General features: G+C 32.0%; 3 protein-coding genes and 1 long non-coding RNA gene across 5 annotated transcripts; 2 read left to right on the top strand and 2 right to left on the bottom strand.

The window, feature by feature from the left end:
- Nucleotides 1-28,702: 28,702 nt before the first annotated feature.
- On the bottom strand, nt 28,703-44,256 carry LOC111714310 (myosin-2 heavy chain). Its single transcript, XM_023489393.1, has 12 exons — nt 44,212-44,256; nt 43,548-43,662; nt 43,335-43,375; nt 43,096-43,177; nt 42,868-43,027; nt 41,077-41,167; nt 38,192-38,272; nt 36,549-36,722; nt 34,627-34,706; nt 33,242-33,338; nt 30,173-30,180; nt 28,703-29,252 (listed from the first exon to the last, which is right to left on the bottom strand). The coding sequence occupies exons 1-12, from the start codon at nt 44,254-44,256 to the stop codon at nt 28,703-28,705; spliced, it is 1,524 nt and encodes a 507-aa protein (XP_023345161.1).
- Nucleotides 44,257-45,631: 1,375 nt separating this feature from the next.
- LOC111714311 (uncharacterized) lies at nt 45,632-46,083 on the bottom strand. The gene is made up of 2 exons (XR_002767929.1): nt 45,966-46,083; nt 45,632-45,666 (listed from the first exon to the last, which is right to left on the bottom strand). It is a non-coding gene; the product is annotated as an uncharacterized LOC111714311 (long non-coding RNA).
- A 3,070-nt stretch (nt 46,084-49,153) lies between these two features.
- LOC111714309 (neural cell adhesion molecule 1) lies at nt 49,154-60,217 on the top strand. The gene is made up of 7 exons (XM_023489392.1): nt 49,154-49,300; nt 49,964-50,609; nt 51,992-52,140; nt 57,627-57,685; nt 58,104-58,169; nt 59,409-59,485; nt 60,202-60,217. Exons 1-7 carry the CDS (start codon nt 49,183-49,185, stop codon nt 60,215-60,217), a joined length of 1,131 nt encoding a protein of 376 aa, XP_023345160.1. The 5' UTR covers nt 49,154-49,182.
- Nucleotides 60,218-60,282: 65 nt separating this feature from the next.
- LOC111714312 (uncharacterized) lies at nt 60,283-67,772 on the top strand. 2 transcript variants are annotated; one of them, XM_023489395.1, is made up of 6 exons: nt 60,283-60,610; nt 61,857-62,005; nt 63,020-63,240; nt 64,510-64,691; nt 64,999-65,332; nt 66,449-67,772. In XM_023489395.1, exons 1-6 carry the CDS (start codon nt 60,361-60,363, stop codon nt 66,768-66,770), a joined length of 1,458 nt encoding a protein of 485 aa, XP_023345163.1. In that variant the 5' UTR covers nt 60,283-60,360; the 3' UTR covers nt 66,771-67,772. The 2 variants fall into 2 exon arrangements, with proteins under 2 accessions (XP_023345163.1, XP_023345162.1); XM_023489394.1 differs by having other exon boundaries at nt 64,978-65,332; nt 66,449-67,771.
- Nucleotides 67,773-69,765: the final 1,993 nt, after the last annotated feature.

The raw sequence follows: 69,765 nt of genomic DNA, 5'->3' as shown, positions 1-69,765 counted from the left end.
AATGTGTATGCCCGGTTTCCACCAGTATCCTTTATCTGAGTAACAATGAGAAAAATGTTGTCTGGAAAAAATGTTAAATTCTGACATTTTGACTATAATTCTTTGTTTCTACTGCATAAATTTGCAAGGGAAACCGAAATTGTAAATATCTATTTTCAGAGAGGAAAAACATGGATTTATTTATTAGACGAAGGTTATCGTTGTGAATCAGGCATGTCCATTTTTAAATGAAGAGTGACTAGAAATTTTCTCAACATGCCTGCAGTACCTTAAAGTAGAAATATTAAATACTTCACACCATGGAGTATAGAATAGAAGGGAGATACAACTGACGCGGCCCGCCCTACCATATGATTATACATGCTTTGAAGATGGTATTCGTTTGTATAAGAAATATTTGTCTGATGTACAATTACCGCGTATACAATAACCTATTCTGAATATTTCTTATAAAAATGAAGTACCGTCTGCAAATCATGTATAATCATATGGTAGGGCGGGCCGCGTCATTTGTATCTCCCTTCTATTCTATACTCCTTCACACCGGTCTTAATTCCTCTCATTTAAAAGCCCAGTTGATTTATGTTTCTAACTTTTGCAAAAACAAAATTAGGTAAAGTAGAATTAAATTAATTAAAAAGATAAGAGAAGGAAGAAATTCAGTTTTGTTCGTACATCTATCGGAGTACATACCATACACACAATCAAATATTTACAAAGTACAGTTGGAAGTATATAAAATGTTTAGGATTAAGGAATTATATAACATTTTTAAGATTTAGGAAGTGCAAGGATTAAGGAAGTGTAAGGTTGGAAGTGAATAAAATGTTTAGGATNGTAAGGAAGTGGATAAATTTAAGGTTGGAAGTGTATGGTATGTTTAGGAATACGGAAGTGTAAGGTTGGAAGTGTATACTATTTTTAATAGTACGGAAGTGTAATGGGAAGTGTATAATATGTTTAAGAGTACGGAAGTGTAAGGTTGGAAGTGAATAATATGTTTAGTAGTATGGAAGTGTAAGGTTGGAAGTGTATATTATGTATAAGAGTACGGAAGTGTATAATATGTTCAGTAGTACGGAAGTGCAAGGTTGGAAGTGTATAATATGTTTAGTAGTACGGACGTGTAAGGTGGAAGTGTATAAAATGTTTAGTTGTACGAAAGTATAAAGTTGGAAGTGTATATTATGTCTAAGAGTACGGAAGTGTAAGGTTGGAAGTATATAATATGTTTAGTAGTACGGAAGTAAAAAGTTGGAAGTGTATATTATGTATAAGAGTACGGAAGTGTAAGGTTGGAAGTGCATAATATGTATAGTAGTATGGAAGTGTAAGGTGGAAGTGTATAAAATGTTTAGTTGTACGGAAGTCTAAGGTTGGAAGTGCATAATATGTTTAAGAGTACGGAAGTGTATAATATGTTTAAGAGTACGGAAGTGTAAGGTTGGAAGTGTATAATATGTTTATGATTAAGGAAGTGTAAGGTTGGAAGTGTATGATATGTTTAAGAGTACGGAAGTGTAAGGTTGGAAGTGTATAATATGTTTAGTAGTACGGAAGTGTAAGGTTGGAAGTATGCCAACCTCCAGCTGCTTATACTTCCTACCCGGAGAAATATTAAGAATTATTGACTCCGGGGGAAAATCCAGGTTGGAAAACTTAGTCTGTAAATGAGCTGGGAAGAGGGGGGGCAGGAGAAAGGGTGAGGGGGGGGATAAAAAGTAAATACTTTTTTATCTTTCATTGCTTTAGTTTTCTTACGTTCACAACTTTTGTCTCTTCTGAAAAACAGGGGACATCAGTTCTCAAACGGGTTTATTATAGCCTATTTCGAACAATAGGCCAAATCGCTGTTTGGAACTAATGTCCCCTGGAATAATATTGGTCAGTATTTTTCTTCATTGGTTGCTCAAAACGGCTGAAACGAATGTTCCCAAGGATGGTGAAACGCCCTGAATTTAAAGTTTATTAAATTCAAACATAAAATGCATAAATATATAACCCGGATCTGAACCTGTAAATTTCTCCATGAAACCCTGACTAGAAATAATTTCTAAACTCAGCATATTTGTGTGAAGTGTATATACTGTATAGGCCTGATATCTACTCTATACATCTAGGAGAGAAGAGTAGGATTACATGTTCTAAATTCACCTTTGATCCCTTGCATCAATCTTACACCGAGATCTCTCTCTTTATTATCTTCTTCTCTCTCTTCTTTATCTTCTTCTCTCTCTTCTTTATCTTCTTCTCTCTCTTCTTTATCTTCTTCTTTCTCTTCTTTATCTTCTTCTTTCTCTTCTTATTTCTCTTCTTTATCTTCATTGTCTTCTTCGGTTTCTTCTTCCATCTATTCTTTCTCTTCTTTATCTTCTTCTCTCTCTTCTTCTTTCTCTTCTTTATCTTCTTCTTTCTCTTCTTCGTTCTCTTCTTCTTATTCTTCTTTATCTTCTTCGGTTTCTTTTTCCTTCTATTCTTTATCTTCTTCTTTCTTTTCTTTCTCTTCTTCTTTCTCTTCTTCTTTCTCTTCTTCTTTCTCTTCTTTATCTTATTCTTTCTATTCTTTTTAAAAAAAACTTCTCCTCTTATGCTCATTCCCCTTCTTCTCCTCTTATTCTCATTCTACTCATTCCTCTTCTTCTCCTTTTATTCTCATTCTACTCATTCCCCTTCTTCTCCTTTTATACTCATTCTTCTCATTCCCTTTCTTCTCCTTTTTTATACTCATTCTACTCATTCTATTCATTCCCTTTGTTCTCCTTTTATACTCATTCTATTCATTCCCTTTATTCTCCTCTTATACTCATTCTATTCATTCCCTTTCTTCTCCTTTTATACTCATTCTATTCATTCCCTTTGTTCTCCTTTTATACTCATTCTTCTCATTCCCCTTCTTCTCCTCTTATACTCATTCTTCTCATTTCCCTTCTCCTCTTAAATAAATTCCTTGTATATTCATTTTCCTGCTATTTTTCCCCTTCTTTATCTTCTGTTTTTAACTTTTTACCTTCTCATTTACCTTCTCATTTACCTTCTCATTTTCCTTCTCATTTACCTTCTCATTTACCTTCTCATTTTCCTTCTCATTTTCCTTCTCATTTTCCTTCTCATTTTCCTTCTAACTTTTCTTCTTTTCTTCTTATTTTCCTTTTCTTGCATAATCTCCCCTTTGGTCCTCTACCATTATAATGTTATGAAGAGAGAAAGTAATTATGTTGGAACTGCAGCCAGACACAATCTTTAATCAATAATCATAATTATATATATTTATTATTTATAGACCAGGCATCTTTGGATCCATCCAATATATAACACAAGAACATCGTACATACATACAAAACATACATATATATACGTACATAATCATAAACATACAATACATACATTCCATATATCTACATACAAATTTTTCATTCAAGTCAGTATATAAATAATTTGAATGATAGATTCTTTTCTCCCCTCTCATTAATGTAAAAGATTGGGACCTCTTACAAATGGTTTACCCCCCATTTTTACATATATATATATATAGAAAGAGAGAGAAAGAGAGAGAGATGAAATACTTTCGATTGGTGATAAAATCTGCAAAAGGGGTCCAGAGAGGTGAGGGAGAGGATATATGAGGAGGGGAGAGGAGGCTGGATGGGGTAAAGAGAAAAGAGGACCAGGGAGGGTTAAGACANCATGTTGAGAGAGAGTGATTCTAATGTTTGGTTAAAAGTACACTCACTGTTGTTTATTCTTAACCTTCTCTATAGACTCATAGAGTTGATATTTTTAGATATATTTACCTTAGAGTACATTCAGAACATATACAGCTGCATTCATACTTCGCATGCTGTCCACTCATCTGAAAGTTTAGCATGCTCTCTACCAGGCCCGTAACCAGGGGGGGGTGCAAGGGTGCAGGTGCACCCCCCTTTCTTCTGAAAGGGGGGTGCAATGACGAATTTGCACCCCCCTCCCCTAGTCCCATATAAAAGATATTGTTTCTCATAATTTTCTAAAATCTAGTTACCAATAATATAGCTCAAGCAAGAGTTGATTCCCTTCCCAAACCAAATTATAATCTTATTGTGTGTTACTCATTATAATAGCTATTTTTGGGAGTTTCAAAAACATTATTTTATGCGAGGATATTTGTCATTTTAAGTCAAAGTAGAAGGGTTTTTTGAGTACTCAAAAATTCACTAAGAATGTCTCAATGTCTCAATGTCAATAAATAAACTCTTTTAAACAAAATATTAGAAATTTTATTTTTTATTCATCTTCATAATATCATGACGAGGCCGAGGGACAAAAAGCCTTGATTTTAAATAATGAATTTTTTCCTTAAGCTAAAGTACCATTCATTTATTTTTTATGTATATTGTATACATGTAAACTGAAACGTTTCAGACACTAAAATATAACCCTTAAAAGCTTAAATACACTTGATAAAAAGGTTAGTCTGTATAGTGTACATATTGGCAATGTAATAAAGAAAACCATATACCACCATAAAAACAAACCAAGCATTGCTTTAAAAAAAAAAAAAAAAAAAAATTTTGGCCGGCGGCGCGCTTCATTGCACCCCCCCTAGAAAAATCCTGGTTACGGGCCTGATTTAAGGTGATGCGAGGTTGCGCCACTAAGTTTAGCTATGTGTTATAAATGCTTGCATATAAATGCTAAACTTTCTTCGAACTGACCATGAAGTTTAAAACTGGCGCATTTCTTTTAGAAAATAAATTATTAAGTATATATCGCGAAATGAGATTCTATTAGGGTTTCTTACTTCTTTCATTTGTTTTTCTATAAACTTTTTTTATATTTGGAAATTAGTTTTCTTTTTGAAAGACAAAGAGTTAGAAAAATTAATGAAGTTTAAATCCAGTTCAAATAAAAGTACCGCAAAAATGGTTATTTTTAATGCCACGTCCTGCAAGAATTACTTTGATGATATTTTCTATGGTTTATAAAATTTTATTTGTTTTGAAACTTTTCAAGAAAATGTTGAATTCTTTTCAACTTAAAGTTTGGTTCAAAAATCAAATTAAATTCTATTCACCAAATATTGTTTTATCAATATTAAAAGATTCTCAAGGTTTTTACTTTTTTTTTGTATAAAATATAAAAAAATATTTTGAACTATAATTCCTGTATACACCAGAACTATAATTCCTGTATACACCCCTGAACTATAATTCCTGTATACACCCCTGAAATATAATTCCTGTATACACCCAGAACTATAATTCCTGTATACACCAGAACTATAATTCCTGTATACACCCCTGAACTATAATTCCTGTATACACCCCTGAAATAATTCCTGTATACACCCCTGAACTATAATTCCTGTATACACCCAGAACTATAATTCCTGTATTCGCTCCTGAACTATAATTCCTGTATACACCCCTGAAATATAATTCCTGTATTCGCCCCTGAACTATAATTCCTGTATTCGCCCCTGAACTATAATTCCTGTATTCGCCCCTGAACTATAATTCCTGTATTCGCCCCTGAACTATAATTCCTGTATTTGCCCCTGAACTATAATATATGTACGTATACGTCCCTGTACTATAATATCTCTATCCGCCCCTGTATTATAATATCTGTATCCGCCCCTGTACTATAATATCTGTATCCGCCCCTGAAATGAAGAAAGTGTTTCGTTTTCTTCAAAATATTGAATAAAAGAAATTCCGTTCGTTTTTTTAATCATAGATTAATAACAATACAGATGGAACACTAGATGTCGTTTTTTCAAGATTCAGGGGTTTTTCGTTGAAATAACCCTGAGGCAGAGGCCCAAGGGAATTATGTGCATGCCGCGTTGAATGACAATATAGTGAGAGAGCATGCGCGTAACTCCTTCGGACTTCTGCTTTTCGGTTATTATGATGGAAAAACCCCTAAATCTTGAAAATACGACAACTAGTATTATATCTGTATTGTTATTGATCTATGTATTGAATATTCTTATTAAAGGGAGTGTTCGCGAAAAATGAAAGGGGGTATAGGATTATAAACGAAACAGATAGAAGTAAGATTAGTAGTGATCAAAAGCGCTTTTTTATCGCATTACCCCCTTTCATTTTTCGCGAACGCTCCCTTTAAGTTTGAATTATTTCATGTATTTATGTATTTTATCCATAATTAAGAAAAATATTGATGCTTCATTCACTTGCCATAAACTCTGATTATTAAATCCCTAAACTTTTGAAACAGACAAGTACTTAAGTTGCAACACTTCACTTGCCACAAGTATGTAAGTTGCAGAGATGATATAGAGATTAGAAAATTTCAGTTTGTTGCAAAGACTAAATAAATAGAATTATTTATTGTTAAAAAAAGAATTCTGGTAAGAAATATTTTTCAATGAATGAAATGAAATAAACAAATAAAACTAATTATTTTAGAAATTTTAATATTTTGTTTGACGAATTTAAATTTAGCACAGACTGCACAATGCTGAAATATTTGTTCAATTTTATTTGTTTTAAAACTTTCCAAACAAATCCTGAATCCTTTCTAAAGTATAAAGTTTGGTTTAAAAATCAAATTAAATTCTATGCAGATATGCACACAATCATGTTTTACCAATACAGAGAAAACCAAAAAATTGCAGAAAAGGAAGACGACATAAAAGGACTCTGCGTCATTGTGTATTTGATGATATAAAGCGAATAGATTTTCAAATAGTTTAAAAACAACTTATTGAGTGAAATGCGTCTTGGGGCACTGCACTTGTGTTAAAAGGTCTTTTGCCTATTTAAAATCCTATAAAGCTAGAGTCTTCTTTCATACAGTTTTGTACCCTGCTACTGTTTGCATATTTGTTAAACTTTGTATTTTTGACCGAGTAGAATTCTACGACAAGATTTAATGAATGAAGTAGGTAGTTGAACTACGTACAAACGGTTCAACTATTTTTTTTGTGCGCAGGGTCAAGCTGAAGAAAAGTGGTTCAATTTTATCTACGCGGTTCAACCACTTATTCTATTAATCAATTTGGCACCAGCTTGCAGTTATATGAGGATTAGAAAAATTATTTTTCAGGTGAGTAATAAATTTCTTGGAATATCAAGAAAAAAATGATAAAAAGTTTAAAGTTGTCACAAAACAACTTCAATTTAAATATTTTCTGCAGAGATATTTTTCAAACTATTTTGAAATTTTACAACTTCAAGTTATATTGCATTAAAGCTTGTTTTTTAAACTGAAAATAATATCATGAAAATTAAGAAATTAAATATTGATAAAAACCATTCTAATTTCTGCATGTCGCCTGAAAAATTAAAATTTTCTAAACCAACATAGAAAAACTACAAAAATAGTTTATTTTTTGCTTGGATTAATATTACTAAATAAATAAGAGTTCAATAATAAATAAAAATAACATCTGAAATGGACAATACATATGCAAAGCAATGTTAATTTCTAGTTTTTTATTAAAGAATAGAGAGAAAAAGATTAATGACTGCAAAAGAAGAGATTTTGTGTTGCCAAATACGGGGTGGGGGGAGGGAGGGGAACTATTCAAAGTGGGGTTTGTATCTAAAAGAAAGAATATACTTGTGAGAATATTATTTTTAATCTTGATATACGTAAATTGATCAACTTAAAATAAACAAATTGGATTCAAGAAATACTAAGATTAAGGTTTTTAAAAACTGCAAAATAAAAAAAGATAATCACAAGGAAAGATGTTTTTTTTCAATCAGGAAATCGTTAAATGTTTTTAGCTATATCTTAAAAATATAAAAATCTTCAACATATATATACAGGGTTACCCAGAAAGGATTAGACCGTAAAGACGACCACTAAAAATATGACGAACTGATTGATTTTTAAAGCTTTATTTTTGATTTCTATATTCAATTGAGTATTTTGATGTAAATGATATACATACAAGGAACCTTGAATGCAAGAAAACGGAATAAACAAATTCCGTTCAATCGTCTTTGAAGTCTCATCCTTTGTGGGTAACCCTGTATTCTTTGCTTGTCTGTTTGCTTGTATCCAATAAACGTCAAAACGGCTGAACTGATCGGGCCCAAATTTAGTGTGGGACTTTACATGGCCGCTGCAGGGAAGTTTAAGACAATTTATAGATGATCAAAATTAAAAAAATTTGCCTCTAACAAAGTTTGATTTTAATGAAATGTTGAAAATCTACAAAGTTTTGTTATAAAAGCCGCAACTTTTCTGTTTTTCTTTTACAATGTATACACAGAGAGAAAATGTTCACAATTAAAATATAAAACGGGCTAAAAGCCTAGTTTATTACATTTGAGTCAAGCTTTTCAAGGTTGTCATAAAGTAAAAAGCAAAAATTCTACAATTATAATATTGTGAAGAGATTCTTGAAAAAATAATAATAGAAATCTCAGAGCTTTTATGTAATGTGATTGCTTACCAGACAAAACAGAAAATATATTGTTAGCATTGTCCATAAAAATATTTGAAATAAAAATATTTGAAATAAAAACAAACAATGAATACAAAAGAAAGAAGTACTTTTTGTATTTGTATTAAGAAAATTTTATAATTTTCTTCTCTTTGTGTCGTTTTGTTATTGGTGAAAAATCATTTATTATTATTGTAAAAAAATACCATACCAATAACACCAATTTGTACCAGTGATATTTTTACATAAATTATCGATATTTTCAATTAGTCAAGAAAATAAACTTCGGATTGTTGTATTCTTTCCTTAATGCTCATTTAACAAATAAAACAGGAAATTATAACTCCTGAACTTAGGAAAGATAAGCGAAATATTCGCGAAAATTGATTTTACCGATTGCACTTGTATATTCCATCCGCAATAATAACCTATTGACCTTAATATGATCAATAATCTGGAGGATATTGTTGTTCTTCTAGCTTAATCCTATCCCTGCTGGAGAACTTGAAAACCAGGGGGGGAGTTCAATTTGACTTCCCCTTTATAAATCCCATGTTTGATGTCTAAATATGACAAACAAAAAATTGCAAATTAGTAAAAAAATTCTCTGCAAAACTTGTACAATCCGTTTCCTTATGTGAAGGGGTTTCAAAAAGGCTAAAAATTATCAAAATCTAACTACTGAAAGTGGGTCAAAAAAAAGATTTAGCTTGTTACAGGAAAAAGTAGTCATTCAGGCAGTGTGCCTGAGGACTCAGTGAGTTAGTATAAAAGCCCGGGTTCAGACCTAAAGGGAGGTCTATTGGTATTTAGGAAAAGTTAGAAAATGTCAACAGCCACAGACTGATACTTTTGATTTATGCTAAAAACTACAGAGGGGGGGGGGGAATTGACCCCCCCCCCNGTATATACGTTTTAAATCTAGGGATACAAAAAAATTCTGAAACCTTGTAACTTTATTAAAAAAAACTGATTCAAAAGTTATGTTTTGGATTTGCGGAAGAAGGGATAGATACGTTTTTGGGAAAGTTATAGATTTGTTTATTTTCTGAATAATTAACTTACTACGTTGTAATTTCATGATAAACTAATTGGCCTATAGTTATTTATTGGTACGTATTAGCCTTACTTTTCTAAGATATCTATGACCGGAGAAAAAGCCGATTTATCGTTAACACTCTATTTAAACGTTTTTTCAGTAACAACAGCCCAATAAAATCTAAAATTATCATATTTCAACCATTAGATAATAAAATATAAAAACTTTTGATTTTAGAATTAGCAAGAAATTGACGTATAAAATAAGTTATATTTTGAAAACAGACCATTTAAAAATAATTTAGAAAAAAAATTAAGATAACTACAATTAACTATTAGACACTACAATTTGATTTAATATTTTTAAAACCATGTAAAACTCCATGACCATTGCGCTGGAATTCTGAATGATAAATCGGCTTTTTCTCAGGCCACAGTTGTCTTTGAAAAGTAAATACCAATGAATAGCTAATAGGCTATTTAGTTTACCCAAATAAGAGAACAGTTTTAAATTCCATTTTTATGAAAAAAGATCGTTTCTAAAGCATAAATCAGCTTGCCATTTATCAATACACGAAACCACAATTAAAAATAATCAATTATAAATCTTTAATGTGAATTGGACATGTAGGTCACTTTATGAAAGGAGGGTTACTTGAAATTATTCTACTATCCCTTTAATATGCCTCTGTAGTCTGTAAATGGCAGCATCTGGTTCTTTTAAAATATTTAAATATTATTTTGAAAGAGATGAAGTGAGGAGCTAGACAACAATACCAGGCCAATTTGTTTGAGGAGAGGAATATCAAGATAAGTTGGAAAATAGATAAATTTCAAAATGGCTTCATCAGAAGACAAATTTTGTTCAAAATTATTTTATTATAAATTGTTTTACGTTTAGAAATTTCGTGTACACCCTGTTGAGTTAACACTGCAGTCCTACTCCATGTATATTCTAAATTGTTATATTGTTGTATATACCTCTGCATTATAGAGCTTGTCATGTTAAGGGTAAACAATCATTGTTTTAAATAAAAAAGAAATAGTTTAATCAAATCATGAACGGTTGCTAAACCATAAGATTGTTTAAGAAAAGAAAATCTTTGGTTTTAATATGAGAGTAAACATGTTCCCTCAAGTTGTCCCGTTTTACCGTCTGTTCTCTGTAGGCTGTTTGTATACAACTTGCTATAGCTGCCTAAAACTCAGGACAGTACGTCAAACAAACCAGAGTATGTTTTGGGGAGCACAGATTTTGCGGCTTATCCCGTCCTACATGAGGAGAATGTGGTTTGGGCGAGAAATTGTTGTGGCGTACCTTCCTCCCCTCAATGCATATATAGATTTCTTATTTATAGAATTCGTAACTCAAAATTAAATGCAACAATTTGGGGTAAGCTAACAAAGCAAAAGTTTTTTTTTTGGCTGACATGTTGAATATTGTACCGTTAAGAAATGTGTCAAGTACATGTCATGTACATGTCATGTACATGTACAGCCCTTAATAGCTTTTATCAATCACATAGATCCAGATTGATATGAAAAGTTGCTTCAATTTTTGAGACTGGGTCACCTTTAAAGTGTCGCAACGCCTTTGTTTTTCATTTTATCTCACTTACTTACTTTTACTTTTTTGTATCCCTAGACATGAAAATTTTATATTTAAGAGTACTTGTCTTTTACTTTAACCCTATCTCTGCTGGGGTACTTGAAAACCAGGATTTGCTAGGGGGTGTCAATTTGACCCCCCCCCCTCTAAATCCCATGTTTGATGTCCAAATATGACAAATGATACATCATTAGAAAGCTCTTGTGCTCTGCTTTTAGAATCTGCAAAAAAATTTGCAAATTTGCAAAAATTGAATTTTTTATCGCAAAATCCAGTTATATAGTAAAAATTAACAAAAAAGAATTGATTCTAAAAGTTTGAAACCAATTCTTCATTTGTTTGAGAAAGAAAGTTTTATAGTTTGATCCAATCCTTCATTATAACACACATATTAGACATATTAGAAATATTAGACATATTAAACATATTAGACATATTAGACATATTAGACATATTAGACATATTAGACATATTAGACATATTAGACATATGAGACATATTAGACATATTAGAGAGAGAGAGAATAAGATAAAAAGATCTTTTAGTATGACAACATCTTTATAAAGACAGTGGACGTAATTTTACGTCACTTTCCGATTCAGAACGATACCCTTAACAGCGAATTATATGTCTATGTAGTTTTAGAAAACTCATTATTACTAATTGTGGTATTTCTACAAAAATAACTTGCGCAATTCTACTGCAAAGGCAAGTGAAGGTAAATTATTAATATAAAAAACTTTTCAAGTTAGAAATTCGACGATATCTTCTGCCTTATTGATCAGATCAAGATGTTAAGATTAACGTTGTAAGTTCGGCATGAAAGGGAGACGGTAGACTACATTTTAAAAAGCTCATAAGATGTACAATCATTCTTTGTCATATATCACACTGTCAGAAACCGAGGACGATTTTCGTGTTTTATGTTTGTTGGAACACCCTGTGTATGCCAAATAAAACGTCTACAGTCTACACCTCTTCGCTATTATCAGCTGCGTGATCTGTTTCTGAATATAGCAAACAAATACTTAAATAAGTATTTGTTTTTCTTCTACAATGTTGGATTTCCTTGATTGGAGAAATTGAAAACATACTTATGTACTTTACTCTGACATTAATCATCTCATCATCATTACTGGAAGTGTGCAGTGCATGAACCTTGGAGGGACTGTAAAGGAAAAATGAAAGGGGGTACAGAATGAAACCTGAGAATCTCAGGCGTTGAACGGTACATTTATCTGATGATCCTGTCTCGAGAAATTGATATAAAACTGTGTCAAATTTATATGAAAATTCATTTATATGCAATTTTGCATAAAAGTTGAATTATTAAACAGATCATATTCAACAAATACGCAACCAATCTGAAAACGATGATATCCCACAGGAGCCTGAGAATCTAAGGTTTGCTCCTGTTATAACTTTTTATTTTTTTTTTTAATTTTGAATAGATATAATTGATAATATTATTACATATAATCCGAATAGTCCGTATTACGTCACCAGGACTTCAGCCAATGGAAGTGCAGTACTGGTCACGTGATATCCGTCTGTATCACGTGACAAATTGAAAAGTGATGCAATTTTTCAAAGAAGCTTGAAACTATGTGTTTTTCAGTATGAAGAATTCTATATACATCTTTCTGCACTAATAAAAATGCGGTTTCTCGATTGTTAGAAATGCAATGCATGGACATTCTGGTATGATTAGATAAAACCCATCCAAATTGGGTCTCTCATTATAAATCGATCATTGGTTATTTTTAGATATATATTCTAAAAATGTATAGTGTTTTTTCTTACTACTTTTTCATTAAAAATGCATTAAAACCGATTAATAAAGTATCAAAAAAAATGAAAAAAGAAAATTTGATTATAGAAAGAAGCTAATACTGCCGGGGCACTACATAAGGAATTTCACTGGATTCTGAATGAAGAATGAAGAATGTCTTTTATAAGTTTCTCATTATTTAAAATGACTGAAAATATTCGATTTCAAATTCAATTAGCCTATACCGCCTTTCATTTTCGAGAACACTCCCTTTAAAAAAATAACATTTATAAAACTGGAAGTTTCAAGTTCTTTCCTGGTACAATTTAAATAATTCCAAGAAAATAGTTTCCTGACTTTGATACTTTATACAGTATTCAATGTATACCCTCTACATACAAAATATAAAAAATAGATTCTTGTTAAAATAAACATGTTTAAAGGCAAAAATAAACATGTTTTAAGGCAAAAATAAAAATGTTTAAAGGCAAAAATAAAAATATCAAACGTAAAAGCCATACAATTTGATTTAGTAGTTCAATTTATTGTCATAATCTTGTGTAGTGATAAATAAAGTTTTTGATTCATTGATGTAAAACTTTTGGGTTGATTATCAATATCAATCAAACTATTCCTTGATCCATTGTGTTCTCTATAACTTTCTTTAGAATATATAAAATTTAAAAGGTGTTTAAAATGTTCAGTCTTTATCTGCAGAGAAGAACTTTTAATACTTCTCTCGAAAAACTATATTATTCTTTTGTTTAGAAAGAAGAAATTATCAAAGCAAATTCAAATTGTTTCAAGAAATTTTAACTGTTAATTTGTATTTTTGTTTTAGAGTTAATATAGAGTTGGGTATTACTTGATTTTAATGGTCTTACTTAGTTAAGATTACGGCATTGAGTAATTGCAACAATCTTCGATTTTCTTATCGCACCCCAATGTCGTAAACTTAAACATTTTAAACTATAAATTAAAATATAAGTTTGAAATATCAAAGATTTTCACCATCAGGGTTGAAAATTTTAGAATCGATTTTTTTTTACTAATCTTCAGATTAATTTAATCTTACATCAATATCCGGTAAATTGTCTACACTGCGATTTAATAGTCTCACGCTCTCAAGCAAAAATCGTTGAGAATTTTGCCAATTACTTCTAAAAAACCATATCTAACAAGAAGTGCTTTACATTGCTAAAATGTACATGTAAAGGGATACCGAAAAGCATAAGTGAGTTAGAGCGGTAAAATCAAAGCTTAGGGCGTTGCGACAGTTCAAAGTCAGCCCTGTCTTAAAAATTGATGAGACTGTTTATAAGGAGGCTGAATCTATGTGTCTAAAGTGCAACCAATCATGGATTGTTGATTGTAGAAACTGAACAGCCAATCAGAGTGTTGATTGTATAAACTTAACAGCCAATCAGAGTGTTGATTGTAGAAACTGAACAGCCAATCAGAGTGTTGATTGTAGAAACTGAACAGCCAATCAGAGTGTTGATTGTAGAAACTGAACAGCCAATCAGAGTGTTGATTGTAGAAACTGAACAGCCAATCAGAGTGTTGATTGTAGAAACTGAACAGCCAATCAGAGTGTTGATTGTAGAAACTGAACAGCCAATCAGAGTGTTGATTGTAGAAACTGAACAGCCAATAGTGAGAATAAATGGAAATCTCTCATTGGTCCGAATCTAGCAGGGTTATTCAAAAGAGAGTGTCGACACAGTGGATAAAGAGGGATTAAAGGTATCCAATACATGAGTTTTCAGCTCAGGTTGCGAATAAATAAGAATTAGAAAATTTGAGACGTAATTCATTTAGATTAATTGTTTCTTCAACAAACTGAAAACAAATAAATGAATTAGATTTTCTTTTCCCAGATTAAAGGTTTTCTAAACTAAAAATTCTCGATAGATTGCATGTGGATTTAACGGTTCTGTCAATATTTCAGAAAACTGTTACTTTCGATCACAATTTGACCCCTTTTACATAATTTTATAGCCTTTTATCATGAATATGTTTTTGTTGGCAAAGACATTTTGAATGAAAAAGTATAAAACAAACAAATCTGTAAGTGTAAGTCTGAAGACTGTCGAGTTATAGACGAAAGCACGTTTGATTTCAAATAAAAGAAACCGAATGCTTCTCTCTCTCGTTGGTTCGGTGTGATTGGAGTCTGTCCTGATTTTTTTATAGAATGTTTGATGCTAGAATATATTTGATGTTTACACTTTAAAGGGATTGTTCCTAATGTTTAAAAGGGGCTGTTTATGATGATTTAAAGGGGGGTGTAGAATGGCCACGCGAATTTTACGGTGTCAAACATTATAGAAATCCAACGCATAGAAATCGCTAGGTATCATTATCATTATTATTATTTATATATTTGTTTAGCATACTCTAGACACTTTACAACTAACTAGATTAACATGTACATTTGTACTGCTCTCTAGTGTGTTTAAGGTCCCCCCAGATTTTTATGTACTGACAACATAAATGAATGATTATATGGTTACATAAAATTCTGTGTTACTATCAAAAAAAAAACTATTTTATGAAAATGATATATACAGTTTTATTTTAACAAATACAAATTCTAAAAAATATAAAATAAAGTTCTCCAGTAATGCTAATGTGATTTCATAAAATTCCGTGTTACCATTTAAATAAAAGGATTTTAGGAAAATTATATCTACTTTACACTGATTATTTAATTTCTCAAAAATATAAAAATTGTTATCCCGAAAAATACGCCTTGTTGCTATACCTAGCGATTTCGCGATTTCTATAGGTTGGATTTCTATAATGTTTGACGACGAATTTTACTTGTGTGTCGGCATATGCTTTTTTTTCACGGTAAAGTATATATAGACAACTCCGTAAGTTTAAAGAGGGCTGAATTGAATTACACTGCAAATCTTGCCAGGCTACATTTGTTTCATAAAACGTGCTGGGTCGACTCTACAATGGGTAGCCTGCCTGGACAGTACGACTAATTCCATTTACGCCGTACAGTACCGTTGTTGTACCGACATCATGCAATTTTTAGACTGGGTGATTAAAAAATTCAAATAGAAGAAACCAGATGCATCTCTCTGAGATGAGAAAGGTAAGTATGAGCGTCCAACTTCTTCTAAGGATGATGATGAAGCTTTAAAAAAACCTGATTTACCTCCTTTTCGCACAATTGAAACTGCATTTTTACACCACTTCAAGATACGACGAGGCACCAGTTTGAAAACACATTTGTGCTAATATTCTTAAAATATAAATATATAATAAAATAATATAAATATAAAAATAAATAATAGTAAAAATAATTAAAAACCAAATTCATTTGATTTTGAAGAACTACAAGGTCACAAAGTCGTACAAGTTATTTCACATACCTTTCCCAATCCCATACATCTAGCTTGGAATGCATCTAGCTTGGAATACAGCTTGGAATTGTTTCCATTTTCTAAATCCTTATTATCAGGTTTTGTTTAGCTAAATACTCTGGACTATACTGATCCTTGCAATTACTGTTCTAAGACTAATGATGGTGTCGGAGATAAGTAATTATCTGTTTCTAGTATTTACAGAGAAATCCGGAAATAAATGAAATATTTAAGTAAATATCTGGACTTTTACTAAAAGTTTCATCAATTTTTCAAGACTGGACCGAATTCGAAGAGTCGTAAAGCCTAGCTTAGATTTTTTTTTCACTTACTCCCTTATTTTAGTAGCTATAGGCATGTACATTTTAAAACTGTGCAGTACTTGTTTATAGCTTTAGTTTAAAAGACGTAATTGGCAAAAACGATTTTTACGCGAGAGAGCTTGCAACCTTTGAATCAATGTGACTTGTATTTGATGTCTTGTGATAATCAAAAATAAATAGGTTTCATTTATAAATACATAGATTAATGTAAACGAAAATGAAGAAAAAAAATTTTATTTCTATATGATAAAAAGGTGGGAGGAAAATAATAAGAAAAACTATACAAGCTTTTGTTACCAAATTTTAAATCTAACACCAACAAACTATCAAATGTGATGAGCCTTTAAATCAGATATTTTTTATGTTTACCTGGTGCGTCTATTATGTTTACCTGGTGCGTCTATTATGTTTACCTGGTGCGTCTATTGTCTGTTTCTTGATTTGTTACAACTTGGGCCTAATTAACGTTCAAACAGCTAAACCAATCAGATCAAATATTACAGAGTTATCACTGAAGACCAAACTAAACCAATCAGATCAAATATTACAGAGTTATTACTGCAGACCAAACTAAACCAATCAGATCAGATATTACAGAGTTATCACTGCAGACCAAACTAAACCTATCAGATCAAATATTACAGAGTTATCACTGCAGACCAAACTAAACCGATCAAACCAAATATTACAGAGTTTTCGCCATAGATAAAGATAGATTGCGCATATGACGACATTTTTCATCCATGGAAAGATATGAATGTACAGAGATGTTGTAAAGATATTCCTATTATATAGATTAACTAGGTCGGTTGTGAACATTGGCTGTTTTTATGTCATTGAGTACTTGTGGTGTACATGAGTTCTGTAGAGAGAAATTTAAGTTAGTTTAGTCCTTCTCATGTCCTTCTTCAGTTCTCGTCAATATGATATATTGCTCAGTGAAATATTGTTGTTTAAATAGTTCCTGAGTGGTTTAATACTTATGAAATCAATTAAAACACCAAACCACCCCGCTTATCATTGAAGTACACTTTGACCCCTAGAAGTATGAATTCGCAGACTGTACAATTCTTGGTGATTTTGCGTACATAAGCCATCTATGTTTATTTATTTATCTATAGTTATCACTGCAGGCCAAACTAAACCTATCAGACCAAACATTACAGAGTTATCACTGCAGACCAAACTAAACCGAGCAGATAAAATATTACAGAGTTAACGCTGCAGACCAAACAAAACCTATCAGATCAAATATTACAGAGTTATCGCTGCAGACTAAACTAAACCTATCAGACCAAATATTACAGAGTTAACGCTGCAGACCAAACTAAACCGATAAGATCAAATATTACAGAGTTAACGCTGCAGGCCAAACTAAACCAATCAGATCAAATATTACAGAGTTATCGCTGCAGACGCCAAACTAAACCGATAAGACCAAATATTACAGAGTTAACGCTGCAGGCCAAACTAAACCAATCAGATCAAATATTACAGAGTTATATCTGCAGACCAAACTAAACCAATCAGATCAAATATTACAGAGTTATCACTGCAGGCCAAACTAAACCTATCAGATCAAATATTACAGAGTTATCACTGCAGGCCAAACTAAACCTATCAGACCAAATATTACTATTACAGGTTATCGCTGCAGGCCAAACTAAACCGATCAGACCAAATATTACAGAGTTATCGCTGCAGGCCAAACTAAACTGATCAGACAAAATATTACATAGTTATCGCTGCAGGCCAAACTAAACTGATTAGACCAAATATTACTATTACAGATTATCGCTGCAGGCCAAACATTGAAAATGTAAATTTAAAAATTTTAAATTTTCTGATCTGAAAAGGTAGTTTCTGAATGGCAGTTAAAGCAACATGTCTAACCATATATTTTTACTAGAAGAAGGGCACGAAGCGCCCTGAATCCTAAGGAAATGTAAAGAGTTTAAGTATATAACTACATCTGAAATATAAGTAGATATATGCAATATGCAAAAGCAAAATGGTTGTTAACCTTATTTTCTTGTTTCTTTACCTCTGCAATAGGAATATTTTAACAAAAAATACAGTTTTAGTAATAGCAATTATTTCATCTTTAAAGGGACAGTGGACTTGATGTTAAGTGACAATAATTTCATCTTTAAAGGGACAGTGGACTTGATGTTAAGTGACAATAATTTCATCCTTAAAGGGACAGTGGACTTGATGTTAAGTGACAATAATTTCATCCTTAAAGGGACAGTGGACTTGATGTTAAGCGACAGTAATTTTATCCTTCAAGGAACAGTGGACTTGATGTTATAAGTGACAATAATTTCATCCTGAAAGGAACAGTGGACTTGAAATTAAGCGACAATAATTGTATCCTCCAAGGAACAGTGGACTTGATGTTAAGTGACCCTCCATTTCAAAAGTTGCATGTTTGATACACAACGAAACTATTTAAACCCTCGAACTTCAGATCAAAATATCCTCTTATTCATTTTAATTTATCAATATATAGCAGTAATTTCTAACTGTGTGCTCTCTGTATGTCCAATTATTGCCTTCGACATATTTGCTTCAAATTATAATCGTGGACGTTTCCAGGCAACGTTGAGTTCCCAAGCTAGTACACCTTTATATATTTTAGATATTAATATGATATATTGCTCAGTGAAATATTGTTGTTTAAATAGTTCCTGAGTGGTTTAATAATTATGAAATCAATTAAAACACCAAACCACCCCGCTTATCATTGAAGTACACTTTGACCCCTACAAGTATGAATTCGCAGACTGTACAATTCTTGGTGATTTTGCGTACATAAGCCATCTATGTTTATTTATATATCTATGGTTATCACTGCAGGCCAAACTAAACCTATCAGACCAAACATTACAGAGTTATCACTGCAGACCAAACTAACCTATCAGACCAAATATTACAGACTTATCGCTGCAGACCAAACTAAACCGATAAGATCAAATATTACAGAGTTATCACTGCAGACCAAACTAAACCAATCAGACCAAATATTACAGAGTTAACGCTGCAGGCCAAACTAGACCGATCAGATCAAATATTACAGAGTTAACGCTGCAGACCAAACTAAACCGATGAGATCAAATATTACAGAGTTATAACTGCAGACCAAACTAAACCGATAAGATCAAATATTACAGAGTTAACGCTGCAGACCAAACTAAACCAATCAGACCAAATATTACAGAGTTAACGCTGCAGACCAAACTAAACCGATAAGATCAAATATTACAGAGTTAACGCTGCAGACCAAACTAAACCAATCAGATCAAATATTACAGAGTTATCGCTGCAGACCAAATTAAACCGATCAGATCAAATATTACAGAGTTATCACTGCAGGCCAAACTAAACCGTTCAGACCAAATATTACAGAGTTATCACTGCAGGCCAAACTAAACCGATCAGACCAAATATAACAGAGTTATCACTGCAGGCCAAACTAAACCAATCAGATCAAATATTACAGAGTTATCACTGCAGGCCAAACTAAACTGATCAGACAAAATATTACATAGTTATCGCTGCAGGCCAAACTAAACTGATTAGACCAAATATTACTATTACAGATTATCGCTGCAGGCCAAACATTGAAAATGTAAATTTAAAAATTTTAAATTTTCTGATCTGAAAAGGTAGTTTCTGAATGGCAGTTAAAGCAACATGTCTAACCATATATTTTTACTAGAAGAAGGGCACGAAGCGCCCTGAATCCTAAGGAAATGTAAAGAGTTTAAGTATATAACTACATCTGAAATATAAGTAGATATATGCAATATGCAAAAGCAAAATGGTTGTTAACCTTATTTTCTTGTTTCTTTACCTCTGCAATAGGAATATTTTAACAAAAAATACAGTTTTAGTAATAGCAATTATTTAATCTTTAAAGGGACAGTGGACTTGATGTTAAGTGACAATAATTTCATCTTTAAAGGGACAGTGGACTTGATGTTAAGTGACAATAATTTCATCCTTAAAGGGACAGTGGACTTGATGTTAAGCGACAGTAATTTTATCCTTCAAGGAACAGTGGACTTGATGTTATAAGTGACAATAATTTCATCCTGAAAGGAACAGTGGACTTGAAATTAAGCGACAATAATTGTATCCTCCAAGGAACAGTGGACTTGATGTTAAGTGACCCTCCATTTCAAAAGTTGCATGTTTGATACACAACGAAACTATTTAAACCCTCGAACTTCAGATCAAAATATCCTCTTATTCATTTTAATTTATCAATATATAGCAGTAATTTCTAACTGTGTGCTCTCTGTATGTCCAATTATTGCCTTCGACATATTTGCTTCAAATTATAATCGTGGACGTTTCCAGGCAACGTTGAGTTCCCAAGCTAGTACACCTTTATATATTTTAGATATGTGGCTTGATAAATAGATAAATTGATATCTATAGATAGCAAGGTAAAGAGAAAAAATGTTTGTAAGAAATATAAATCTTAAAACTTTCAATGCATGAAATAGCATTTCTTGAAAAGCATTTCTTAAAAGAATATATTCAATATTCAATTTGTAAATTTTACAAATATTGAAAATGCATGCTTTACGAAGTTGCACATTTTTATAAAAAAAAATACATTCTTTAAAATGGCCAATGGGTGTATAAACATGACATAGATGCTGTACGTGTAAACATGATAAAGATGCTGTACGTGTAAACATGATAAAGATGCTGTACGTGTAAACATAATAAAGATGCTGTACGTGCAAACATGATAAAGATGCTGTACGTGCAAACATGATAAAGATGCTGTACATGTAAACATGATAAATGGAAAATAAACTAGATTGTGTATCTATTGTCCACGTGAACTAGACAGGAACAGAAATGTATGCGACTATACTGGTACGACTGTATTGCTTCGTACCTCCTCTTCATAGTTTTGAAGTATGAGAAGAGCAAATTTACTTGGTTATAAATCAGAATTAATTCTTTTTTCTCTTTCAATAGCTATTCAAGTAATTAAAGAAAACTTGCAAAAACGTGGAATTTACTCCAGTTTGACGTCTGTAGTGCTTCAGATGTGATTCGGAAATTTAGTCGAAATATTTTTAAAGTTTCTCTTTGAAATTTAACAAGATTTTCATCGCCATTGCTGAAAATAACTTTCTTGTACAATTGTACCAGCTTGATATGAGATAGAGATATTGCACAAGGGACATACGGACTTATGCAAAAGAAAACGAACGAAATTAACATTTTTCGAATTGAAACCGACAATATCTTTCTCATTTTTGTTTAGATGTAGATGTAGATGTAGATGTAGATGTAATGTTGATGTAGATGTTGATGAATTTTTTCTGACTCGGTTAAGGGATTATTGCTATGAGTTTCTCGGCTTCATTGCTTCTTATAGCTAGACAAGATATGCGCCAGTCACTTTCGCAGAGAAACTGCAGATATAATAAACAGTTTGGAGAAACAAAAACATTGATATATAATTCATACTTGATCAGACAAAGCTTTCAAGGGTATACAGTTGAAAAAGGGACATTGCCATTTTTGAAACTAAGGACTACAAAAAAGTAAAGGTGGTTAGTGAGGTAAATATAACGGCTACAGTGTTGATACACTTTTCAAAGTCGAACCGATCTTAAAAAGACTTGTCTGAATCTATGTGATTGTGGGACATCTAAATTAGTTTCACGTGATTCTAAACTTTTTAATAAATTTATATTTTCCTGTGTTGAGGGTTCAGATTAAACTTTTATGATTTGGTTATTCTGCTACTCTCTCTTTTATTCATAAACTTTTAAACAACTTCTTTCCACGGAAAACTTTTGTTTGATTTTTTTTAATGTTAAAAGTTAGAAAATCCTGGTTTAAATAAACTGTTCACAAAATGTTCTATTAAATATTTCTGCAAATAAGTTTCTTCTATAACTATATCCATCTGAATTATGTTAGCGTGCTTTTTCTTTAAGAGATTTGAAAATGCATACCTAAGTTACGCCCTTTGTTCACAGGGGGGAGGGGGGCAATAAAATATAAACGCGAATCAAGGGAATATGTGCCATATAATTTTTCAGATATTTATAGAGAGATTAATAACAACTTGTCTTTTATCATTAACAGCTAAAGCAAGTTTTTTAAACTAGAAAAATTTGGTTTTCTAATACTTTTCATTTTCGGACCAAGTCCCGAACCAGAAAGTTCGTCTACACCTGCAGCTTCTAGCAGCTCCCTTCAGAAGCAGCCTTCTACGGTTCTGCTCCAGACAGCTCTAAAGGTTCATCTACACCTACAGCTTAAAGCAGTTCCCTACAGAAGCAGCATTCTACAGTTCTGCTCCAGACAGCTCTAAAGGTTCATCTACACCTCCAGCTTAAAGCAGTTCCCTACAGAAGCAGCCTTCTACGGTTCTGCTCCAGACAGCTCTAAAGGTTCATCTACACCTACAGCTTAAAGCACCTATATATTCCGTAACAAGTTTTTACCAATAAACATTTTTCAACCCCCACCATGTATCATTTAGTTAGACCTAAGGTTTAACAAATTGTAATATGGTATATCTATAGATTTTCTGTAGATTAATCGAAAACTTCGTGGTCGGAAAAAAAAAAAAATTCTTTAAATTGTAGCAGTTAATCTTTATAAAGTTTCTAGAGTAATCTCTGTTTGTATGTCCGTTTGGATGTCACATTATAGCTCACCAAACCTTTGACCAATTTGTCTCAAACTTTGATGGGAGAACTATTCTATATTGACGTTTACGGGAAAGTTTTGTTTCCAGGCAAAGCTGGGTTTCCATGGCTACTGTTGAGAAAAAGTTAGAATGAGTTACAAAAATATGTAGCTGATGGGGCACAAATAAAAAATTAACCTAACCTAACCCTCAAATAATACAAAATAAACAGCAGGCGCAGGTCCGATACTGCAGTAGTTCGGAAGTTCAGTAGGGGGGATTTTGCGTATAGACGATGTAATTACCCAATTTTATTTCCGCTGGTAAAACTTAAACTTAAACTGGACACAAAAACGTACACTAACACTAAACACCAATTGGTAACTAATGCAAGGAAAGTTAATTGCGGTCGCATATACTCTGCGTACATATTGAAACCAATTCTATCTGGGCGCAATTTGTAAACAAGAATAGATGCATCAGTGCTCGTCTAGCATCCGAAGAGAATAAAAGCATTTAATTTTGATAATTTTGAAAAATTCACATTATAGTTTCCTATGACGAGAATATTTCATAGATTATTTTTGTGAAAATGGATTCCATGTCAGACTGTGAAATCCGTCTTGTGTTTACTTCTCCGCCCAAAGACAGCACACTGCAGTACAAAAAATGGGTATAGCTCTGAAATAACTTTCCTTGCATTAGTTCCTTGCTGGATACAAAATGTACACTCACACTGCACATCCAAAGAAATGATTTAAAATGAGAAGATGTGAAGAATTAGAAGCTATAAAAGGCTCTCTGGTTCACCACAAACCACCATAGACTGATATTTAAACTTTAAGATAAAATCAGAATTAAAGGGAGTGTTCACTAAAAATAAAAGAGGGTATAGGCTAACGTCGAATTGAATTTGATGGTGATCGCTACAAATCTTACTTCTAACTGTTGCGTCAAAAAATAGAAAAGGGTTAAAAGCGACGCATCGGTGTATAGTACATGTTTTGCAATCTTTTACTTTTTGTNTTTGCCGCTAAAAATATTTAATGTTTAACAAACAAAATTACCTTAAAATTTATGTTGCTGTACATTCCAGTTCATCTTCATCTTCATCCTCTTTAATGGGGACAGAGTCCTCCTAAATAATTTCATATTAATCTAGAATAAGTTTATTGTCTTGGCCTTGGGCATAAAGCCCTCAATCGAAGAATCCTGGAGACTTGTGCTTACAGTCTTAAATCCGCCAAGAACATTCTTTATTCTCTCAAATGAATTTAGCGGCTAAGGTTTGGTAACTAGCATGAAAATCTCAAGCTGAGCTTAATAATCCTAGACTTATAGCTACAGAGATCCAACTCAACTGTTTCGTCCTCTAGTACTTTGTATAACTGTAATACAAAACTGTACAATAAGAAATATTAGCTGAGCTGGGAATTTTTGAATCATGGATATTGAGAGCTAGAATTGATTTTGATCTTTTCTTAATCTACATATTAATTTAATCTTTATTCGAGTTCCGCTGAAGTGCAGAAAAAGAACAGCCGATCAGTGAATTATGTGGTCAACCAATGAGAAAACAGAAAAATTGTGGGAATTCAAGATCAAGATAATTCAAAAGTGCTCACTATAGATATCATTATAAAGTGATTATGTTTATCAAGCACTCAAATTACCTGCTCTGATTTAAAAAACACTTGCTTATGAGTTATGAAAGATAAAAAAGGTGTATTTATACCCTTCCACATACCCTTAAAAAAGGTTTGGAGTCAAAGAATGTGGGTGAGGCAATACATGTTTTTATAGACCAACTTTGATGGAAAACACATTTTTAATTAATAAATTTCTTGGAATACCTTCTTCTCCTTGCAGTTATTTTCCTCCCCCTCCTTATCAGGAAAGGTGATTGAGACCTGCTCCTCCACCTCCTTTGCCAATGACTCCACCATCTCCTTCAGCTCCTTCTGCATGCGCTTTCTTAAACATTTTGCCAAATTTCCCGCTAAAATTTCAATGTTAAAAAAGATTATTAAGCAAACATTTAGCTTTCCATCATTTTGTTCTTAATTCTAACACATTGACTAAATTCTATCAAAGTTTAATGAGATTCTATTATATATTCATCATTTATATTTGTCTAAAGCAAAATTACATTAAACATTATAAAACTTTACAATTTAATACTAATACTCTTTAGTATTCTTATCCTAGTGTATGTATAGTTGTTTTGTACAGGGTGGATATTGATGTCTAGGCCAGGTAGCATTTGTTTCACAGGTTGGTAATTCAGTCCAGTTTTTCAGAAATTTATCATTGAATATATTTAGTTTCTTCAGATGGCTTTGTGATATTGTATGAACAGTGAGCAGAAATCGAATAGAAGGAATGAAATAATGTTTGTATTCATCCCGATTAAGAAGTGCGCATTTATATTTGTGAGTTATGTTTCCAATTCACTCTTTATGTAGTCAAATGCATCACTAAGTTTACCAGTAGGAAATACTAGTTTGCTAAGGAATTTTATTATTTTGTTCTTAATTCTAACACATCGACTAAACTCTATCAAAGTTTAATGAGATTTAATCAATATTTCTGTTTAAAAAATCTAATTTTCCATAGATTAAACATTGTGATAGAATAACAGAGATAGATATAGATACTATATTTTAACACAATAACAATGACAAAAAGAAATAAATTTAGGAATGATTACGTTTATATAATAATTATTTTAATCTACTTTACAAGAAACTTAATGGAATTTGTCTGTGCTATAAGAGTTCAGAAATTCATTGTTGTTTACAAAACATTAAACAATCAGAGCGCAGCAGTGAGGAATGTTTTGTAAACAATATTGGTCGAGAAAAACCCCATGGTTAAGAAAAATTTTTAATTTCCCTGAAAAATTTGTTTGAAAAAATTATTAAATATACACTTTTATCGTCTTTCAAGATAAAAATTATTAAATATACACTTTTATCGTCTTTCAAGATAAAAATTATTAAATATACACTTTTATCGTCTTTCAAGATAAAAATTATTAAATATACACTTTTATCGTCTTTCAAGATAAAAATTATTAAATATACACTTTTATCGTCTTTCAAGATAAAAATTATTAAATATACACTTTTATCGTCTTTCAAGATAAAAATTATTAAATATACACTTTTATCGTCTTTCAAGATAAAAATTATTAAATATACACTTTTATCGTCTTTCAAGATAAAAATTATTAAATATACACTTTTATCGTCTTTCAAGATAAAAATTATTAAATATACACTTTTATCGTCTTTCAAGATAAAAATTATTAAATATACACTTTTATCGTCTTTCAAGATAAAAATTATTAAATATACACTTTTATCGTCTTTCAAGATAAAAATTATTAAATATACACTTTTATCGTCTTTCAAGATAAAAATTATTAAATATACACTTTTATCGTCTTTCAAGATAAAAATTATTAAATATACACTTTTATCGTCTTTCAAGATAAAAATTATTAAATATACACTTTTATCGTCTTTCAAGATAAAAATTATTAAATATACACTTTTATCGTCTTTCAAGATAAAAATTATTAAATATACACTTTTATCGTCTTTCAAGATAAAAATTATTAAATATACACTTTTATCGTCTTTCAAGATAAAAATTATTAAATATACACTTTTATCGTCTTTCAAGATAAAAATTATTAAATATACACTTTTATCGTCTNTTGTCTGAAAACTGGTTTTTTTTATTTTGAAAATATTAATATTTACTTTCTATAAGTTTCAGAAAATAAATGTTTAAATAGATTTTCGAAAACCGCTTTGGACTTAAAATATTCAGTATTTTCAAGTTACTGAGTCTGCTTCACACTGTACGCTAGCGTACACCACGCGTTTATAGAAATTCGTACGGAGGCGGAGAGAAATATACAGTTATTTTTATAAACTGTCAAAGTCTTAAAGAGTGCTGTTTTGAACTGGGCATTGCCATCTTTGCATGAATTATTAGTACAGAGGCCAAATTTAAAGAATTTGAGACGCGGCTCAAACATTGGTTGGCTCCACTTGAAATTGTATACAGTGTTTCGAGATTTGAGCCAGCGCTCAATTGGAGCCGGGTTTTGGCGGTTCAGCGATGCGGTTTAAATTCTTTAAATTTGACCTCAGTTCCTTCAAGAATAAAATATTTCACTGAAAGCAATCAAGAATGCTGTATATATTTGTATATATATATTCTAAATATTCAAATCTAATTCTATGGCCTGTTGGTCCACATGATTGCCCTAACTGTATACTTTTCAATATTTTCATTTCAGTCAACGCAATATTATAAAATTTTCATAAACCTGCAGATTGTGATCTTCTTTTTTCTTATCACAGTTTTCTTCTAATTCATTCTTACAAGCCTCAGACATTTTTCTAGATTGTTGATATTTTCTGGTATTTTAAAAATTCTTGTAAAAAATTAATTTTGAGGGGTTTTTTATGGGCACCAAAATAGTCTTTAATGTAAAAATAAAAGTGCATCCATGATTTCTTTTTGAATTTAACAATTCTTGGTTACTTGAAAAATATAAAATTTTTGCATTTTTGAGATATTTTTTTTAATTTGCATTTCATATTGTATTTTTGATGCTACTTAAAAGCATTTCATTTAGATCATATTGATCTAGATATTCATTTTTTCATTCCAATTAATTTTTGGTTCTCTGCACTTACCCTGTCTAGGAGCAACTGGACTTTATTTTGAGAAACCTTTCTGTTCTCCTCGAACCTGAAACCAGTAATATGAATTGAAGCAGAATCAGATTTTATATAAGATATCTTGAAGCCCTAACAAAGATCCAGATCAAATTACTCTTATCAGGGGTCTCTCATAGTGCATCACATCATACAGCTAATCTTGAAATATAAAGAGAGTCCTCGAACTATTTTTCTTTGATAATATTACCACTAAGGTATTGATTATTCGCATGTATTAATTTATTTTTATAAAATTGTAATCTCTGTTTGTTTGTTTGTTTGGATGCCGATCATAACTCATAAACCCCTTGACCGATTTTCCTGTAAAACTTGTAATTTCGTGGATTAACTGAACTTGTAAGATAAACGCAAAATATGTTCAGTTGGAATCAGACTCCGCTTTGATTACAGTGTGAGAGTAATTACTTCTTGTTTAGCAAACGAGAAGCGTCCTCAATCACCTTCTTGAAAGATAGATATAGATTGGGAACTGGCACAGATAGATCGTGTCTGGATTGACATTGATAGTAAAGCAGATAGATCGTGTCTGGATTGACATTGATAGTAAAGCAGATAGATCATGTCTGGTTTGACATTGAAAGTAAAGCAGAAAGATCATGTCTGGATTGACATTGATAGTAAAGCAGATAGATCATGTCCGGTTTGACATTGATAGTAAATCAGAAAGATCATTTTCGCATGACATTGATAGTAAAGCAGATAGATCATGTCCAGTTTGACATTGATAGTAAATCAGAAAGATCATTTTCGCATGACATTGATAGTAAAGCAGATAGGCCCTGACTCACTCTCTTGAAATATTGAACTAGTTTGGGAATCCAAACAGATAAAGTTGTGTCCGGATTGACATTGATAGTAAAGTATTATTGAACNAAGGCATTTAATACATAACTCCTCACACATCCCTTCGGCCAGTACGGCTAAAGTTAGTGAATTGAAGGCAACTTTTCCCCCAGTATATGACCTGGGTGTGATAGCTTTCCCCTTGCCGGTCCTGCTACACGTTGCTAGACCAGGTACGACTATCCCACCGTCTAGGGCTTCCGCTACTCGGACAAGTCCCATCTTTGGGAAAACCGATCTGCTTCTTTCTACGCCCAAAGAGTACGGATGGCTACCCATCAACCTACCTCTACGTGGTCCCCTTTTATGTCCGTTCTGAGGAGTGTCTGTGTTCAGTGCACCCTCGTCTCCCCCTCGGGAAGTGAGGTCCGTGTACAAGCCGACATGTATCTCCGGGGTGCCTCCGTGTAACGTGGGCAACACTGCCACACTGGGTTCTCTAGCTAGTCTTTTTTATTCTTATAGACTTATATCAAACTGTTTTTTTTTTACTGCTACATAGTTTAAAATAAAAAATTTGATATAATAAAGGTTATTCATATACAAATAGAAAAATTTAGATAATCAAGGTTTTTTTTGCATACAAGTAACTCATCCAAATTATGTAAAGCCTAACATTTTTCAAAATGTTCATCTCTAGCCTCTGCAAGTTGCTTTTTTAATACGTCATGCATTCATTCTGACAGAAGAAAAGCCAAATGTTTGTTAACAAAAGAATTTGACGAATGATATGAAAATGTTGTTAACCCAAGAATTGTCTTCTTTAAGAATCAACATTTTAAGCATTGGAAAATATTTTATACTAAACAGTTTTATAATTTTTTTAACATTTTTACGTTTAAAATAAAACAAATCTATATAATATATGATATGAATATTTGTTGACTGTAGCTGGCAGAACGGCTGTACCAAATTTGATAGATTGGTGAATAAGCTAAAAAATCGAAAATAAAATTTTTTTAGAACTTAAATATATAAAAATGTCACCTTTCTCAGAAGAGCAAAAACATGAGTGTTCAAATTCCATTGTTGTGTTTTGCTTTCAACCTACTGGCTTCAAATATGTTTATTCAATATTGAATTTGTAAAACCGAACTTAAAAATCATCAAATATTCCTTTGATGTGCTTTTTGATAATTTTACAACTAGGATCTAGAGGTAGTCCGCGGACAATTATATTGTTAACAAAAAGTGAATTTTGAATGAAAACCAATTTTTTGTATAATGATAACAAGAAAACAATAGAATAGGAAGACGACAACAAAGGAAGTGACCGGCATTGTATGGTAGTTGAACTGAGAATGCAGTTTTGTGAAGAAATTTTTTAGAATTCATTTGAGACATATCATACGTTTTCACGGTTCATACTTGTTCAGCTAGAGTGCAAATTCATTTTTTAATCCTCTTTCATTGTCCATTGTGGAAAATTGATTTTGCGAATAGGTTTTTTCAAAAATTATTAACAATTTGACAAAAATTCTAAAGTAAAGTGATTGTATGTTTAGGAATATACTTCTCAATAGAAATTTGTCAATAAATGAATGTTAGAATCAATAATTTTCTTTTCATCAATATATTGAATTTTTTATTCTTTACAAATTTGTTCGCAGATTTCTTCAAATTCTACAAATGTCGTCTTTTCAATAAAAATTGCAGGAAATCTACAGAAAATTTTGGTGAACAATGAGAAAGTAATAACTGAATAAGATTAGCTTTTTTCGGTGATATCGAGTTAGTTTTTTTTCTCAATCTGTTCCTAAACAACTAATTAGTTTGCTGTCGAATTTTTCGTGGTCGTCATTGAAATATATTTCAAGCCCCGATTCTCTTACTGAACAAATATGCACCGTAAACACGTCTGATAGGTCTCACATTAATCCAAAATACTGCATTCTCAGTTCAACTACCATACATTGACGGTCACTCCCTTTAAAGCTACACTAAGTGTATTAGATGTTGTTACAAAGCAAGTAGTTTTACTCAGGGCGGATACAGGATTTAAGTGAGGGGGGTGCTAGATTTATTTCGGAAAAAAATCCAGATCTTGGAACCAAAAGACGCGGCGAAGGCGAATGTTTTTGACTGTCCTGTTTTGCACAAGGTTTTCTTTCCCTTAAGTGCTATTGAGAAGCTATTAGGAAATCTCAGGGGGGGCGAAGGTCCTGCCCCACCCCGTATCCGCCCCTGGTTTTACGTGGCACTTTTAAAATCACTAATTTAAAAAGTAAAAGGGGTCTGTTTACACTGCACAATTGCTGTGTTTCATTCTCATTGTACTTTTTAAAGTTATAACTTGATTCTAAAAGTCGTCTTTCTATTTCAGAATTTTCTGGTTTTCACTCCAGGGAAATTCAACTTATCTTTTTGATATGTTCTTGCTTGAAATGTTAAATCACTGTAAGAAGAGATTTTCAAATCTTACAAGAATATTCCGAATTTTATTATAATGCGAGTATAACTTTTAAGAATATGCATCTAATGGATAAAAATGAGGGTTTGTTTGAACTCAACAAAATTTTTTTTTTTAATATTCTGAAAAGATATTTTGATGAAAGAATTCTCCGATTTTCAAAATTTCTACTTTTTTTAAACCAAGAGCTTGAATTGCAGTCCTCTATGATAACCAATGCAAAATTAATTTTATAAACTTTTCTTGTAAACAACACTTAAAGTTTTCATAAATCTTTAAACCTTAATTGCATTAAGTCTCTGAAAAATAAATTTTTTATGATTCAATCTAATATTTCCATTTCACATACAAACCTCAAAATTTCTACTTGCGTTCAGAATTGATTTCTCTCAGAAAAGTTAAAAAGAAAGACATATTGACTACTTTCTTTACTACTTTCTGTTCATGCTTCCTCTTAAGAAAATGCTGCTAAGCAATCGCTCACAAACCTCAAAATTTCTACTTGCGTTCATATCTATTTGTATTTAATCTTTGTCTCCATATATTGGAGACGTATAGATTAATCTAATTCCTCTTAAATAGTTCTGAAGGTTAAATAAATATCATTATTAAGCATTTTCCAAAAATTAGATATATTATATAAGATCAAATCTGTCTAGGGGTGACCAGTATATACAATCATACTGCAAGTACATTGTACGAGTAAGAATAGATTACTAGTTATTTGACAAAAAGTCTTGTTTTCGTTTGTAACTTTAATCATTATTTTTAAAGATTTTAATATGTTAGGAAATAATTTATTAAGATAGCTGTTAATACATAATANTATTCCTTAAATATATAACAGCTTGAAAACAAAGTTTTCAACAATTACAAGTGTGTCTGTAGATAAATACGATTTTTTAATGTTGAATCTAAATAACTAAATAATCTGAGAATTTAGTTGATTAGGAAAAAATTGAATACTCTATTCTTCCATCTCTTTCCAATAAAACTATTAATCTACAAAATATTCAAAATCCAAAGAAAGGAAAAGTGATTCATACGTTTTTTACAATATTTTTATGTCAAAGGTGCTTTGCCTTCCGCATAGAGGAGTAAAAGGCAAGAAAATCGAAGACAGTTGATACCTTCCTTTTTATTTCACTATGGGGTCTAAATCCCCCCCCCTTCCGGCCCTTCCGAGGCTAGTGTTCTTAGGGTTTAATCCTTTTTATCCCCAGTAGAACATTTTCATAATTAATATTTAGTCCACGCTTTTTCTGAGGAGAGAAAGAGAGAGAGAACAAAGATAATAAAACTTTTGTAAAAGTTTGCAGAATTTTCATTTGTCCTTTAGCCATGTCTAATCTGTTTTAAGATTAAATTTCAACTTCTTGGTTTACAATTTCAAGAAAATTTGTTGAAAATATAAATTCTTGTTTTATCTTTATTCACAAAGTTCTCTTCTAGACTTTCAATTAACAAAACAGAGAGAGGAATAACAGGGTAAAAAAGTTAAAAAATAATTTCAGAAAATTAAGTTTTTATTTCAACTGAGCTGAAAACTTCAGATTGGTGGATATCGAGATCAATGCTTGATCCTGTCTTTTTCTTAATCTCTAGATTGAATAATGCTTGTTCTCCTCTTGTGATTAATCTCAAGATTAATAACAATTAAGGATATCCCATTCTAAAGTTTTCAGCTCTGTATGTTTTTTTATTTGTGTAAATTCTTAAAGATTATGACTTAATAATAAAAAGCATAATATTTTTCTTATCCATTCAAGATCGTTTCTTAAAATCCATCAATTTATAAAACCATTTTCTGATGATAACATCAATGGATCATGTGTGACGAATATGAAAAATTAATGCAAAAACCTAATTTTGCGGAGAACATCATATTCATATCTTTTCAAGTTTCAACTTTGCACTTTTCGAAAGTTTTGCTAAAGCAAAGAAAAGCAAAGAAAGAGAAGAAATAAATTATAAATATTAATCAGAAAGAATTTTGAAAAATCATAAATGGAAAGATTGATGAATACCTCAAGTTCCTTCTCCTGGAGTTCCATAGCTTCCATTTCCTCCATCTCCTTCGTGAACGCGGCATTCATCTCCTTCACCTCCTTCTTCAATCTCTTTCTATATCAATCAATCAATCAACTTAGTAATCTTTCTTTCATTCGCTCAATCAACCAATCAGTTGATCGATTAATCATTATTATTTAATAATTAGTTAGTTATCAAGTAAACTTTTTGATAATCAAATTAAAAGAATGATTTAATAACAATTGATTATTGAATATTGATTATTGAATCAAGAATTGATCAGTAAATAAATAAATTGATTTTTAAATCGTTAAAGCAATTTTATCGATCAAGCTGATGATTAATTCAACAAATTGATTACTAAATCAATAAATTTATAAATTCATGGATAGATTACCGCAATAAATTGATAATTGAATCAATGAATTGATTAATAAATTGATTATTAAATTAACAAATAAGTTATCAAATCAATAAATGGATTATTGAATAAATAAATTGATACGAACTTTATGAATTATTGAATTGATAATGAAATCAATAAATGGATTATTGAATACATAAATTGATATGAACTTTATGAATTATTGAATTGATAATGAAATCAATAANTCAAAAATGTATAATTTTTCATTTTTTGGGCAAATTTTTTTTTGCAAACATTTTTACTATATAACTGGATTTTGCGATAAAAAATTCAATTTTTGCAAATTTGCAAATTTTTTTGCAGATTCTAAAAGTAGAGCACAAGAGCTTTCCAATGATGTATCATTTGTCATATTTGGACATCAAACATGGGATTTAGAGGGGGGGGGTCAAATTGACCCCCCCCCAGCGTATCCTGGTTTTCAAGTACCCCAACGGGGATAGGGTTAATTAAATTTTTTGTTGGAGACAATATTTTGCAAATCTAAGCAATTACATTAACGTTTCCTGGGGTCACATGAGTTGCCTCAAATATGTTTGGCCCGTTCAGTTCAGCCGTTTCGACAATCAGATAGCATAGTATATTTTTATTAAAAAAAACATACGATGCTTGTCTTTCTGATTGTTTTGTATCTAGTAAACGTCAAAACAGCTGAACTGATCCAGCCCAACGGTAGTGTGGGACCTCATCAGACGCCAAGGAAGATTTAATTATGGATACTCAGAATTTAATAAATGTGACCTTAGAAATTTCGATTTTTCAAAATCCTCCCCAAAAACATAAAATTCTATAAATCAATGAATTTTGTTTGTTTGTTTGTTATTGTTTGATAAGGTAAAAAGAGAAAATGCCGCAGATAGAGCTGCAACAATAAGATATTAAAATTGAAGAAGGGCTTGACGCGCTCTAGAAACCCAATATAAAAAAAGGTTATCAAGATATTTGATATTTTACAACTTTCCTAGTCTTTCGTTTAGCAGATTTCTCTCTCTAATGATAAACTCCTTTTTATCTTTTGTATTTCGCAGTTTTCCCTAGAAAAATAAAAACAAGTTTAGAGAGAGGTTTTAAACTCGAGGATTTACCAATAAATATGTTATTGATAGATTTTCAATATATCTCCTGGTTACAGGTTCCAAATATTTTCACTCCTTCAATATCTGGAATACATTTAGCGGACTGTTTGCAGTGCGGGGGAGAGGGGTCAATGAGCTGATAATTACAGTAATGATTAGAGATGTGCATTCATAGATTAACAATAATACAGATAGCACACTAAATGTCGTCTTTTCAATATTTAGGGGTTTTTCGTTCATAATAACCCTGAGGCAGAATTCCAAAGGAGTTACGCGCATGCTGTGTTAAATGACAAGACAGAATTAGAGCATGCGCGTAACTCCTTTGGGCTTCTGCCTGAGGGTTATTGTAAACGAAAAACCCCTAAAAGACGACATCTGCAAGTGTTCTATCCGTATTATTATTTATCTATTTGTGCCTCGTTCATCTATCCTTTATATACAACTAGCTGAAGTGCCCGTAGTTGCCTGGCTCAGCTGTTTTACCAGCTACAGCTAACACATATACAAACTCTAAGAAATTTCAAATTTGAAGAATAATTCTGCTAAGGTGAATTTGATGCCGGTGCTTCAACAAATTTTGTTAGATGAAAATTTGAAATTTCTTATAGTATGTCTTTCTTAAATAAGTCTTTAGAAAATTTTATTGTTTATTAGGATTGTTAATATATATAAAAATATATATATCCAGTCCCTGGTCAAATCCATAAATTTGTCCCTGATCATATCCTTGATGAAGTCCCATGTATACATTGTGTATATATGATATATATAGGAGCGAAGAGCTTTATTATATAGAAGATGCATTTTTACTCAATATTATGACATGTCCCAAGCCTGTGCCATCCGCAGCGCTTTCTCCCTCCACCCCTTATCAGCCTCCAACTTTTATTTAAATTTTTTTTTTCAGAGTAAATATTTTCCATTTCGTGAAAATGTATGATAAAAATTCAGATTTTTGTACACCCTCTTAAAGTCAATAAACCCTTTTATAGGTGACATAAATTCATTAAAACCTTTTGAATGTTTTTGCTTTTCTGATGCATTATTTAAAATTAAAATTAAACAATTTTTAATACCAAATTAACTGGCAGATGATAGCATTTTGAAAATACAATATTGGGTTATTGAATAATTGATGAAGTTTGAAAATTTGTTGTTTAATGAAAACTCACATCTGCAGTTGAATTGTTTACTAATATGAGCTTAATAAAGTACTTTATAGTTCGTATCTGTTGTAGTTCGAAAAATCTATTTTATTCCTGGGACTAAATGTAATTTTAATTTGAGGTTGCTCACTGAACTGACAAACCGTTATTCATCGTTTCTATTTGGTTTTTTACTTTTAAAGAACTTTTAACATTTTAAAACTATATTCAGTTATCACGTGGATTTAACGGTTCTGTCAATAATCCAGAAAGTATTTTGAATGAAAAAGTATAGAATAAACAAATCCGTAAGGTAAATGATTGTTGAATTATAGACCAAAACACGCGTTTGATTTCAAATAGAAGAAACCGAATGCTGCTCACTTTGGTTAGTCTTGGGTGTTACATGTAGTTTGCATAGATATACATGATTCTTGTATATCTATGGTATAGTTTGCTTTAATTAAACCATTTTTAAATAATTCTTGCTCAAATTGATTAAACCCGGTTGAGCTGGCTTTAGATTAGCGCCTTTTAAACCAAAACTCCAAACCTGAGGTAGAATTTTGATTGGACAAGTTGAATCAAATACTATGTTTAGACCAATAAGAGATCGGTGAATCTTTTTGGGAGGAGTAAGGTTTGAATCTACCTGGAGTTGGTGGATTTCCCTTTTCTGAACCCAATCATCTCCAGTCTCCTGCTGACCGATAGCAACCTCCGCCTCCTCCTCGAGGCTGATGGATTGGTTGTATTCTGTTGTTGAATGCTTCTTGCTCCCTGTAGTCTGACCTACCTCAAGATCCTCCATCTGTCTTTGCATTTCCTAACAACAGGTAAACTCAGGTAAAAGTCGTCTTCTAAAAGGAACTGTGCGTAGTTTAATTGATCCCGCATGTGAAGAGGACAATGCCCGATTTTCAAAGGTACCCTTGAAAGCTTTGTTTAATCAAGTATGAATTATATATCAAAGCTTTTGTTTCCTTTAATTGTTTATTTTTATTTGCAGTTTGTGTATTTTGCTCAAGGGGTATGTTGGGGTTATCAAATATTGTGCAGAGTGGAGTGGGTCCAGAGGGAGGAACTGTGCAGCTAAAACTTAATCTCAGCAATCATGGAAATACAAGTATTTTCTTTCTCTAAGTCCAATTGTGTATTTTTCCTTTAAACGCTTTGAGCACCTTCAACCCTATTTTTTCATATTTTCATAAACTTCTGAAATCATTTATACATAATCAAAGATTGTAAAAGTTGCACAAAATGTACACATAATTTTTTCGCATCTTATAATTTGATTATGATAGATTTAATGAGAAAATACGTTTTCTCCAACACTTAAACCAATGAGAACTTATAAAAAATGGATTCTATAATCTTGAAACTCTATAGAGCTAGACTTTTATACAAGTTTTGACGAGAACTGCTCTGTCAAAACTTTTCCATAAATTCTTTAATAGAGTTTATATTATTTACAACGATATATATATATAAATATATATATCGTTGTACTAAAATGAATGAAGATAGAACTTATAATAAAAATCAATTGAACTATGATGTACTATACTAACTGAGCGTGCCCGGTGCTGCCTGTGTTCAATTTTGAAATTTATTCAAGAGTCAACAGAAAACGACCTCCACAGTAACAAACGGTTAAAAACAACGAAATAGATCCTGTCTGCATCGGAACATTTACAATTTTGAATTCTCTTTCAAAATCAGTCAAAAAACCTTATATACTTAAAAATGTAAAGTAGATAGTAAATACGAAAAATTTACATTTATCGGGTGAAAATGGGTTCTAAAATTTAGACACTGGATTTTTTATCAAAACCTCTAGTTTACTACGTGTCTCCTATAATCCTTGTTGCACAGGGAGGAAAATGTATATTTTAATTTTTAATATTTTTGGCTTACATCAGATTTCAAAACATGAGGATTAGAGATTTAGAGTTTGTGGCAAGTGTTCAGTTCCTTATAAAGGGATTATAACTGTTAGCGTATATTTAAGTACCTTAATTCCATGCAAAGATGGAAATGTCTAATTTATAGCGTTACCCTTGATCACATCCTTACTCTGATAAAAATAATGTTGAAGATACAATCGTTTTTCTGGCTCGAAAGTCACTTTCGCAGAGAAACAACTGCAAATAAACATAAACTGTTTAAAGAAATAAAAACATACTTGATCAGACAAAGCTTTAGAGGAAGGGTACCGTAGTAAATCCTGCCTTACCATCTTTGTATGGAGGGTCACTTGAAATTACGTTTACAGTCCCTTTAATGAATGTTTACCTTGTATTTAGCCTCCCACTCCTCAGCCAACTTCCTCGCCTCGTCGGCCTCCTCCTTCAACTCCTCCAACTCGTCGACCACCTGCATCACAATATGTAGTTAAAGAGAGTGTTCGCGAATATTGTAAAGAGGTAAAAGACCATTATTAAATCATGATTAAATTGTTTCTACTCTTATATATTTTGTATGCATTTTTTAGTAAACTGGCTTATATCGTTTAATTTAATAAACATCTCCTAATAGTTTATCCTTCACAATATGTTTCATTTTTAGGGAATACTTTCTTTTCAGAATATATTTGTCATTACATTTGTTAAGTTACCATTCAATTCGAGAGTTTCATCTAAGATTCACAACCTGGAAACCATATCTTATGAAAACTTTATGTATTAATCTAATGGAAACCTTATGTAGATCTGATAGAAACCTTATTTATATCTGATGGAAACCTTATGTATATCTGATGGAAACTAGCATAAATATGTGAAGTACACCTGCAGTATGGAAACAGTACAACAAAATGGCCGTTTTACACTTTTTTCTAGTAAATTCCTCTCTATATATTCTATTCTCTATGTGTATATCTGATGAAACAGTTATGTATATTTGATGAAAACCTTATGTATATCTGAAAGAAACCATATGTATATTTGATGGAAACCTTAGGTATGTCTGATGGAAACCATATGTTTATCAGATAAACATCTTATGTATAAATATAGATCTTTCTTTAAATCTATTCTTTTATGATGTTTAATACGATATAAAAATGAGAATACTTAAGAGAAAAAAATGTTTATAAAAAATGATATGTTTTGAATATAATGAGTTCATACATTTTATTAATTTATAAAATTAAATCAGTTTATCTTTAAATATTTATTTTTCTTTTGTAAGATTTCAAATATTTTTCTATGCATTGTGAAGGGCATAAAAAACTATTTTTAATTTAAACAAATAGAGGAAACTGCAGGGGATTGAAAGCTGAAAGTGGGCATTGTTTCTAATTCACTTGGAATTACTTTTGTAAATCTATTGTTTGGTATTTTTTTTTGTATATTTGGTATATCTAGTATATCTACGTGTGTCTTGCTGGTACAGCTGGTATATCTGGTTTATCTACTGTGCCCATGGTTTATCTGGGTTATCTACACCGTGTCTGGTATATCTGGTATATTTCAGGGTGTCTGGTATATCCTGGTATAATATCTGGTATATCTAAGGGTGTCTGGTATATCTGGTTTATATACTGTGTCCATGGTTTATCTGGGTTATCAATAACATCACTGTATCGTGTCTGGTATGTCTGATTTATCTATACCGTGTCTGGTATGTATGATTTATCTATACCGTGTCTGATATATCTGGTTTATATATACCGTGTCTGGTATATCTGGTTTATCTATACCGTGTCTGGTATATCTGATTTATCTATACCGTGTCTGGTATATCTGGTTTATCTATACCGTGTCTGGTATATGATTGTCCAACACATAAAGTTGGTTCAGATATTAGATTAGAGATTATATATCACTATAAATCAATTTATACATAAGTTGTGATTTAACAACTTTAATTCTTCTCTATTGTCGTCTTCTTCACATTCCCGGCGCTGTAACAGGAGATGCTGAAGACATTCAATATTATCTTCTTCTTGAATGGTAAGCGGCCCAATTCTTTAAAGATGGCTCTTGGCGGGATGTTTAGTATATCTAGAAAGAATTCGTCGGAGATATTTGAAATGTTGCTTCCAAAGTCGTACTGTAGAGAATATGCAGATATCGATCCAACTTGCCAAATCAGTGGATTCCAACTATGCATAATAGACGGGGCAAACTTGGCAAATCGTCTCAGCAAGAGAAATTTCACAGAGTTAAATTATTAAGAAAAATTCTTCGCAAAATAAGTACGTGTAGTCTGTGGCAAGTTCCAGCAAACTTTAACTGTAGTGTTCCAAGATCGATAGGTTGGATAGGCATACTTGCTGAAAAGGTTTCAAATGTTGCTTCCACAAAAGGAACAAAAATAAGTTTGTACAGCAGATAACTTTTGCAGTGGTGAGCAGAAATGGAAAATTCCCAATAATTCAGTAGATGATCCAATGTAGGAACCTCTAGCCTTTCTGCAGTCTACATCTTGTGAACCTGATTCATGAATGATATGACCAAGATGATAGTCAACCTGACTGACCCAGGGCAGCTTCTGATGATTAAAGACGACCTTCACCGGTTTTCTGTAATGTCCACAAGTAAAATAAATACATTTGGACTTGGATTTGGATGAATCTGGATTTGTTAAAAAGGAAATATTATTCTCCTCAGCATACTTTTCACAAAGTTGCAGTTGGTTTCGTAAACCATTTCTGGTAGGAGACATCAGCAGAAAATCATCACAGTAGGCCACAACACCAAGGAAGAGATCTTCAACATACTACACCTGTTTTGGTATACCTGGTATAACTGGTAAGTATGTTATATCTGGTTTACATACTAAAACTGATCTTGTATATTTGGTTTATCTTTGTCTGGTATATCTGGTTTATTATTAGACACAAGTTCTGGTATATCTGATACACCTATTTTTGGTATATATGGTATATCATTGTCTGGTATATCTGGTAAATTACTACACCTGTTCAGGTAAATCTGTGCCTGGTATCTGGTATATTACTACACCTGTGCTGGTATATATGGTAAATCTGTTTTTGGTATCTGGTATATTACTACACCTGTGCTGGTATATATGGTAAATCTGTTTTTGGTATCTGGTATATTACTACACCTGTGCTGGTATATGGTAAATCTGTTTCTGGTATCTGGTATATTACTACACCTGTTCTGGTATATCTGGTATATCTGTGTCTGGTATCTGGTATATTACTACACCTGTTCTGGTATATCTGGTATATCTGTGTCTGGTAAGCTCTCAGATGTGAGTCTAATGATACTTCTTCTTTTCTCCTGAACTGAACTCCGTCTGAAACCATTTTAATTAAAACATCAAAGCTTTGTCGAGTCAGATAAACATACAATAGATAGATAGATAGATAGATAGATAGATAGATAGATAGATAGATAGATAGATAGATAGATAGATAGATAGAAAGAAAGATAGATAGATAGAGAGAAGGATAGATAGATAGATAGATAGATATATAGATAGATAGATAGATAGATATATAGATAGATAGATAGATGTAAAGATAGAGATAAAAGGACCTTAAGATTATCTTGAATAAAAACTAAATTCTGTTTCTTCTTTGGAAAGTATATTTTTCAAACTTGAACTTGTTTGGAAACCCAGACTACACTGAATCACCGATTTAAGATACGTGGTTGAACCGTCACTAGACATGGCTCAAATTTATTGAATCTGGTCCTGGGTTTCTGCCTGGAAACTAGTTTTCCTGTAAAAGTCAACCTATTCTCAATTTATAATATTTAACCGTGAGCTAAGAACACTCTGCAGTGGTTTAACAGAGATCTACAATAAAAATTTGAGGCAAATTGGTCAAGGGGGTCTGAGTTATGATCAGAAACAAATAAACAGAGATTACTACTTAATAATAAAGATAGCGCACCACACAAATATCCAATTTGATTTGTTTTCAACGTGTGTTTTGGATTTCAGGTGGATTTAAGAAAATCTTTCATGTAAAAAATTGTAGAGCTTTTTGCACAAAGCAAAATTTGCAACAACAAAAAAATTAAGAGATTTAGTCTGAACAAAGCATTCTAATTGGTTCATTGATGAACGTTTATATCTGCTGCAAAAGTACAAAATTTACATTGTGTAATAAAGCAAACTTTTATAGAACATAAATTTTGGAAATCTGCTAAACTTATTACCATTTTTAAACCACCTAGACTTGAATTTTATAGAAGTTGGATCTTACTTCATTATTCTTTGTTTTATGTAAATCATGAGCTATGGCAGAAAATTCATTTAGAATTTCCATGGTCCAACTAAATTGATTCTCTTACCGGGAAATAACATTAATTATGCACCCCTCCTCTTTTAACTCCCTCCTTTTCATACTTTTCAGAAATCTTAGTTTAAAGAGAAGGTTTTAATGGAAAAAATTATTCTGTTGAAATTATCTAAAACATCTATTGTTAAATTTAGAAATTAATTAATCAAAATTATTAATTAACTAAATTGTACAATAATTAATAGCATTATTTTAACATGCAATGCATTTTGGTTTTTAAATAAGTTGTAATTTGGTTGATAATTTCAAGTGACACTCTAATAATTTCAAGTGACACTCTAATAATTTCAAATGACACACTATGAAAAGTACAATTTCAAGTGACACTCTAATAATTTCAAGTGACACACTATGAAAAGTGTAATTTCAAGTGACACTCTATGAAAAGAAGGGTAATCTCAATTCACAACAGTACCCGATAAACCTTATTCTGATCAAAACTGAGGAAGATATTGTCGTTTTTTAGCCTGAAAAAGCGTTTTATTCTCCTTTGCTCCTTGGGCATATTTCCGAAAGTTACTTTATTATGGAGCCGAGTAACAATTTAAAACGTGTATATCATTATCTAAAGCGTTCTTGATCAGACAGTGCTTTTAATGACGTCCCGTTAAGAACCTGCCACTCTGCAAACGGAGAGTCACGTGAAACTTGAGTCTCTTTAAACTATAGAGCATTTCAGATTTACCTATTTTGTGTTCCATTATTTACTGTCTCTTTATCTCCTCCATTTTGCAATTTTTCAAACTCAGATCTTAGTTTTTCTATTTCCGCTTGAAGCTTCTTATTGTCCTTCTCTAGAAGCTGCTTGGACCTCACCTCAAGCTCCAGTAGCTGCTTTGTAGATTCTAGAAAAAGCAGCTTTACCAACAAGTTCAGTTTTCAAATAGTATTGATTGATTGACAAGTGTTTTACCAAGGTCGTCTTTGATCTTGTCCAAATCCTCGAAGTCCTCTTTATCGTCCAGTAAATCCTCAATTACACTCAAACCTTGAACCTAGTGGCAAATTATGATAACAGTACTCATTCCTTTTTAATAAGCTGTTTTTTTTGGTATGCAATAATTTTCATTGAATCCCACTAATAAATCTTATTTGGAATTGGAAAAAAATAATGATTAAGCTTTTTCTGATTTTCACTTATTATAAATATACCTTTTCTTCTTTAGTTAACTGCCTTTTAAACTGCTTGATACCTAAATAAAATTTATTATTAATCCAAAAAAAATGTTTGGATTTTTGAAAAAATACCTTAACAATTTCTTTTTTAATTGAATTGAAATTACAGTTTGTATCATATTTTTACTTTCATAAATGTTTTGTTCTTTACTAAATATGAATCAAAAATAAATAATTAAGTCGTCTAACCTCTGAGATTTGGTTTACTCCTATCATTACACCTGACGTGTCTAAGCCTGGCTCCTTTTTGAATTTCCTTGAGAATATCTGCATTCTTAGTATCCTTCTCACTTTCGTAAACAAACTAAACAAAACTTGTAAAAGGTTTGTACACGTAATTTAAACTTCCCCTAAATTTAAAATCGTACTTTTTAAACATTTGTCAGAGCTGAAAACTTTAGATATCCTTAATCCTGATCGCTTAATCTGAGAATCCAATGTGCACACTTTTGATTTTCTTCTTAATCCTCTTTTTTGGATATCCCTTTTGGATAAAGGTACGTTTGATAACAATTACAGATACGGTGCTATATCGATTGGGCTAATTTCCGATTGAGTTAAAGTCAGCTGTTCACAAGCCGGCTTTAGGAGCATTTAAACAAATATAAATTAAATCATAAAAACCTCTTAATGGTATTAAATGAATCCTGAAAATGTTCTCTATAATACTGTACTCTCGGTTCGACTATGTTACATAGCCTCCTTTTAAGGTACATTGGCCGAGCTCGATATTCAAATTGTAAACTTAAGTCGAATGATTGAAATAGCTTAGTTCATGAGATAGCATGGATGAAATTAATCAACCTGGAGATAACTTAGAAATTACTCAAAGAAAGGGATGCCATTGTCTAACAGAGGCGTGTTCTAGACCGGAGTTTATGGGTAATAATTTCAGCATCTCAAAAGTAAAAGTTTCAAATGATTAAACCCCAAATGAGACCCCATGGCCACTTTATATTAAGAGGGGATTTCAAATTCTTGTTTATGTACAAAGGAATTGAATTTTTTCCTCGAGCTCAAATTTTGTCATTCCTATATCTTAGCAACCTGATGGTGTAAATTTAAAAGAATTCATAGTTTTAAATATCTAAGGTCTACGACGAAATTTAGGGATTAGAAAATCAGAGTTTTTGGCAAAGAATCAATTTCTTTAAATACAGTGTGTCCAACTAAACATGAAAATTTAGGGAGAACCAAGACAAATATTAATCATGCATGACGTTTTTTCAATATTTTTGGGAATGCTATATTCAAACTCAATAATATTTTNAACGGTGTTTACAGCAATCGTGATGTACTGCGCATTTACAGCAATAGTGATGTACTGTGCATTTACAAGAATTAAACAATTTCAACTCAGGGAGTGAAATACTATGTTTCCTGTATGTATTCGATCTATACTCTGTGTGAATTGAACTAATTTCGGCCATTTTATACTCTTCTTTGTGTAGAAATCCGCAAATATATTGAATTTATTTGTTATAAATATAAAGGAGTAATCTCTGTTCGTTTGTCTGTCTGAATTGAATGTCCGATCATAACTTAGGAACCCCTTGACTGATTTGCCTCAAAATTTGATTGGAGAACTCAGTAGAACCACGAGAATCTTCATAGTTTGACTTTTATATGGAAAACACCAGGCAAAGCTGGGTCCCCAAGCCAGTAAGTTTGTAAAATGCCAAATATTTTTCTAAAATTTAGAATTTTAATCTAAATTTTGCACTGCAGTAATTCCAAGAAAGGATTTTCTTATTAAATGTTTAATAGAAAGCAGCAATAATTAAAATCTCTGAAATTTTGCAAAACTAGGAAAGGAAGCAAAATGTGTGAAATATCACTTGTATTGAAAATGTAAAGATGTATTAAATATACCTGGACATCTATTTAACCTTAAACTAGGTTGACTAAATCATTTCAAATCATGAATTGTCACAAAATAGACGTATGGTATTGTTCATTTTAAAGTGAAATAACTTTTTAAAAACAGCTCCCTTTTTATAGATAGTTTTTGGTAAAATTTTTTTTTTATAAATTCCCCTGATAACTTCTCTTGTTTTCACTTTTAATCCAAGGATAAGAATTATTTTAAAAACTTAGGGCATGGAGGGTAAAATAAAGCTCTTCGCTCATATATATATATGTTATCTATAGCTGGCCAAACGGCTGTACCAATCACTTGAAATTACGCTTACAGTCCCTTTAAAGCACATCAAATAAATGTCTTACCAAGTCCTGGAGGGGGTGGGGGAGGAGGTGGACAGGGTGGAGGAGGTGCATCTGCTTCTTCTTCATCATCGGACCAATCAACCTTAATGGGATAATCTAGGATTCTATTCAGAACAATTAAAGTGATAATCAAGGATTCTATTCAAAACAATTGAAGGGGTAATCAAGGATTATATAAAGAACAATGAAAGTGATAATCAAGGATTATATTCAGCACTATTAAAAAGATAATCAAGGATAATATTCAGAACTATTAAAGGAATAATCAAGGATTTTATTCAGAACTATTAAAGGGATAATCAAAGATAATATACAGAACTATTAAAGGAGTAATCAAGGATTCTATTAAGAAGAATTAAATATCATTAATTCTAATATTACCTGTTTCCGGTCAATTGTAATCAGGTTTCCGGATATCTTTATATTTGGTTTGGTTTTCAGTTCCCCATTTTCCACACTGGGTGCATTCTAAAATTCATGAGTGAGTTTGTTAAAGGGTGTCCCAACATGGGCATTCGGTGAGTCTGAGTTCATTCATAACTTCGCTGATGATAACATGCTCCCGGGGTTTTCAAAATAAAGTATTTCGTTTTTTGTAAATTTAGCATTTTGTCCCAGCTTTTTATTTAATCCATAAAACCAAAACTACGAGTTTTAACATAAAAACCGTTGGTTTGAATGATTTTGGGTTCCAAATGATAGAGCAGCTAAAATGCATAGATAATTATGATACTGTTTGTTGGATCACCCTGTATGATTTAAGGGATTAAATATGTTGGAATTTAAAGGGACTTCATAGATTTAATTTGTAAAGTGGCATGTCCTATTCACAATAACAATTGGTTTGGTTCTTGGGTCTTCATAATCATAGATACCCTGCTGTAATCCTTTCATGGTTTATAGATAGAAATAGTATAAAGTAAAATTTCAAATATAATTTAACTAATGCTAAATTAGAGATAAAGATTAAACAAAAGTTCATTGTTTAACAAACAAAACTATTTTTCTTTAAATTCCACACCAGAAAGAATTTACAGTAACACAATTTTCAAAAATACCTCAAATTCTAGAACTTTCTTTTTTTTGCCACAATATCTACATTTCCAATAAACATTGGAATTAAATCTTGGAATTAAAAATCTTTTTCCATAACTTGTCAATTATTATAATTTCCGAAACTATTCTTTAATTCTAGTTATAGATAAAGTTCAAAACATACTGCTGTGAATTCTTTTTCAATGAAATAAACTAAATACGTTGTTTCCGCTTTTAGTTGTTAAACAAATTTTATCTTATTCATTTTTCGTTTCGAAAATCGTTAATATGCATTTTTAAAAAAATTGTTTTTGATCGTGTTTCGCTTAAAATCATTCCCTCTCCAAAACAAGTTTACACAACGGAAAACGATAGCTTTGTGTTTTTTCAAATTTATTTTAATCTCGTTTAAACCTCATTCCGTAAACCGTATACTCCTAGATAAATTAGAATAGATAGCTCATGTCGTCTTCACCATACCGGAGGGTTACAGTTGAAATTGAAAATGGCAATTTATCTAGGCATGTACTATTCTGCTAGATCAATTAAAGTTGAAATATCAAAGATTTACACATTCAGGTAACAAAGATGCTCATTAAACTATTTTCAGTCATAAATTGAGTCTAAAAGTCGTCTTCCTATTCCAGAATTTCCTGGTTATCACTGTACTGTTAAAACTATTTGCTTGACAACAAAATCAAATACATTATAAGATTAAGATACCGTCTTCCTATTCTACAGTTTTAGGAGTCCCAGCGTAAATCAATTTGCAAATTCATTTTTTTCTCAAGAATGCATCTGATTGAAATTGTAAAATTATAGAATTCTCGTTTGGAATTGTTCAAAACCTATCTTTATATATATTGTAATCATGAAAACATATTATAAAAATACAGCATTTTCCCTCCAATGTGTGGCCAATAGATTTTTTTTCTTATTTGATTCAAAATATTGTTATGATTGTTCAAACAGCCGTAAAACTTTACTTATTTTGTTTGTTAAAAGTTTTGTTATAAAAACCAATAAATCTATTCAGCAAAGAAACTAAATCAATTTCTTCAGAATTCTCTTTAAATTCAGGAATAAGATGGAAATTTCAAATTCTGCGCAAATTTCAAAAATAATAAAAAATTCCATTTAATTTTATCATACCATTTTTCCTTTATATTCATTCCAATTTTTCCCTCTGTTGTACCGTGGGAATTCTAAAACTATTAGTTTAATCTTATTTATGTCATCACATTTTTATTTTTGTCCAAGTTTTGGTTTAAAAATGTAATTGTATTGTATGCACCAAGGAATGTTTAATCAATATAACAAGGACATTCTTCACCTTGGCTAATAAAAGGAATAAATTTTGAAATGAAATAAAATTTAAATTCAATAAAAATTCATGACGCTTTCTTTTCCGGGTTTAAAGGATTGTCGTGGAATCTAAAAAAACTGATCTAACTCTCATATTTAAAGTGAGGCATGTGTCCGATTAATTCTAAAAAGTTTTTTTTCAATCAAGAATGCTTCATAAAAATTAAATTGTGGTTTCTCAATAAAACAAAGGAGGAAATTGTCAAGGTTCAAGGTTCAAGGTTCAAGGTTCAAGGTTCAAGGTTCAAGGTCCAAGGTTACCTTTGTGAATCGGGGATAAAGGGACACTTGAAAAGTACGCGGCAATCCTTTTAACCCTATTCCTCTGTTTTTTTTCCATAACTCAAAAAGTATTGGTCTGAGGCTATTGAAATTTTCTGACTTTTATTACATACCCAAAGACCTCCCTTCAGGCCTAAAACCGGGCTTTAATACTAACTGCCTGAGTCCTCAGGCACACTGCCTGAATGAGTGCTTTTTACTGTAACAAACTAAATCTTTGTTTTGACCCACTTTCACTTGTCAGATTTTGATAAAATTTAGCTTTTTGGAAAGCCTATGACATAAGGAAAAGGATTGCACAAGTTTTGCGAAAAAAATAGCAAGTGTTTTGCAAACTACCTGTCAAAGGAAATTTGCACATTTTCAGTTTTTCTTGATTAAAAATCAGGTTATTTAAAATTTTGCAACAATTTTTGCATATTTGAAATGGCATGGTCAAGGGCTTTTCAAAAATGTATAATTTTTCATTTTTTGGACAAATTTTTTTTTGCAAACATTTTTACTATATAACTTGATTTTGCAATAAAAAATTCAATTTTTGCAAACTTGCAAATTTATTTCAGATTCTAAAAGTAGAGCACAAGAGCTTTCCAATGATGTATCATTTGTCATATTTGGACATCAAACATGGGATTTAGAGGGGGGGGGGTCAAATTGACCCCCCCCCAGCATATCCTGGTTTTCAAGTACCCCAGCAGGGATAGGGTTAATTTGATTTTTTACTGACAGAAAAGAAACGTCATAATTTTTACGTATTTTAACAAGAAAATCAAGTTAATTCATGTATTAAATTACACTTTTTTATCGACTTTAGAATACGCTGATTGTTAAAATACGAAAATTGTTTAACCGGTGTAAACCTTCCTCCCAAAAACATGGTTTTTTCGTTGTTTTTTAAATTTTAAATTGTCGGTTTATGACTAGACCTAAATTGATCCTATGGTACAAGGGTTCGAATAAGCTCCCAATCTACAGTCTGGATCTACGTGGAGGATTTAAACGAGGACATCATTGGAAGGATAACTCAACAATAGGTAAATATGGAACTTAGGATAGGGAGTTATATCAACGGAATTACGTTGCGCGGAATTGCGCGCAATGATTGCTTCCGCTTGCGGAATTGCGCAATAATTGCGAACAAGGAAGCAATTCAACATTCGCGGAGTTGAGCGGAATTGCTTTTCCATCTAAAAATCAATAATTTCAACTGTGACTTACAAATGTATGCAGCAGATACAAGAATGGAAATATCTCTGTAGATTTTTAAAAATTACTTGTTTCAACAGTTTTCAAATTCAACCCATACCCCTACCTTAGTTCTAATCTCATTGATGTTAACATAGTAAACCCATACCCCTATACCTTAGTTCTACTCTCATTGATGTTAACTATACTAATGTTCTAATGTAAATTAGAAAACCACTCCATTAATGCAATAATAAATAACGCTAATGACAATAACAATAAAAGGCCTAGTCGAAGCCAAAATATCAAAAACAATATGAATAATATTTAAAGGGTGTGTTTCAAAAACGACCCCAAATTTAGAATTTGAGTTTTGCGCTTTTATTTTATCCAATTTTACTGTACTGTACTGTAATTTACATTAAATCATAGTTAAACAACTTGCATTGAAATTAGTCTTCACTTTTTTTTAACGAGAAGAAAAACATCAAATTGACATAAAAATGTTTCAGGGAACCGAGGGTTTGTTTACTACCAGGAATCACCAGGGAAGGGCGGAGGCGACCTCGTCCAATGGTTCTCCAGCCTCCAGCTAAGTCCTGTCCTCCGAGAGGATTCAGGAAAGTACCGCTGCAGAATAGATTTCTCCAATACGCCGACACACAACTCCTGGGTTAAACTTAAGGTTATTGTACCCCCCAGGTCACCTGTTATAGAGAATGACCGGGGTGTATCATTGACCACAAAATCTGACCCGGTCACGGAGGGATCCTCAATCCGTCTGCACTGCACGACAAGCGGAAACCCAGTTCCCGCCATTATTTGGAAATTCCGCGGAATTCCTGTACATGCGTCTTCCAGCCATTCGGATGCTAACACCGGGGTTATCAAGAGCTCAGTTGTGATTAAAGACATTGAACAGACAGAATTGGATCAAGTTGTTGAATGTATTGTTTCTAATAGTGATCTAGTGCTTCCAGCCTCAGCCGCTATACTCCTTGACATTATATCTCCTCCGCAGCGGATTAAAATAGTTCGTGAATTCCCGCATTTTACCGGTGGAACCGTTTATAATCTAACTTGTCAGGTTCTAGGTTCCAGTCCAGCTCCGGAGATATCGATCTATAAAGGAATAAAACTTCTTCACCAATCTTCCAGGAACCATACTTAACGTTCTCAATCTGTATTAAATGAATGTTCGTTCAATCAAATTTCCGCTTAGAAAAAACCAAATTTGAATAGAAATCTTTCTGTTACAGTTCTTTAACAACAATTTTCATTCTAAGAAATTTTTTTCGAAATTACGACTCCATGATAGAAAAATGATATTTTGTCTTCCTCTTTTGGACTCTCAAGGCAGAACATATATATATGCTATACAGTGGTACCCGCAAAACTGTGGAATAGGAAAACGACATCTAAGTAATCTTATGTATATATTGTTCTTGATGGTCATAACTTGAGTCTGAGAGTCGTCTATCTATTTCACAGTTTGTTGGGTCTCATTGTATATAATATTTTTCATCTGTGTAATGTTATGGCTCCCCTTAGATTATCCATCAGTTGTTTTTATTTTCTATTTTCTCCACCTAATTCATTCTAATTTGATGAAATAAAGAATAATGGGAAACACAGCGATGGGTCCAGAATAAACCATTATCTCAATATTATATATATATATATATATATATATATATATATTCAATTTCCGCACATACCTAGATTATTTATACCTCGGTATATTCCATTCATGCTCCATATATTGTGAATAAGAATAAGTTTTTTTCTTTTAAAAGGAAAAAGTCAAAATAAAATTTGCCTTGCATTTAATCTTTAATTTTTTGTTAATTTAAACATGTTATTGAAGTACTAGCTTAGGAATTCAGCTTTGCCTAGAAACTATACTATCTTTAAAATATTCAACCCAATCAATTCATTTAAAACCAAACATTTCCCTGGTTCTAATGAGCTCCTCAGCCAAATTTTTCTCAAGTTTTTAATCGGACATACATACAACACGGACCTCTTCCCCTCTTAGTAAAAGTAAATTCAACCTATATGAAGCATAAAGTCTGACCGCGTTAACATTGTTGCACCGGCTAGTCCTGCCAATAGAGCTAGGTATAGTACAAACTGGGACCGGAAAGGTTGACCCGGCTCGGAAATTCAAATGTACTACGGCTGCCCGTGACAAACAAACACAGGATATGAAATATCATAGTTTACCAGTCAGAAAGCCTTTCCTTTTAAATTAATTTTCGGTTTATTTAATTTTTTAGATTTTTTTTCATTTCTTTTTTGTTTAGGACTTAGCAAGTTGAATTTTTAAGCCTAGGATCAAAATGTGTTCTCATTTCATTCAGGATTTTAATAAGATTTCATTTTCCGCAAGAAAGGATTACTCTTCTCGAAATCTAATTTTCTAACCCCTATATCTTTGCATTCAGAATATTTTTTGAACTAAAAAAAATTAAATTTGACCTAGCTTCCTGAGATTCTTGAATCCTATATGAATTGTTAAGTGTAAGTGTGTATAGTAGAGAAGGAAACGTATCAGGGCGGATACATAGCCTGGTTGTACAGTACAGGGCGGAGAGGGCGGATCAAGGGGAGTTCCTTATCTGTAGAGCTAGAAACATTCTCATACCAAACCTTAGCATAGAGGATCAGTGGAGGATTGATGTACAATGTAAGTATATTTTTATAATTAAATTTAGGCTTTTCCACAAACTATATCTTTGCATCCCAATGTTGTAGACCTTAGGTATTCTAAACTGTCTCAGGTATTTGTCTGTTTGATCAGATATTCTAAGTTTTAAATATCAAAGGTTTTCACCATCAGGGTGCAGAGATATAGGTATTTGAAAATTTGGCTTGGTAACAAAGGATCAATTCTTTTACATGTCTCAACCTCATTTTAATAATCCCTACATCTTCGTTACCTTATGGTGCACGGCAGGGGCGTACGAGAGTATAAGTGTAGGAGGGGGGGGGGGTACGTTTTGAAAAACCTCTTTTTTGAACAAATATTGATACCTTTTTTAACTATTGTAAGCTATTCGATCATATACACACTTCCATATAACAAGTGTTAATAAATTATTTATGTAATTTTCTTAAGTGGACTCATCAGACAATCCCTCTAAGGAAAATAGAGAAGGAAACGTTTCTTAAAAAATATCTATGTTTTCATAGAAACTATACATGTTGTATAATTATAAATAATGATATCAAATATATATTTGCACTGAAAGCAGTATTGATTAAAGATTTTTAAATGAAACTTTTTTAGTGAGATTTTAAAGCATTTTTTGGGTGCCCCCCTCGTACGCCCCTGGCGCACGGAGTGAATCTTTAATGTTTAAGTTTTGGCTGTTAAATCTTGACATTGGGTTACAAAGATATAGGGATTAGAAAAATCAGAGTTTTATCACAAAAACTCATTTCTTTTGAGCAACCCTTTAAAATGGAGGTGCAATTGCATGCTTCAATAAACAATTAAATTCACAATTCTAGAATTTCATTCTCAAAGGTAATTAGTTAAGAGTTGTTTATTTTAGAATGTTTATTTATAGAACATTTTATTTTAACTCGTAAACTTTAAATAATTTATTAGATGACACTAAACGTTGTCCTCTGTGTAATCTGTGGTTTATGTATAATTTGAGCAAAAGCGGGGGGGGGGACAGGGACGTTTCCCCCCCCCCTCCAATGCGCGATCAAATTTAAGGTGAAATAAGTGCTTTTTTACTAAGTAAGAGGCCCCCCTTTTCCCTGTGTGCCCCCCCCCCTCTCTATATAAAAACTTTCGATTCCAGGTCTGGATAGCCCACTCTAAAAAGTGTGGTTTGAATTATCTCCGTATAACATCAATGTGTTCTTACAATGGAAAAGTGGTTTCTCTTTGTTTATCAAAATGAGGGAAGAAGCTATGTTAATTTCTGTTAAAAGTACCACCTGCCCCCCCCCCCTTTCAAATGCATGAGGCACGCTGATTTTACAGTTTGGTTATTGTTGCAGCACACAATTTGGCTTTTTAACATCAATTTTTTCTCAGCTATATCGAAATCTAATTGAAAAAACCGAACACATCTCTCGCTGGCTAGTCCAGGGTGCAAGGTTGCGTGCTAATTATAATATTATTATATCAATGTAAATGTATGCATGTACAATTTGTACGTCTAAGTTGTAGTCTGTGGCATAGGATACGAGAGGAATACATGAGAAGGGGGGGGTTCTAGAGTTTTTTTTCTATTTAAGATGGAAGATCACTTAAAAATTACAACAATCTGTCTTTAAATAAGTCAAAGAATCAGAAGACATTTAAATTTTTGAAGATTGTAAAAGGGTTAAATTTATTACATTATCTCTCCTGGTGAAGTTGGTAGTAGTGAGACCCTGGTGGGAAATAAAGAATTCTTACCCAGGGTTTCATCCATAGATTGATAACAATACAGATAGAACACTAGATGTCGTCTTTTTAATATTTAGGGGTTTTACATTCACAATAACCCTGGACAGAAGCCCAAAGGAGTTACGCGCATGCCGCGTTGAATTACATGCAAGACAAAGAGAGAGCCTGTTCTAACTCCTTTGGGCTTCTGTCTCAGGGTTATGGTGAACGTAAAACCCATAAATCTTGAAAATACGACATCTAGTTCTCTATCTGTACTGTTATTAATCTATGGTTTCATCCATCACGGAGTCTAGAGTCCAGACAACTTAACAAAATGAAAAATTATAAAGCTCATGTGGCAATAAAATCCTAATAAACTAGCACAGTAGGGAGTGGAGGGGGGGGGGTAGGAGGGTTCCTTAGGGAGTAGGGAGTAATGAGTAGGGTATACCAGGGAGAAGGAAATACAGGGTGTAGAAGATAGTATATGCAGAGGGGAGCTGTAAGGGGTATAGTGCACATTAATTTTCTATTCTAATCTTTCTACAATTCGTACTGCAAACAATAGAAGATTTTTGGTTTTTAATTCTAGGAATACGAACTTGAAACTCAAAGTAAGGTGAGAGAGAGAGGAGGGTTATAATGTTTTGGAGTGGACGGATAGTTGTTTATTTGTTTTTGCTGGTTTTATATCTAGAAGTGTTTTTACAACGGGTTAGGTTTCAGGAATAAACTATAGTGAACACTATTTTCTAGTATTACTATCCAATATTTTCCAAAATACCAGGTCAAAGGATCTCTGACAAGTTTAACTTCAATTAGATTGATGAAATACAGCTTGATACGCATATATATCAATACAATGCGGGCAATATCTTTTGTTGCTTTATATTTGATTGAGTGCAAGCTAGTTAGAGAGCAAATCTGTGTCCGTTTGTCGTCAATTGTATTGATATATACGCCAATCCTTAACAGAATAATGAATTAAACTAGTTCTTCTTATATTTTTGTCTCTAAAGTCTTGATTCGTCTTTTTTGAAGAAAGAATGAAATTAAAAACCATTCTCAAATACCTAATATTGATGATCATTGCTAAATCCGCAATCGGATATTTTTCAAATCCCTATCTTTTATTTATCTAAACTCTTGATTCCTCTGTTCTAAAGAAATAATGAAATTAAAAACCAATTTCAAATATCTAACAGAGATCTTTCTTATTCTTAAAAGAAGAATTAGAAACCCAGTTCATCTTATACTTTTAAATATTTTTTGTTGTCTAAAGAAAGAATAAAATTAAAAACCAATTTCAAATATCCAATAGTGATCTTTCTCAAAAGTTTCCTCAATAATGGAATCCGTTCAAACAAAGAGATTTAAATTGGAATCTTGGAACCGTCAATATAGATCTTTCCAGATTTTTCTAAATCTATGAATAATCATTCTTATTCATTCTCTCGCATTGTTCATTCTTTCTGGGAATTCACATGTTTTGGCCAAAAATAACCTTTCTACGGACATTCATAGACACCCCCCCCCCCAACTCAACTTGTATGTTGGATAAGCCCATGGGGAAATGAGATAACTGCTTTTATCAGTAAAATTTCGAGCTTTATTAATTTTTTCTTCAAACTCCGTGACAAAATATGATAACATTTTTCAACTGAAAATTTGGAAATTTAAAACTTGAAATATGCAACATTTCAGCCTTCATTCATTAATATAAGAGTTCAGGTTGGGTTCTGGTGAGTCAAAAAAGGTTTTTTTTAATATTTTATTGTATTTTCATGTATACCTAAGACATTATCAAGTACAATAGATCGCAACATTTGTACACTCTCAGTACGTCACAAGTGTCAACCGATTTATATGTCCTACAAAATTAGCAATGATAGTGATAATAAAGTTCTAATCTTACTCTGAAATAAGTGCAATTTTGTATTCTTTAATTTATGTTTTTACACTTTTTTATTTAATCTTGAAAAACATGTCAACTAACGGGTAAAAATGTTGTCTTCCTTGTTATATTTGACACTTGTGACGTCATGTATAATTGGTCCATTTCTCTGTTGCCACCTTGATAATCTATTTGATATTATACTGTGTTTTAGAGCGCTGTGCTATGCCCCCTTCTCTTACAACAGTTTTTACTTTAAGCTGTTGCTCTTCATATCCCCATTTTCTCCGTTCTCCAAAACTTAAACTTTAGCAAATTTTTCTGTTTTAACTCGTGCATTTTTTAAAATAAAAAAGTGTCGACATATTTCAGACAAAATATTTCAAATGTGATTGTCCAATACCATCCCTGGGGGTCATGTAAATTGCCACAAAAGTTTGGGCCCGATCGGTTCAGCCGTTTTGACGTTTAGTATATGTGAATAAGAAAAATATGTTCTAATATTATTTTATATCCCTTCGATAGGATGAACTAAACAATGAACTAATCAACTAGTTGAGTATTAATTAATTCAATAGAACGTAATTATTGCTTTAAGTGTTTATTACCATACCTCCGATCGAGTAGTGTGCTGAGTATTAAGTACACCCCATCTCTGGTGGAGTAATTATTGTCTTAGTGTTAATTTATTAATTAATCACTCCGGTGGAGTAATTAGTGTTTTAGACTTAAATAGTTAATTACTATCACTCCGGTGGAGTTATTAGTGTCTTATACTTAAATAGGTAATAACTATCACTCCGGTGGCGTACTCAGAGACAAGAAAAAAGCTCTACATTATTTCATGGATACTTGTTACTAATCAATTATCAAACTTCTGTTTTGATTGGCTTAATAGGATTAAAATTAGATGAAAGGCACTCCACTTCAATGTTTTATCAAAGTTTAAAATATTTCCAAATATTCAAGTTTAAAGTGCATTCTGAGCTGGAATCCGAAAAAACTTATGCTAAAAACTCATTTTACTCGTCATTCATTTAAACCACTAAAGACCGTTCACCCGAGCTGAGATTTCCAATTTTTTTCTTCTCAACAAATGTTGTTCGCTTTCAAGGCTTAAATCTTCTGATATTCAAATGGTATTATGTTATACGTATTAAAAGGTTTTTCTATAAATGCATCAATGCATCAGTTAAAGACAAATCCTGAAAATGTGTCATACTCAGAGAAATAAAAAAAAAATTGAACAGTTCGCGAAAATGTTAAAAGAATCCGATCAAACAGAACGCGGGTGTGGAATGCAGGGTTTACGCTCTCCAGCTTGTTTGGACCGACCAATAGGACAGACGGTCCGACCAAGAGGACAGACCTATAGGACAAACCTATAGGACAGACGGACCGACCAATAGGACAGACGGACCGACCAATAGGACAGACGGACCGACCAAGAGGACAGACGGACCGACCAAGAGGACAGACGGACCGACCAAGAGGACAGACGGACCGACCAATAGGACAGACGGACCGACCAATAGGACAGACCTATAGGACAGACGGACCGACCAATAGGACAGACGGACCGACCAATAGGACAGACGGACCGACCAAGAGGACAGACGGACCGACCAATAGGACAGACCTATAGGACAGACGGACCGACCAATAGGACAGACGGACCGACCAATAGGACAGACGGACCGACCAATAGGACCGACGGAGAGTTCACCAAAAGGTTGACTAAGGAAATGTGTAAATTTTTATTAAAAATTAAAATTGAGTTTAAGATTGGTCGAACTGTCCTTGGTCATTTTCGAACAGAACGATAGGATTTCTTATGATAATGTATAAATTGTGGCACGAAGCACCCTAATTGATTATTTTCTAGATAAACCCGAGGTAGAGGTAAGAGTAGAGAAAGGCTCAGTTTACACTGAGGAAGGACAGGTGGGAAATTACAATTAAATTCTTGAAATAAATCAAGAAAAGAATTTAGTCTTTGCCAAAAAAACATAAGTTTTATAATTCTTATATCTTTGCATCCAGATGGTGAAAACCTTTACTATTTTAACCTTAGATTATTTGATCTAACACAGAATTCATATTTTGAAACATCTTAGGTCTACGACATAGGGTTGCCATGAGATAGGGATTAGAAAATCAGAGTTTGTGGCAAAGACTCAATTCGTTTTCTATTGAATTCAAATGACAAATTCAACATGATTCAAGTTTTCTTGCATCGGATGCTTTCAGAAATGGTTCTACCGGAAATAAAAAAATTAGAGAATAAAAATTTACAATTTATTGTTAAATTTGAATAGCCAAACTTTTTGTTTGCAAGGGTAATAAAAGGGCTAATATTTAGGATTTAGAATTGCGATGTATTGTGAACGCTAATCCACCAGCTATACTTATACACTGGTTTAGACAGGTATCTATTTTATATATAAAGAAGCAATCTCTGTTTGTCTTTCTGTTCGACACTTTAGTTTCAGTAGAAGTAAATATTTCCATTTACTGATAGCGCCAATTGAAGGATTCATACCTCTAATTGGATAATGAGATAGATAGAAAGATAGATGTTACCGCCATACTATTTCTATTGGTTCAGAATAGACAACAAACACATGACTGAACCCTGATTGGATCAGGCGCTAATGGACTCGGCATACAGGAATGTTTATGTTGAGAAGGCTGATTTTTTTAGAGAAAAATTAGTTTCCAGGCTGGGCTGGATGTTCAAAGCATATAAGTAAAGAAGTAATCTCTGTTTGGATGTTAGATCATAACTCATTAACCCCTTAGCCGATTTGCCTTCAATTTTGATTAGGGACCTTTTTTAGGGAAAACCCAAGGCAAAGCTGGGTTTCTAAGCTTGTATAGTATACATTCTACATGTTTAGTTCTTACTTCTTACATATTGTTTTAGACAAGTATACAGCTTTTCTAATATATTGTCCCAGGCATTGTATTTAGTTCCAAACAATATGGTTTTATAGGTTAATAATATCATTTTATAAATATCTCAAGAAATCTCCCCAAGCTAATCCGGTTTTATTATCTTTAGAAACTAGAGACAAAGATTTTTTTATTGTACACAAATATCCATCCGGTTATATATAAACTTAACTTTTAATTGTTCAATCCTTGTTAGAAGTTGGGCTATCACCCTTTTACTGCAAACTATAGACATAATGATTTATGCGCCTTTACTGCAGGTATCACTTTGTGACCTCGTAGCTTTGATTTCACGCATAAATATGAAAAAATCTAATTTTTCGGTTATATATTATAAATTCAAACATTTGAGTTCTTCTCAATTGCTCATTTATGAGAGTAGTTATGATTAAAAAACTACAAGATTTTTATCTTATTTATTTTAGTTTTTCTTATTTATTATAGTTTATCTCATTTATTATAGTTTATCTTATTTATTATAGTTTATTTATAGTTTATCTTATTTATTATAGTTTATCTTATTTATTATAGTTTATCTTATTTATTATAGTTTATCTTATTTATTATCGTTTATCTTATTTATTATAGTTTATCTCATTTATTTTAGTTTTTCGTGCAATCAAGTTTTCAAAACCTAAGATCAAGATGTCTCCCTTTAAAAAGTTGGAAATCTACAAACTTAGAAAATCGTTAACAGTCCTTTGATTTATAGGGCCAGGACCTGGAGACTATGATGGAGAAAAATATAAAGATTTACAACGATAAGTTGACAATCACCAACATTCTCAGGTTCGATAATACCATAAGCCTCTTATTCAAGTCAATGAAGCCTCGGGCGCTTAAACAATATCTTTTGAGATATTTAAGTCGTAGTTATGTTGCATTGAAGCTCTAAAATCCCACGGAAGTTTAACACGGATAATTTCCGCAAAAACTCTTTAAATGGGTATTTTATAAACAAAACAGAGACAAAATAAATACTTCGGCGGTCTGGCGGCGCCCCCAAATCTTTGATTAATGGTCATTAAAATCTATTAATATATCTACATATAACTTATGTACGCTATGACCTCTTGAAAGTACGATATATTGGAGATTTACAGGATTTTCAAGAACGGGAAAAGTAATTTTAAATTGAATTGATTATAAATCAGTTCAAGCTACAATTTGCATGGATACATTTGTAAATTAAAAGATTATTAGAATATATTTTCATCAAGAAACACGAAGCAAATGCATTTTAAGAGGAAGATTTTACAAAACCAGCCCCCCCCTGACCCTCTAAAATACAAAACCAGCCCCCCCTGACCCTCTAAAATACAAAACCAGCCCCCCCTGACCCTCTAAAATACAAAACCGTCCCCACCCTCTCCCTTGGGTAAAAATTGGTATTAATTGGATACAATCGGGAATTTTTTTGTATCACTTGGGTTAGTTGGATTGAGTCTTTGACACAAACTTGAATTGTTCTTATCACTTTATTACCTTTAATATATGAAATTCAGATTATTTGATTCTTAGTTGAAAGGTCAACAACATTGGGTTGCAAAATCAGAGTTTGGGGCACTCAATTCCTTTATATAATTTAATTAATTGTAAATTTTATTTTTTTAGATTCTCCGACCTGCTCTTTACCTACACCTACTACAACAGTACTCGGAGCTATGGACTCCAGTCTCAGGTTAGAGTGCAGGATGAGTTCTAAACCAGAACATCAATCCTTTATCTGGACTTTCTACAACCAGGACGGATCTGAGCTCCAGGTCCCCAATCATCTGGTTGAGTCTAACGGAGCAGCCTCTACTCTAATTCATACCCTGAGCTCTGATGAGGATCTTGGAACACTGGAGTGTGCTCTAAACAACATGGATAATCAGTTTTCACAACCCTGCAGATTCAAGATTAAGAAAAAAGGTAAAAAAGCTACGAAAATGAACTGTCTTTTTTTAAAATCCAAAAATTGAGGGATCACTTGGTGTTAGACTGGGGTAAATCACGATTTAGGAACATATGCTCCATTTTTTGCCCTAAGTAAAATTTTTAAATATTTAAAGGGTTTTCCGACGTAATTTCAAGTGACATTCCATTAATAAAATTATATGTCCGATTCACAACCGTATCCTTTAACAAATTTGTCTGATCAAGGTGAATGTGAAATCGTTTTTTTTGTGTTGTTTCTCTATAAAAGTGGTTTGCGGATTCTGCTGGTTAAAGGCTTGTACCGTAGTGAATAGGGCATGTCCCTTTTAAATGGAGGGTTATTTGTAAATACAACAACAGTACCTTTTACTGCAGCTAGGGTTTCCAGCGAACGAAACGTTTCACGAAAAAAATGCGAAAACTTTTTCGCAAAATTTCGCATTTTTTCGCGAAAATAAATAAAGCAAAACTGATCACTGGCCTCTTATTCCAGTTTTCTAATCCCAGTTGCCTTTGCAATCTGATGGTGTAAACATTTGATACTTAAAATCTTTACTTTTAGATCTACCAGAATTCCTAGGTTGACGTACATTTTAAGGTTAACGACATCAGGCTGCAAAGATTAGATTAGAATATAAGAGTGATGAATTCCTTGGTATTTTTCCCCAAAAAATGAAAATAAAAATTAGCAGGTTCAGAAAATAATTCAGTATTTGGTGTAAAGTAACAATGAGAGTGTAAGATGCCTGATCTAGACTTTTCTATTTTATATTTTCCCAGTCTTTGATGTAAACCCCGATTCTGCAATTTACTGAGGGTATATATATATATATATATATATATATATATATATATCCTAACATCAGAACACTTAAACACCATACACTGAGAGGTCAACAATATAGAATATATTTATATTGTCTTTTTACTTTTAGTTTTATAGAAAATCAAGCATAATAAAAATAGTCAAGAATATTAATAAAGTATTGTTTTTTACTTTATAAAATATTTTCAACACTTTTCAAAAATCTATAAAAAATACTTTTTTATATATTCTTTTTGTGTAAAGTAAAATTTAAAAACCTTTTTTTACATCGTCAGAAATATTAAAAAATTCCTTGTAATTTATGTTATTATATTGTTCAACACTTACTTGAAAGTTTTTATTTAATTTTTTATGACAGTTTTTTTCTTTATTAAAGATATATCTAATTTTCTTTAAATAATATTTTTTATTCAGTTTTCTCTGTTTCTGGGGTGAGTTCATGTTCCTGTTTTAATCAAACTTTTACTTCCTTCTCTGTATCCTGCAGTCTACCCTCTCTACCCTCTCAACCCTCTCCACAATCTGAACCTGAACAATCTGCGCATACAAACATTCTTTTTCAGGAATGATAATAAAAAATATCTTGTCTTTTCCAAGTCAAATTTAAAATTGAGCAAAGTAATGTCGCATAAATTTGAGTTTTTCCGTTTATCTATCTATCCATACGAAATCCGAGTTTGTGGCAATAACTCAGTTTCATTAATATTAAACGTACTGAGTCTAAAACTAAAGAACGAAAAGTTTTGACTTAAATTTTAAGTTCATGGTTAAATGCCACTTCTGACTTAATTTAAACCTGAACTTTAACCATGAGGTTAAATATTTAACCCTGTGGTTAAATGTTTAACTCGCCGAAATCGAGGAGTTAAACTTTAAACACAGGGTTAAACTCTTGAAATCCCACAATCCCTATTTGTCAAATAATCATCATTCAGCGGTAAGCGGCATTCAACGAATTACGATATATTTAAAAGTATAAACCTTGATTTAATAAATTTCACGTTTTAGATTAATTAATGTTTGCACGTAAACCCAAATTACGGTTGTAACTAGATATATGTTTTGTTCTCTGTCACGTAAATAACTTGAAATTAAAAAAAAAACAGCTGATTACCGATAGTTACGTTAATAATTCTTTAAATCCTTTTCTCTGATTGGTTCAGATTTTTCCTGGGAAATTCAAATTTAAAATTGAGAAAGTTTAATATTTAAGTAGCTATTCATTATTTTACAGAACTTTTAACCTCAAACTTAAAATTCGCGCATTCTTTAGTTTTAGACTCTGGCTGGTTATAATACTTTTTACAAATGTAATTTAGACATTTAAAACAAAAATTACCAGTTTTCATGACAAACTCTGATTTTGTAATTCCTATATATTTGAAACGTAATGTCGTAGACCATTGATATCTCAAAGTAAGAATTCTACTATGTCAAATAGACCAAATTTGAAATATCTAAGGTTTACATCAACCTGGTTTCAAAAATATAAGGATTAACGACTTTGAGTTTGTGACAAACTCAATTCCTTTCCAATTCTGCTCTCCCATCCTTTATTTATTATCCTTGACCCCCAGGTATTCGATGCTCAGACCTTGAAGCTCGTGAGAAACATCTCCAGCTCTTCAACCCAGCTCACCTTCACAGATCTTCCAGCCTCCAGGGACTTCCTACTCCAGGTCCTGGTGGAGCAGGACGGAATTATCTCTGAACCCTTCAGGACGGATGCCTTTACACTCCGGGCTAATGATAAGCAGCTGGCAGCGAGCACTGAGAAGGATTCTAGCAATTCAGCAAGGTCAGTTTTATATGTTAGAGACTTTTCCAAAGGCATTTTCCCAACCGATAACTTCCCAAGGGTTTTTTATCTAGTGGCAACTTTCCAAATGTGTAATTTTCCAAGTCTTCAAGTGTCTTTGCTGCAGCGCTCGGCCCAAATTCCAGCCTGCAACGCCTTAGAAACCCTAACTTAATCCTAAATGTACATTTGGGAAATTGCATTAAATAAATCCCATAGAGTCAAAGATTGTGTGCTTATCAATGATAACGCAGATAGGAGAGGTTGTGTTTCTTCTTTTCTTTACTAATAAATACTCTTGCAAGTGATGAGTCCACTTAAGAAAATTACATAAATAATTTATTAACACTTGTAATATGGAAGTGTTTATATGGTCGAAAAGTTTACATAGTTAGAAAAGGTATCAATATTTTTTCAAAAAAGGTATTTTTAAGGGGGGGAACAGTATTGCCAAAGGGGGGTGCACAATATTTTTTTGTGCACCCCCCGCACACTAAAAAATGCTCTCGTACGCCAATGCTCATTATATCTTTTATAGTTTACTCAGCTATATCGAGGTTGGAAAATGATTAAAATTATCATGGAATAACAGAAGCTAATTCTAAATTCCTATTGTTGAAAAAATATGTTTGCTTCATTAAAATGTCACTTATTTTAAGATCTATATTGAGGCCTGGGTGCCATTTGTGATTTTATATGACAGGGTCAATTGTTTATGTTTATAATTTATTACCCTATGGTTGGTTTGTGAAGTCTGGAAAGTTGAAATTTTTATTTCAAATTAATGCTAATACTGATGCAACGGGGAGCCGAATCAACTGTCCTAGGAGTAAAAGATAAACATTTTTCAGAGTTAAACTTCACAGCAAAGTTTTGTTTTCCTCCATCATTCCAACCAATATATATATTGTAACTTTTAGACATGATTGTGTTGTTCGGTAACGTATCAGGGAGGGGGGGGGGGCAATGTGAAAGTAAAAAGTTATTTATTTTACATCATTTCAATTATTCTTAAAACATAAAATCGAGTTAATTAAAAAATACTAGGTTTCTTAGTCTCAAACTTTCAAATTTTTATATTTTTGCAACCTGCCCATATTTCAAACTTGGAGCTCTGCATGGTTAAATTGATTAAAATATCAAAAGTTTTTACCTTGAGATTGCAAAGTTGAAGGCAATTGACAAAATTTGGTTTTTGAGAAAGTGGAAATTAAATACTGAAGTAAGAGAAATAATGTGGATGAATTGATGAACTCAGTTTCTGTTTAGGTTTCTGTCCATTGTTGGTATCCTAGTCGGAATATTTTCAATTTTGGCGCTCTTCTCCGTAGCACTTGCGGTTTTTCTCAAGAAAGGAAGACGACATCATCAGCATTTTTTCCAAGCTAAACCAAATAATTGCGATTCCCCAACTTCCAACCCGGATATTATACCAAACTTTAACTTTCCAGGTAATTATTTGATTATATAACTACATTATACCCTATATACCAAATTACGCCATTTATACGTTTCTCCTTTTCCTCTTTTTGACTTCCTTATTTAAGAAGTCTTTCTAATAAATGAGTTTAAACTTTAAGAAAGTTTATATTGCAATTATTTCAATAAAAGAAAAACTGTAGCAGAAGCAGCTGCATAAAAAAGTATTTCGAAAACGCTAAATAAAAAATGATTCTTTTCTATCATAGCATTTTTAAATGAAAAGATTATTTTCTGATTTGTTGTTTCATTATTTAGTGAATGACTGTAACTCTATAGAGGATTTGAGCTGCAAAGAGTTGGTACATGAGGACTGGGGAAAACACAATGACCAGTCCCTTGTTTTGTCCGGAGAGGACTGGGGTCCACCTGGAGATGATTGGGGGCAGTCAACATATTCAAGTTTTGAACCAAGTATTGATACATTCTCTTCTGGCACACAATATGCAAGTTTACAGTTTCATGAAACTGCAGGAGCATTAGCACAGTGCACTGACACCGTGGGACCGTTGGCTGATTCTGAAAAACCCCGGTCCCCAGGAAGTGAAAAGTTCCAGCCGCCGGTTCAGTACTCAGATATCAACTTTACAGCACTACAACTAGCAACTGTCAGGTAGTACATACATGTACATGAATGTCAAAATTTTCACTGTTTTTCTTTACATTATGGTTTCGTTTTATTGAATTAAGAATTTAATGCTTATTCTTACATTAAATGATATAGCTAGTAAAATATTATCAATCTCTGTAAGAGATCTTAAAAAATGATTGCTGATCTAGACTACAAGGACCTGGACGTCCCTAAATTAAAGAATGTTTTCATTTATATAATTATCAAAACTATTTACAATAATATCACCATTTAAAAAAAGGTATTGCAACAAACATTAAGAACACATGGATGGTAAAAATATATTCGACTGAAGCATAATGCGTTAAAAGATTTCCATATAATTGAATCCAATAATTTGCACATTTAACAAAATGATGACACCACCTAGCGTTAAACATATGAATCAACTGCAATCAACATCAAGTCTTTGACATGTTACACAACATTAAACGTTTGTAAATTTCTGCAAGTTTCAGATTACAAATACAACAAATCAGAATTCAAGAACTATAGGACACTTTAATGATGAAGGCTCATTTTAAAACCCTAAAATGTATTCATGTATTTTATACATTTTGTGAATTTAACAAAGTAAAGGTTTTAAGGAGTTGAAATCCCAACAGGGGCGGGGGAGGGGGTATCTTTATAAATATTTTTCTGCGAATAAATATAGTCATAGAGAAAACATTTTGCCTAGAATGTTCATAAATTGATGAAAAAAGTGACTAACTTAATATTAAGTAAATATTGGATCAAATCTTGCTTGATGAATTTTTGAAATTCTCTTCACGGAAAAATAGAATCGACATAAAAATATTGCTGATTAATTTTCAAATAATTATGATTCCACTCCCATCCAAACCCATTCAATTTTATCCAAATTTTCCCAATTCAAAAATACACGATGGGATTGTTGCGGTTTTTATAAATATTTGTCCTCGTAAATAATTTGAAATAAATTTTCGTTTTAAAGAATTTATATTATCTTAACTGCAAAAAAAACATTTAAACCATATTGTGCTCCTTATTCCAAAATTTGAGTTATCATGTGGTTTTTCTAAAAGAGTTGAATTGAACCATCCCTTAGATAAAATAAATTTTCATATTTTGTTTCAGATGTGGTCGGAATTCTAATCTGAGATCCTCATTTTCAATCAACGATTTCCCATCCGAGGACCAGGATTCAGCAGTTCGGTTTCATTCTCTCAAACCCAAACGGAAAACAGTCAAGTTTCAGGACGAACTGAACAACCCCTCTAAGGACACAAAGAACCATATTTGTCCGCATTTACAGAAATCAAGGACCTTATCAATGTCCTGCCGGGCCCCTAAGGACCACGATATGCCCCTTGGCCTGCAAGTGCTCCAACCTCAAGTTCAGGTCCAAGTCCCAGATCAGGGTTATTTTGTTACCCAGGATCTAGAGTCCAAGCTTTAAATGTACCTTCAGCGCAAACTATATCATGTTTAAAACCCGGTTAGAAGTATTTTTGTTATTATTCTATATAGAGAGCATATACGTGGGACCCATAAAACTATGGAATAGAACGATGATTCTTGAGCAATCTCATGTGTTTTTATATCCTTTTTATATCCTAAGCGCTAGGCTTGAAGCTTGAAAATCAACTTACTAGACTCAATGAGAAAAAGGTCAAAGGAATTTAGGCTTTGCCAATCACTCTGAGTGTCTAATCTCTATATCTTTGCAACCCAATGTCGTAGATCTTAGTTATTTCAAACTATGAATTCTGTTTGATCAAATGATCTAAGTTTGAAATATAAAAGGTATAAACCATCAGGTTGATAAGATATAGGGATTAGAAGATTGGAGGTTGTGGCCAAGACTCATATCCTTTATACAATATTACTGTAATACAACTTCGTTACTTCGTAGCTCATCAAAATTTATTTTTCTTCATGAGAAGCTCTTCGATAAGAGTAGTTAACATTTCAATCTAATGTGCAATTTACATTATTTTAACGTGAATTAAGTGATGAAATGGGTCTGTGTACACTGCACTATGTTTAATGTTCTAAAATCTATCTAAAATCATAAGTTCTGTGTAACAGTCGTCTTCCTATTCTAAAGTTTTATAGGACTCACTGCAGACCTTAATTTTAATGTTTTTTACATCGTTTTACAAAATACTAGAAAACATTTGGGGAACAAATTGTTTGTAAAAACTGTTTACAACATCTATTTCTAAATTTATTAAATTAAACATGCACCGAAAAAGGCAGCTTTAATTTCAGTTTCCGAAGAAAGATCTAAGAATCTTGTAAAGTTGAAAAGTATTGAATAACATTATTTTTCTACTGGATAAACTACAAGTATAAACAAAGAATAAAGCCTACTTTATTTTACAATTATATATAATTATAATTGTGTCAGAAAACTGTCAATGTATAACTCAATTGTTAATAAACCCTATACATTAAATGTCCGAAATACATAAATAAATACAAAAATTATGTTCAATAAGTTTTTTTTCCTTTTCTCTTTTGTTCACTACTCAAATGTGAAACTTTAATGATTAAATTATGATTTCAAAAATGAGAATAATTCCAATTAAAACTAGTATAATTGGTATTGAGATACAGGTTTAAAATTGGTATAGAGATACAGGTTTTCGATTAAAATTGATATAGAGATACAAGTTTAGAATTAAAATTGTTATAGAGATACAATTTTCAAATTTAAATTTAAATTTAAAAAGCTTAGTCTAGAGTTTTAATCTTTTAGTCTCAAAGAAAGAAAAGTCCTTTAATTAAAACGTCTTAGACCTGACCTCATTTTTCCTGCAAGACATCGGACTTTTAGGAAAAAGTCCCAGAAATCTAAAACTCGGGACTTTATTTCCAGTGCCATTTTGTTTTAGGACTTCAGAAAATTGGGACTTTTTACTAAAGTTTATATTCCAGTGTCCGAATTTAATGAATTTAAGCCGTGTCTGAAATCCCCGAAAAACCGGCTTAAATCTTGAAAAATTTAAGTGGAACCAACACAATTTGAGCCGTGGCTTAAATTTAAAACGCGGCTCAAATTCTTTAAATTCGACCTCGGGTTTTTTATTCTAGAAAATTTTTTTCCTGTGACTTTCCGTGACGGCAGAAATGAAAGGTTTATGAATATTCTCTGAACCTAATAAATGATTTAATAAAATTTCAATCTTTATTATAAAATCCTAAAATTTAACTTAACGAAAAATGTTCCAATATTGAAACTGTTTACATGGAGTAAACATCCTGTAAACCAGTTTATACAGATTATACTTCAATGTTTACATTTTAAATTAAACCAGAGAATATTCAGAATTGTACAGACAAGTCTACAGCACCAGTTTTACAAATATGGTTTAGGTGTACCAAGTATTATTTGTGTATTTTGGCGTTCAAGCTTGAAACTATAATCTAATTTGAGATAAATATTTCTAGTGTACAGATAATAATATGATATGTACAGAGCTGTAAACTTTAGAATTGTGGTCTGTGGGTATCGAGATCAATGTCTGATCTTCTCTTTTTGTCAATTTCATGATAAAGGAATTGAGTCCTTGCCACAAATCCCAATAACTGTGCGACCGGATGTTGTACACTTTTGATATTTCAAACTTAGATGATTAGAACTAACAGAATTCAAAGTTTGAAATATTTAAGGTCTACGAGATTGAGTTGCAGAGATATAGGGAATGGAAAATCATAGTTTGTGCTTAAAAATTTGAAATTTTGCGCGCCATTGAATAAATGAACATTTTATTGGTTGGAAACTGGCAGAGAGAAAAAAAGAAAGAAAAAGAGCAGATTAAGAAGGAAATTAAAAATGACCACATTGGATATTCAGATTAAGCGATCGGGATTATAAAGGTTTAAGCTCAGTTTATTTAGATAGATACATAAAAAACATATTTTATCATAGAAAATTTAGATTATTTATAAACAAAGCCTAATCAAACATTAAAAACAAACTATTCAGATATTAAGTAGGAAATGAAATCGAAGGAGAAGAGTAGATTGAGGTAACCAAAAATCATGATTTCATGAACACTGGAAACAATTAAAAATTAATAAAACATTTATTTTTAATACTGACTTAATTTACAAAGTTTTAATTCAATTTAACTGAGAAACCCTTATCAGGTTCTTTTAATTAATTCCACTAGGACTTCTAGATAAGAACTAACTAACAGTGAGCTTTGAATAATTTCATAATTAATTTGACAAATATCAAATAATTTATTCAGAAAATAGAATTTCATGCTGGTAAAGTATAAATGAGCTCGTTTTAAAAATTAACTTTATTGTATGAAAAATATTAAATTATATTAAACAATTAACTTTTGGCGGATTTTTTGCAAATGAAAATATGTATTTGCACAATCCCAACTCTTTTGATAATTCACATTGACTGCATGCAAGGTAAGGTTGGCGGGGGG

Source organism: Eurytemora carolleeae, unplaced genomic scaffold, assembly GCF_000591075.1.
Source record: "Eurytemora carolleeae unplaced genomic scaffold, Eaff_2.0 scaffold1539, whole genome shotgun sequence".
Taxonomy (NCBI): domain Eukaryota; kingdom Metazoa; phylum Arthropoda; class Copepoda; order Calanoida; family Temoridae; genus Eurytemora; species Eurytemora carolleeae.
The sequence above is the reverse complement of the archived record's forward strand: the minus strand, read 5'-3'. Positions and strand labels throughout refer to the sequence as shown.

Bases quoted from the DNA above. Each gene is read 5' to 3' on its own strand.
- LOC111714312 (XM_023489394.1), top strand. From the start codon at position 60,361: ATGGACTCCAGTCTCAGGTTAGAGTGCAGGATGAGTTCTAAACCAGAA. The intron at 62,006-63,019 runs GAATGATAATAA...CTTGACCCCCAG, and splicing joins ATACAAACATTCTTTTTCAG to GTATTCGATGCTCAGACCTT. The intron at 63,241-64,509 runs GTCAGTTTTATA...GTTTCTGTTTAG, and splicing joins GATTCTAGCAATTCAGCAAG to GTTTCTGTCCATTGTTGGTA.
- LOC111714309 (XM_023489392.1), top strand. From the start codon at position 49,183: ATGACTAGACCTAAATTGATCCTATGGTACAAGGGTTCGAATAAGCTC. The intron at 49,301-49,963 runs GTAAATATGGAA...AAAATGTTTCAG, and splicing joins GAAGGATAACTCAACAATAG to GGAACCGAGGGTTTGTTTAC. The intron at 50,610-51,991 runs GAACCATACTTA...TGTGTATAGTAG, and splicing joins CTTCTTCACCAATCTTCCAG to AGAAGGAAACGTATCAGGGC.